General features: G+C 35.0%; 5 protein-coding genes across 6 annotated transcripts; 1 reads left to right on the plus strand and 4 right to left on the minus strand.

The window, feature by feature from the left end:
* Positions 1 to 1570: 1570 nt before the first annotated feature.
* Positions 1571 to 5018, minus strand: LOC104885281 (hypothetical protein). Of its 2 annotated transcripts, XR_788871.4 has the most exons (3): positions 4549 to 5018; positions 2365 to 3396; positions 1571 to 2130 (listed from the first exon to the last, which is right to left on the minus strand). XR_788871.4 is itself a non-coding variant. In XM_010669976.4 (2 exons), the coding sequence occupies exons 1-2, from the start codon at positions 4927 to 4929 to the stop codon at positions 2503 to 2505; spliced, it is 1275 nt and encodes a 424-aa protein (XP_010668278.2). In that variant the 5' UTR covers positions 4930 to 5018; the 3' UTR covers positions 2180 to 2502. The 2 variants fall into 2 exon arrangements, 1 of the variants encoding a protein (XP_010668278.2); XM_010669976.4 differs by lacking the exon at positions 1571 to 2130 and having other exon boundaries at positions 2180 to 3396.
* A 14492-nt stretch (positions 5019 to 19510) lies between these two features.
* Positions 19511 to 25630, plus strand: LOC104900526 (hypothetical protein). The gene is made up of 11 exons (XM_010687953.4): positions 19511 to 21176; positions 21280 to 21428; positions 22132 to 22234; positions 22330 to 22462; positions 22575 to 22638; positions 22752 to 23769; positions 23857 to 24381; positions 24478 to 24550; positions 24635 to 24720; positions 24902 to 25021; positions 25238 to 25630. The coding sequence occupies exons 1-11, from the start codon at positions 19734 to 19736 to the stop codon at positions 25316 to 25318; spliced, it is 3795 nt and encodes a 1264-aa protein (XP_010686255.2). The 5' UTR covers positions 19511 to 19733; the 3' UTR covers positions 25319 to 25630.
* Positions 25631 to 27333: 1703 nt separating this feature from the next.
* LOC104900527 (uncharacterized) lies at positions 27334 to 35407 on the minus strand. Its single transcript, XM_010687954.4, has 6 exons — positions 35134 to 35407; positions 34894 to 35020; positions 32240 to 33578; positions 31689 to 31952; positions 30351 to 30506; positions 27334 to 27829 (listed from the first exon to the last, which is right to left on the minus strand). The coding sequence occupies exons 3-6, from the start codon at positions 33569 to 33571 to the stop codon at positions 27710 to 27712; spliced, it is 1872 nt and encodes a 623-aa protein (XP_010686256.2). The 5' UTR covers positions 33572 to 33578; positions 34894 to 35020; positions 35134 to 35407; the 3' UTR covers positions 27334 to 27709.
* An 8775-nt stretch (positions 35408 to 44182) lies between these two features.
* On the minus strand, positions 44183 to 46392 carry LOC104900528 (protein MOTHER of FT and TFL1). The gene is made up of 4 exons (XM_010687955.4): positions 46108 to 46392; positions 45692 to 45753; positions 45515 to 45555; positions 44183 to 44720 (listed from the first exon to the last, which is right to left on the minus strand). The coding sequence occupies exons 1-4, from the start codon at positions 46318 to 46320 to the stop codon at positions 44521 to 44523; spliced, it is 516 nt and encodes a 171-aa protein (XP_010686257.2). The 5' UTR covers positions 46321 to 46392; the 3' UTR covers positions 44183 to 44520.
* A 2636-nt stretch (positions 46393 to 49028) lies between these two features.
* On the minus strand, positions 49029 to 52803 carry LOC104900529 (protein MOTHER of FT and TFL1). Its single transcript, XM_010687957.2, has 4 exons — positions 52469 to 52803; positions 51896 to 51957; positions 51731 to 51771; positions 49029 to 49467 (listed from the first exon to the last, which is right to left on the minus strand). Exons 1-4 carry the CDS (start codon positions 52709 to 52711, stop codon positions 49244 to 49246), a joined length of 570 nt encoding a protein of 189 aa, XP_010686259.1. The 5' UTR covers positions 52712 to 52803; the 3' UTR covers positions 49029 to 49243.
* Positions 52804 to 53110: the final 307 nt, after the last annotated feature.

Here is a 53110-nt window from a genome sequence, read left to right on the forward strand (position 1 = left end):
CTACCACCAAATTTAGAATTTCATAAATCATAAACTTTCTATTAATAACAATCAATGTCTTATATATATACCATTTCCTAATTTCAGTTAACTCATTGATGAATTTCATATATTGGGAAAAAAAATTGCCAAATTAATGGGAGATGATAATATAGCATATTCTCTTACAGCTGAAAATTCAATAGTTGGCAAACTGATAAACAGCGATTCATGTGAACTTATAATAATTCCACGCAAAACTTCTTAGTTGTGTCGTCTTAAATTAGAACACAAGAGGAAGAGATAATTAAATTATGTTAAATCCAATTTTTATGAATAATATTTCTCTAATTTGAAAACATTTTCTTCTCTTTAGCTAAAATCATAAGCATATTAACGTGTACGTATACTTTATGAAACCTTGAATATCCTTTGCTTTCTCATGCAATACTCCAACTGTTCTATACGTTTCTCCTAAGAAAACTCTATATATTATTTAGATAATTTTCTCTATTTCTTAATATAATCCTCATTTTTTAGCTTTTTGTTTATGATGTCTTCAAGCTAAGACAATTTTCTTCCTACTTTGATTATCCTCCATTGTTGCATGTAAATACTTGTAAAAACACCAACATTTTTATAAATTTTTCTTTCATTCTTTCCTTAATTTTATATTTTTGAGGTTTTTTTGATAAGTCATTAATATGTATGTCTTAACATCCATAACAAGATTGGTTAGGTGCAATAGAATTATTGCACAAAACCTATCATTTGCTAGATTATTACTAGTAAAAAACCTACATAAGGAGCCTATACCCGTTGCATGGGAGAAGCCTAAGATTGGTTGGACGAAATTGAACTTTGATGGATCTTCCAAGGGAAAGACGGGAGAAGCAAGCATCGGAGGGGTTTTTCGAGATCATAATGCTGAGTTCATGCTTGGCTATGCTGAATCAATCGGAAGAACTGATAGCACCATCGCGGAACTGGCGGCCCTCCTTAGAGGCCTTGAGATTATATTGGAGAATGGGTGGGACGATGTGTGGCTTGAGGGGGATGCCAAGGCGTTAGTGAATATTATTACTAAGAGACGTAGTATGAGGTCATTGGAAGCTCAAAAGTATCTTAGTCATATAAATGCAATCATACCCGAGTTAAACAATTATACTATGAGTCATATTTATAGAGAAGGCAATCGAGTTGCTGATAAGTTCGCTCAGATTGGGCATCAATTGGAGACGCCTTGTATTTGGAGACATGCTCCACCGGATGAGGTCTTGCCCATCATGCATGAGGATGCTGAGGGCAAAATTATCCTTCGGAGAAGATGATATCCATTTCACTAGGTGTCAACTAATGTGCAGAAAATCAAGCAGATGCATGTATCATGTACATATGTAGAATATGGTACAGTATTTTTTGTTCTCCCTTGGATGATTATGTTTCTAGGTGTACATAGGTTATTTCATTAGATAATCTTGGCTTCGAAAAAATGTAAATAGCTAAGTAAATTTGTAAGATTCTTCCATAATACTCTTGCAGAAAAATGGTGATCTCAAGTTTAAATGATAACTTGAGATAAAAAAAAGACTAGTTAAATCATGAATAATGAGATTAACAAAGAATGATTCTGCTGATAACACACATTTCTATATCCAAACAACAAATACATCATACCTGATGACACCATTTTATCTCAAGGATAACTTGTGTCCATCCTATTCAGCCTATTGTGTGCGAATCCGTAAGAGGCGATAACACCTGTTTTGGGAATTCAGATCAAAGTTCCCAGTGTTTTTACTATGAAGCTTGTATATAGTGTAAAATGCCAGTAGCCTTACTAGGGAGTATAACTTAGCGACGCTACACGATCCGCAGGGTGAAAATGCAGGTGAAAGCAGGCTTCCTGTAAACTCTCAGAATTTGCCATACTTGTCTGTAACAAATTCTTCTGAATAATTATAGCAAATGAAAATAAACAGATGTAGTTTCCACGTCAAATTCTACATAGCACTTAGCTACCAAACTTGTGTAGTCCTGTCAATGGATCACTAATCGTATATCAATACAGCATGCATTCCATGTAGATCAGCCTTCTACCGCCAAGCAGGCACCAGTTGCCTCGTTGGGGACTTGGGGTAGGGAAATCACCTACAATGCCGTCCGGACAAAGAAAGTATTGAACATTGTTAGACGAAAATCACGACTGAAAACTGGATGTCATATACTGGAAAAGTGGCTTACAAATGACATTGCTCTCTGTCCGTGAAAAACCCAACTCAAATTCAAGCAAGCATAAGCCTTTTTCCAACATTCAACTAATAAAAGAGAGAAACAGGACGTAGCAGTAGGTACTTAAGTTACAAAAGATCTCAAGATATGCACCAGGTGTATACACCGGTACACCCGACAGCTCAGTTTTTCATAGTTTTTGGAAAAACCGGTCCATGAATGAGCCCACATGTTCACCAAAGGGTGTAGAGAGCTAGCAGAAGTTATAAAGGGAAACTAACGAGCAACAGTCTAGGAAGGCTCATCTGCCTGGGACTTCCGATACTGGCGACCCTGTTTTCTAAATGTGATGCCTTGGTCAGGCTCTTCACTTCTTTCAGGCTCATCAACTTCCATGTCCCCAACTTCAGTCTCTTGCTCTTCGACTGCCACATCCAGAAAGGTTGATTGAAACGAGGGACACTTCACATCACTTTCTTTTTCTTGACCTGATTCACTATGATCACCTTTAGAAGTCTCTGACTTTTTCTTTGGAACAAACGTTATTGATTTCGGGAGATTAGCATCAACATCTGAGTCAGATCCTGATCCGCCCTGCTTTTCCTTATTCACCATCTCAACAAAGTCCAAGTAAGCACCTGTATTTGACTTATCGCTCATTTCATCAGAAGAATCAAGACTATACCGCGTGTAACTGGAAGGATTTCGCGCATAACCTGGGACCCCAGAAACTTTCTCATCTAACAAAGACCCATCAACTTGGGTTGTGGTTTCCACAGAAGTATTATTACTCGGAAGTTCTTCAGCTCTCTCAGCATTGCTTATGCATACAGGGTCGAATCTGACACGTTTCGATGGCTTTGAACCCGAGTCATGCTCCTTCCTTTTAAGTATAGGCTTCAGCTTTTCGCTGCCATCTGCTGACATAGAACAATATTTTTCAGATGTTGCAGGGGACTGCCTAGGTTTGTGTTGTGCAGATGCTTCTACATCATCTTCTTTCAGTCTAATCCTTGCAGCAAAACGATTAGCACGAGGATCCCTTCCACTGCTCCCAACAGCAGCAAGGAGGTCATCCTGAGAGCTTAAATGAGAATCATGTCTACCAATAATGTCTCCCATATACAAACGGTCACCAGCATTCTCCCTTCCTACGGCAACTTTGTCAAAATCATCTTCTTCTGCCTGCACAATACATAACACATAAGCCCATTGAACCAGCACAAAGATGTAAGCCAATTGATTGTTGACAAATGGTGCAGCTGTGGTCTTGTGGAAACTAATAGTCAAGCTTCACTTCTTAAGAACAGAAAGAAAAGAAAAGGAACAACATCATGAAGAAAACCTAGAAAAATCTACTATTGACATGATATTCATCCTTTCCCATTTGTTGCCTCCTCTGTGCAAGAAACCAAGGAGAAGCTTGAAGCAAACACAACACAAAGAAAGAGCCTCCTACAAAGTTTTTTTTACCATCTCAGACAACAATTGAATGCGGAAAATTCCCACTACCCACCCGATAACAACACAAGGACAGACACCATTCAATCCACTATTATAACCCCTCAGGCCCCAACATTCAACATAAGAATACTTGATTGCATATCTATACAAATATATTAAAAGGCGTGCATAAACAAGAAACTGTGCCACGTGGCGCTCTCCCTAGGGAGTTTTAGTTCATGTAATCCATGTCAATAAAAAAATTTAGAAATTGCATAGTACATGGTTTAATCACGAGACCTCAAATACATATACTAAAGTCTTAACCACTAGGCTAAGTTGTATTTAGTGTTATTATCATAAAGTATTATATTAATAAATGAAATTTTTTCTTACCCAAGGCATAGCCCGAACCTAATGACTAGTTCTACATTGACATCCCGCCCACCCGACGTTCTCCCCCAGTAGCTCTAAGTGTTAATTCATGTCACCGAGCTCCATTAACGGACATATTTATCGATTCTAACCTGATACACCTATTTTTTCTGTGCTCAAAGCTCACAACTTGTTAATTACTTCCAATTCAAACAAAAGAACAAAACTATTCAATCCAATTTTTTCACCACAAACATACATAAAACCCAATCATTTAGGTCTACATAAGAGCTGCATAATCCAATATAAGAAGTTTAGCAACCTCGTCAAAACAATCACTGAAAGAACTCTTCACTCAAATTGAGCAAACATTCATTTAAAACTTACAAAAAATTAGCACTTCTCCAATTCAACATTATCCAAACATAAACCCTAAAATCATCATTCTAAATATATACAAAAACAACAATAATAAAAACAACCCAAAAAAAAAAAAGTACATAACCATAAAATTAATACCTCATTATCAAGAGTAGAATCCAACCCAATTGAACCTTTCACATCCCAATCATTCACATCAACTTTCCCACCTTCTTCATCATCTTCATCTTCATCAATATCAAGATCTTGAAGTTCATCTTCCTTAAACTCCTTACGATAATTCTTAAGATTTTTACGGGAATTTTTACGGGCATGAGAGATAAAATCATCAAAAGAAGAAGAACAAGGGTTAGCATCTCTAGCAGAGGTGTCTTTATCACGACGCCATTCTTTCTTCTCAACTTGCGCATCTGTAAGAGACCAAAGTGGATTTGAAAGAGATGATGGAGATGGTTCAAGGGTTGCGAATAAAGATCCAAATGTTTTTTTTACTCTCTCTGAAAATGCTTTGTCGTCCATTGATGATTATGAAGAAGACGCCACTAATTTTTGTTTCTGGGTTTGGTTTTTGTTTGTGTTAATTGTTAGAGAAGTTGGTTGCCAAAATGTGTTTCGGACTTTGGTTGTTCTTTTGTTTACTGCCTTTGCGGCAAAGGGTCTTGCTAAATGTCACCCTAAAATTTCCAGTTAACGGCTTAACGCTCTGTATTTTTGTATTTGTATACATTGGTTGTATTTCCCTCCCTAATCTCTTTCATCCACAATTAACTCCGACAATTATTCCGGCTAGCTTTCCCATCAAGAACTCCGACAAATTTTCCGGCTAACTTCCCGATGACAATATCTCCTGCACAATAAATCAGGCAACTTTTCCGGCCACATTATTGCATTATTAATATTAATTAAATTTTATAATTCTTTTAATACACAAAATCAGACTATATTGACTTAAAAAAAAGTGTTCAGGCACCTAAATTAGGTGCCCGAACATGTGGTCAAGCGCCTAAATTAAGCGCCCAACCACAGGTACAGGCGCCTAATTTAGGTGCCCGAACCTATGGTCAGACGCGGAGACGCCTAAATTAGGCGCCTCACCACAGGTACAGGCACCTAAATTAATTTAGGTGCTGGACACTTTTTTTTTTAAGTCAATATAGTTCGATTTTGTGTATTAAAAGAATTATAAAATTTCATTAATATTAATAATGCAATAATGTGGCCGGAAAAGTTGTCGGAATTATTGTCGCCAGAAAAATTGTCGGAGTTTTTGATGGGAGATCCTTGTTGATGAAAGAGATGTAGGGAGGCAGTGATGGAGAGTGAGGGAGAGTGAAAGAGAGTGAGATAGTGAGTGTTATTAAAGTATAAATACATGTACATGTATTTATACAGGGCGTTAGTAGGAAAATCCAGGGCGGCATTTAGCAAATGAGGATGCGAATGGTGGATAGTGTACACACTTGTATAGTTGTAGGTTGAGTACTAGGCGTATCACAACTTATTAAAATCGGCGGTCTAATTTTAACATAAAGTTAGATAAATTTAAGACTGAATCTTTCTAACAACCACATTATATTTCACTCTAACCCAACACTATCTTAGTCGTCTCTTATCTATTTCTTTCTTTGTTTTCTTGATTCTCGAACTACAATAAATAATTTCAAAAAAATAACTCGATAGTCTTATTGGACGGATTAAATTAGTCACTAAATGGATTAAATTAGTCACTGAATAAGTTAAAGAATATCATTACTAAATAGATTAAACTGGTCACGAAATAGATTAAATTAGTCCCTAAATAAATTAAACGGTTTTTTCACCATATACCCCTAACAAAAAAATTTTTGCACCGTATATCCTTTCAACTTTCCAAATTCACCATATACCCTTCACTTCTCAAAGATACATCAACTTACCCTTTTGACTAACGATGTTAGACTTCCTTTAGTCATTAGGCTCTAATCCTCTCCTAAACCTAATTAAGTACCCTAAACCTTAAACCCTAAAAAACCCTAAAAACCCTAAAAACCATAAAAGCCCACCAGCCCACCAACCCTAACAACCCCATCCCCACCAGCCCACCACCCCACCCCCAGACGCAACCTCACCAGCCCACCCCCAACCCGCACCCAACCGCAACCTCGCCAGCCCCCTCCCCCACCCCCACCGGATTTTCACACCCTACCCTACCCACCCCCACCCCCACCCAGTCGCAACCTCGCCCACCAGATTTTCGCACCTTCCTTCTCTCTCTCTCCTCCGCCATGGATGACAACTTCGATCCCCCAGTTCCGGATCTTTCTTCTCTATCTCGCAGTTCAGATCCACCGAAACACGTCCACAACCGCTGCCTTTCTCCTCTTGTTGCTCCGCCATTCTCCCCCGCGCACCAATTCGCTCCAGTCGGTTAGAGGGTTATTGTTGGGTTGCGGGAGGAGCGGAGGGAGGTTACAATGCATCGGGGAAGGGGGTGTCAGCGGCGGGGGAGGGGGTCAACCGGGAAGGGGTGGGAGGTCGACGGGGAAAGGGGATGGGGTCGCGAGGGAATGGGAGGGGAGCGGATGATCCATACCCATTATCAACACCCAAGAAGCAAGGGGGATTAGATTAATGAATTTAGAGTGTTATTTGGAATAAGCTTGAGGAAAAATATAATTAAAACAAGTAGCCTAATAAATTTTTGAATGCTCAGGATATGAGTCATTTGATCACATATTGAAAGTCCAAAAGAAAGCCCACTGAGGATGTTGTAACGTTTCCAAATTGAAAGGAATAAAAAATAGATTTACATATCAAAGGAAGAGTTAAGAGAAAAAAAAAACCCACTTGCAAGTGCCACATCAAAGGAGGAAGAAGATGACTAATGTATAAATCTTGTGGATTACTCAATATGTTGCCAATTAGTTTTAGGACAGAACACTACTAGGCTTGTATGTGGTCAGTTTCTATTTTAACGCAGATTTTTGTTAAGCCCAATGAAATTTATCACATCTTTTCTTTTTTCATCTATAGACATGTTTATCTAGTATTAACCTCTACGTCTAAATAAGTGACACACTTCTCCCTTTTATGTAAGAGCTCTTTGAGAGAAGTGTATCACTTATACGGATAAAGTATGTAGAGTCATCTCAGGATGTACAAGCATCACTTATTTATTTTTTCCCTTTTTGATGGAGTAGTTGACATATTAACAAATTAAAGCTGTTCATTTCTTAAAAAATACTTCTATAAGTTATATATATATTAAGAGAATGTATTGTGCCGGACTCGTCCGACCATAATCTTTGGTCGGACGACTTTCAGGTGGTTCCAATTTTTTTTCAGTTAGTCTTAATTTTTTTTCAGGTAGTCTTAATTTTTTTTTAGGTACTCTTCATTTTGTTTTCAGTTAGTCTTCTTTTTTTTTTTCAGTTATGGTTTTTGTACTTCGGTTAGACTTACTTTGGGTTTCAGTTGGTCTTTATTCTTTTTCAGGTAGTCTTCATTTTTTTCAGGTAGTCTTCATTCTTTTTCAGGTAGTCTTCATTTTTTTTCAGGTAGTCCAACTGAAAAAAAACAAAGTCCAACTGAAACAAAACAAAGTCCAACTGAAAGAAACACAAAGTCCAACTGAAAGAAAATAAAGTCCAACTGAAAGAAAACAAAGTCCAACTGAAAGAAAACAAAGTCCAATTGAAACAAAACAAAGTCCAACTGAAAAAAACAAAACACTAACCTCTGCTTTCTCTCACTTTCTCCTTCTTCTTCATTCCTCTTAGCTGATTTTTTTCTTCTTTGTTAGATTATGAAATTATTACAGCTCAGTTCAATTTTCAATTTCTTCTTTTTTATAAGAAAATTCTCCTTAACTTGAAAAACAAAACAAAAAAAGTTCAAGTGTAAATGTATAATGACAAATTTGTTTGTGCGCATCAAAGATGGGAAATTTTGCAACAAGTTTGACGCATAGAAAATGTTGAAGGTGGTCCTTGAACGGCGCCTTCCCATATTGGTTTCCAATGTCTTCTCCAGTCAACTACCGGTGATTTTGTCTCTTTGAGGGGATACTACTAACTAGTACTATACTAGAAGCTCATGAGTCATGGATGATATATGCATTTCATGACAATTTCCTCTTACCGACAGAATGATTGAACAAATCCTTGAAGATTGATTATGGCAGATTTGAAGGATTTTATGAAAATCCAGAGAAGAAGAAAGAGGAGAGAGAATGTGACCTAAAAAGTGAAGTAGAGAGAAGATGTATTGGGCTCAGCCCGTCTGACAGTAAACAATACGTCAGACGGTCTGACCCAATACTTTCACATATATTAATACATCTTAGTAGTTGAGTTTCCATCTAATTAACAATATATTAATATACACTTTGGTTTTTTCCAATTGATTAAATTTAAGTACAATATTTCATTTCTTCACAAACTAAACTAGTAGTTACATGTTGTCTTATATGATACTTATGGAAAATAAAAATTAGAATAATAAAATAAAATAATCATATAGTATTGTCATTCAGCAGATGATGTAGAAGTTTGGTAGCATTGAGGACATGGAAAATGACCCTTGGCTTTGCAGTTAACACAAGAAATGGGTTTCTCATTGGATTCAAATCGACCCGGTAATAATTCATCCATTGGGTTATTAAATCCAAATAATCCACCCGGTTTTATAGATCCAGATCCTTTACATTTATTGCAAACTACTAGCTTTACATCTCCACATCTTTTGCACATCCCCAATGAACTGCAAATTAAAATAACAATGATGAATCAATATTAAACCTGCAAATTAGTTTATACAATTTGGTTGTTCTAGTTAAATTATACAAATTTTAACTAAATTTACATCAATATACAAGTAAATGAAATCTCGTGGGAATTATATTAACATATATCAAAGGCTTGATACCATCCAAATTAAACGGTATAAATTAATATGTGATCAATAAATCATTATATTCATTTGCAAAAATAAAAAATAGCTTCATAGAAAGAATTGCAAAAAGAAGAAGTATGTAGTACCTTCTTTGGGTAGAGGAGATGAAAGAATCAACCTTAGGAGCAGCAATGGTGGCACATAAAAGAAAGGTGCCTACTCCCAACCCTGCTATTTCACTTGCTGTGATGTTATCCATGTCTTCTCTATATTCAGTGAACAAAATGAAAATAGATTTTATGTAAACAATCTTTTATCTAACTTATTTATAGAAGAATATTTGTATAATAATTTACAGCATTAAAGCATATTAACAAGGAAAAATTGACATGAATAATCCAAACTTTAATAGTTTTTTCAAAAGAATCCTAATTTTGAATTATCTTTGAATAATCTAAACTTTAGGGGTAACTTCTCAAAATAATCTGAACTGTTAATTTTCAATATTATTATAGACCTAAAATAGATTAGTATAGGCAAGAAAAAAAAATAATTTGGCTTATTTTGAGGTCCTCAAAGTTGGAATTATTTTATAATAATTTAAAGTTGAGATTATTTTGAGAAAACTGATGTAATATAAATTGGAATTATTTATGTCAATTTTTTTCTAATTAACAAATCAAACTTTAACCATTAGCTCAGCTTGTTAGAGCGTGGTGCTAATAATGCCAAGGTTCCAAGTTCAAATTTCAATATGATACATGTTTATTCTTAAACTATATAATGTGACATTCTAAACTATTAGAAACACGGAATCATGAAATGACATAATTCTAATCCTTAAGCAATTTAGCTGCGTGGAAACACATCTTCCACCTTGATAATGGTTTACCCACGTCCCACGCTTCAACATTTGATAATTTATTGTTCACCAACGATTCAACATTTGATAATTTATGGTTTAGACAGACGAAAAGCGAGAACAACTCACCTATCCCGATAAGGGACTTTGTAACCTAGATTTCTTTGGTGTTTGATGTTTGCGATGTACTGATGTAAAATATGCATGTGTTGAGCATCTTGGACATTCGAGTTCCTTGCAACCAAATTTTTACAATCATCGAAAATCAATCGGTTTCTCTTTGCTAATCATCTCCAAACCTCTTTTTTTCAAAAATAATTTTTACACCTAAACGTCTTTAATATAACCCAAACAAATACACCATCTGTTCTCCTTTCTCCACCGTTAAGCCTACCAGGTCTCGCCTAGTCCTTGTACATAAATAATCTCCGACAATACCCTATATAAATTGCACGTATAGCCACTATACCAAATGATAATAGGTATTTTAGAATGCTCTTGAATCTAATTTGGCGAAGTTTAGCTATATCTTCATGAACCATTTTTTGAGATTATCAAATTTATTATGACGACACTAGTTGAACTTGAAAAGTTAAAGCCACCTCAACAATCTCATCGATGTCATCTCGATAAAACATCGATTCGAATTAAATAAACAATCCCTAATAAAAGTCGAACCAAATAACGTTTATTCTGGCTAAGTTATCTCAAATGTATAACTTATACAAATAAAGTACTTGATTAAAAATACTAATAAAGTACCTGATTAAAATAATTGTTAATACTAATAAAGTACTTTATTAAAATAATGGTTTGGGAGGAGTTACTTTAGGTCAATGCATTATTTTTATTATTCAACACTAGTGTATTACAACATTAATATATAAGATACGGATGGGGAGATAGAGACAAATGGCAATAGCTATTCATTAGATATTTCCTCTACAACAAAATAGACATTTTACTTTCAAAAATACACTTTTTTAGGCCATTTTTGGAAGAGGATAGATATAGCGAGAAAGAAAAAAAAAAAGAACCCATGTAACAAGAGAGAGATTTTTACCTATAAGAAGTGTAACTGTGAAATATCTATTTTGTTATAATCATAATTAGAAAGTGTAACATCTATTTTGTTACAGAAAAAATACTAAGGAGTGACATTCTTTTAAACACGAGATTTTTTTTGTAAAATTTAAACAATCTCGTTATACCCGAAAAGAACAGGGTCGTAATCTTATATTTAATTATTGTGACACCATTTTCATAGATTCACTTTGCTATTTTGCTTCTTCATTTATCAGAAATATTATAATATATAAATTATTATAAGTTAGGGGAGCTATGGTGTCACCCTTTAAAAAGACTTATATATCTTTAATCTCACAAAAAATAATAAAAAAATATGGATAAGAAGGAAAGTTCTACATTATCAAAAAGAAATACATAAAAATGTATAAAAAGAGGAAACTCACAATTGAAAATATAAACTAATGACCAAATTAATTTTCAAACAATTATAAAAGCAAAGTTTGACATATATTCTTATTATCAATTCATAATTTCAGATAAGATGCATTAACAAACCATAAAATAACTTAAAAACTTAGAGAATATTCATTTTTTTTAATTTTTGGGGCCCACAATTGGTCTGGATAATAAATAATTAAAGAGATAATATCAATTTATAATTTTTTTTTATTGAAGCATTACTAATCATAGTATGACTAAAAACCTCAATTACCCAATAAAATTAGATTAAACTACTACTCATAATATACACCTAAAAAATATATGTATTTCTAAATAAATAAATAATATAGCATAGAACAATGAGAGTTATTAAATTACCTACCAAATGCTCCCTCCGTTTCCTAAAGATTTTCTATCTTTCCGTTTAAGTGTTTCTAAATGATCTTCCCTTTTTTACTTTATTCCTTATTTGGAATTCTTTTTCCTTTTTTACCCTCTCATGTCCCTATCATATGGTCCACCATTACATTATTGATTCAATTTTACTCCCTTTCTCTCTCCTACTTTAACCTCTTTTTATTTGTTTATTTATCTAAACTCTTTTCTGTCTCCTACTTTACCACCCCATATCCCACACAAATGGATCCTCCTTGGTATCTGTATGAACAGTAACAAGGAAGATCTTTAGGAAACGGAGGTTGTACTTTGTAATACTTATAGGATTTGATCTCATGTCCTCAAGTTCATATACTAAAGTTTTAACCACTAAATCAAATTGTATTTAATGTTAACATTTTAAAGCACGATATTAATAAAAGAAAATTTTCCATACCTAGGGCTTCGCCCGAGCCTGATAACTAGTTAATATTTATACAGTGTCGGTTGCACGCATCGCGTGCATATAAACTACTCCCTCTGTCCCATAATATGTTGCTTGTTTCTTCTTTACACTGTCTCTAAGAGATAACTTTGACCTTTAATATCTTCAATTTCGTATTAATAAAAAATATAAAAAGTTAACATTATGAAACTACACATCGAGACAAATTTAACACGATCCCACATGAATATGTTTTTTTTTATATATACAAATGAGAATATTCGGTCAAATATTTAAAATTTTGACCCACCAAAAATGAAGTAGACACTATATTATGGGACGGAGGGAGTAGTATAAATTTGAAAATTCTATTGTGCTCCCGGGAGCACAATGAGAATTGTGCTCCCGCAATAGAAAATAGAACATTTATGAATACGAACATTTACGAATACGAAAACGAACATTTTATTGTTGAAGTGGAACATTACAAAATTCATTTACGAAAACGAACATTGTATTGTTGAAATGGAACATTACAAGAATTCATTTATGAAAAAGAACATTTTACTGTTGAAGTCTAACATGACCAGAATCCAAATATGAAAATGAACATTTTTGGTTGAAGTGGAACATTACTAGAATTCAATTACTCAAATAGAACATATGCTTATCAAATATAGAACACATTTTTAGTGAAAACAGAACATATTTTTGTAAATGAATTTTCTAATGTTCCACTCGATAGTAAAATGTTCGTCTTCGTATTCATAAATGTTCGTTTTCGTATTTGTAAATGTTCTATTTTGTATTGTGGGAACACAGTTCTCATTGTGCTCCCGGGAGCACTATGCACAGGGGCGGATCTAGCGTGGGTTCAGTGGGTTCAACTGAACCCACGCAAAATCCTGAAAAAAAAAAAGAAAAACTAGCGAAAAATCGAAAACCAATAATAATATATTAATATTCTGCGCGCTGATTTTTTGATAGGAAATATTTGGCTCAATGGTCAGATGGCCGAATTAAGATTCTTGCTATTGTGTGGACGCGGGATCGATTTCTGTGAAGAGCATTTTCTTCATCTCTTTCTTATTTTTCTTTTCTTGTTTTAGTGGGCAGCTCCTGCATTTGCCTCCTACTTCTTTTCATTAATGCGACTTTAATTTTTGTATGTTTTTTTCTTTTTTCTTTTTTATAATTTGAGTTTTCCTTTAAGTCTTATGAAATATATTTTTCTCATTTTGTTCATTTTATGTTATGAAAATCTAGCTAAACAATCTCAACTTTTAACTATCGTTTGAAAATAATTTCGACTTTGAATTGTTACGAGAAATTCCCCAAAAAAATTATGTTATCTTGTCAAACAATTTCGAATCTTTATCTTTGAAACTTAATATTTCTAACCGCTATAAGTAGCTTCTACATTTCTTACACTCTTTTTACAAGTTATAACAGCTAGAAGTGTGTTATTCCTCCTTTATTTTTCTACACAGAACATATCCAAAATGGTTAAAGAATGCAAGAAAAGTAAGGGCATGGATTATTTTGAGAAAGTTCCTGAATAAAACAAAGTTAGGATTATTTTCAAAAAGTGTTTGAAAGTTGAGAAGTTGGGTTAGTGTTAATTACTAATATTGCATGGGATAACTTTTCCATTTAACGAATGGATGGTAAACAAACTATAATGAGTCATAATTGATTTTACTACTTTTAAAATGTAATTTTTGGTTGTAATTTAAATTTTGGACCAGTGTATTGCAACTTTTAACTAATTTACCTTGTTTTTTTTTCGAATGATTTCGAACCCACGTGGGTCAATTCCTGGATCCGTCACTGACTATGCACGCATTAGTATAAATTAACTGTAAGTCTCACGTAGCCTAATTTGGAATCTACCACTGTAAAATCTCAGGTAAAAGTAACACAATTGCATATAGAATTACAATTTTCACGCATCCATGGTTTTAACATTGGATATTCTTCAGCAAAACTAAGACAAAAGTACAAATAACAAGTACCCACAAGTCCACAACAAGAAGGGAACAAAACAACAAAATTTCTTAGTAAAAAAAAGTGCAGATAAAATTTGTGGGACAAACCTGGAAAAATCTGAGAAATGCAGCAATGAATAGAAGGGATTGCTGGATTTCGTCAAAGCTTTGAGAAGAAGAAGATGCTAGGAAGCAATAGAAAGATGCAGCAGCAGCAGTAGCAGTAGGTAGAGTGCAGAGAACATAACACACTACAGAGGTAGTATTCTTGAGGATAGAGTTCCTTTATGTTTGCTATAAGATAAAAGATAAGAAAGCAGATTCCCCAAAATGTGAGGCACAAACAAGACAAGCGTGGAGCAAGTCTTTTTCTAGTTTAATTGGTTTTTCCTTGTTCATCTAGGATTCCTATTTAATAATATCCTAGCTAAATATTGATATTTTTTGGCTCGATCAGTGGTCGGGCCCGATTTTTTTGGCTTTGGCAAAGCCAAAAACGACTTTTTAGTCTATTTTTTTACCCGATCCGTTTTTGGCTTGAAAAACCCGCTGATCCGAAATAGCGGGTTTTGGGCACAAAAAATCGGCCCAAATTTAGGTCAGGCTCGTCCCGTTTAATGGGTAATTTTTTTGGCCGCGTCCCAGCCCATGATCACCTCTAGTGCTATCTATCTTTCTCGCAATTCACTACAGCACCAACGCGGCAACGCACCAAGCATGTTGAGATGAACATTTACTTTGTTGTACGTGTGTTGCATGTTCCTACCAGATAACAGATTGTTGACATATTCACAAAAGTTCTTCCACGACTAATTTTGGAGTTTAAGTTCAGTCTTAGCGTTCGTCCTCCTCCCATTAAGACTGCGGGGTATGATAGAATATGCAATATACTAGGATTATATCTAGAATATGGGTCGTATAGGTGGAATTACATAAATGTCTTGATAAGTATTGTTGTACAAAGTCCACAACCTTTATTTTTCTTCCAAAAGACTTGGTTTGCTTACATAGTCATCTCAATTCTCATGGTGTGCAAGCATCAATCTTATTCATCTTTAATAAACATATATGCACTTTGTTGACAATTTGACATGCACGTACAATTGTACTAGATGGAGTAGTACTTTACAAATTCAACCACTTAATGGTACTCATTACTTATAAATTACTCTTATTTGCTACCTTGATAATCCTACTTCAAAAAATTCAAAATTTGTTAGATTTTAATCGAATTGAAGAATTGGAGGCCAGTTACCCAGATTCTGAAAACATCATTGAGTGCAGCGTTGATGAAATTCCACTCTCCCTTTTTTATAAGGCCATTTTTATCAACGTTGCATTCAATTATGTTTTTATAATTTTGGGATGGTTATACAGTTTTCCATTATATTTATAAGGTAAATTCATAATCCATGCTTAGTTTATCCTATATATAGTTCAACTTATTACTTCTAATTTGATAGACTTGTTACTTAGAGATAAGATTGCATTTATACATAACTAATTGCAGAGATCTATCAATAATGGTGATTGATTATTGAATATTTAAGTTAATTGACATCTATATAATATGATTTAGGATTTGAGGGTTAGGTTAGGTGTTAGTTGTTAAATTAAAAAATATTCCCTATAACAGTTGTAAATCATACTTGATACAAATATATAAATTAATCTTTCTCAACCAATCAAAAATATTTTATAAGTTTCTTTTTTCATTAATTCTTAAATCCCCCTATTTTCCGAGGTTGTGACTTTGTGAGAGAGTTATATTTTCATATGTTGCAATGGTCGAACCAGAACATTTTCGGTTAACTATAATAGTCATTAAGGATTAAGGGGTGGCTTTGAGTACGTAATACAAGAAGTATAGGTATTTTTATTCTAGACATCTAAGTTGGTTCTAATTTGTAGAACAAACCTGTCAATGGATGATTTAGGTGAATATTAGTTTCTTCTTTTTTTAGTGATAATCTGTTGTAGATTTTCATGTCATAATTTCCTTAACTGATTTATTGAATAGGACAGGATTTGAACTTGTTACCTTTTATTCTAAAATAAAAAAGTATTTTCATCTACTATGCAACAAACCTTCAAATGAATATGTACTACTCCCTCCGTAACGAATTACTAGTAATATTTGATATTATTTGTAAGAGGTAAACTATTCAATTGTTGGTAGTAATTCGTTACGGAATACGGAGGTAGTACTATGCTATGTAGCATGAGTACTTCTTCTAGGTCATGTACTTGCGGCATCTGTATCCGGTACGATATGTATCATGTATGGGTACGCATACCCTTTCTTAAAATTTCAAAATCTTGCCGAATTCGCCCCATATCTTTATCCGTTTATGTACAACCTAGGTACTATGTTTTCAACATGTACTTGTAGGCTCAACCTGTCCCATAGAAGATCGTCCACCGATTGCAGGCCTGCCAAAAAGAGAATAAAATACACAAAAGAAGGCCTGGGAGGGTAAGCCAAAATGATTGGGCTAAACTGATTTGGTTGCAATCAGAGCCCAACAGAAGGCCCAATATTGTATGTGAATCTGAAAATCTAAAACCTCTTTACTCACATGTCAGTAGTTACTATATGTGGATGTGTGAGCAATCTGAGCCTCCATTGGAGGATGTGAAAGAAGTTGGCAGCATTTGTCTTCTCTTTATAGCTTCTCTCTCATCAAATTTTGAATAATTCATTGGTTTTTGTTACATGGAGTACACAATATTTAACAACAAATTTTGATGGTTAATTACTCTTTATTTTGTTAATCAATTACTTTTTCGTTCTTTATTACTCATATCTTTTTCATTTTTGACAACTTTATATTATTTGCATCATTTCTATTATTGATAACACATTGTCTCCTTTTGTCTCTTAGCAGATGAAGTTTCTTTAGAAATCTAATATCCTTATGCATAAAGATATTCGGTCGTTGTAGTGAGCGATATTGTGCGAGGACAGCATAGAGGAAAATTCTTTTTATTAAAAAGTTCTGAAAAGAGGTCAGAAAAGTGGGGAAAAAGTAGGAAGATGTATAAAAAAATGGTGTAACTTTTAGAGAATGAATCAACTATTTGACCATATAAGTACTCCTCATCTATAAGAATATCATAGTGTACTTGGACTACTTGGAGACTTGGAGTATTGTAGATAGTTGGATACGCAAGTTTGACAACAACTAACCAATTAGATAGTTGGCCCGTTTGGTAGTTGGTCATAAATGGTGGTAATGGGAATGAATTTGTGTGTAAATTTGTGAAAAATATCATTGTCCATTCCCATGGTAATGCTAATTTATCCTAAAGTGTCCACTTTCCTTCTTGAATTTTCATTCCATCCAATACCACCTTGTAAGGTGGTAATGAGTGGTAATGAAAATTGCTTCCCCTTGGAGACAAAAACACAAGTTTAGGAGTGAAATTGATTGCTCATGGAGAAAAAATGTCTTCCCATGGAGATTTTAAGGGTGATTCCCTAATAAAATCACACTTAAAATTCATTCCCATTACCGCGCTTTATTAATGTCTACCAAACGGGCCGTTAGAGTATGCGAAAAACCAAATTACGAAATTAATTTTTTTACACAAACAGCATACTGCATGCTCACATACAGTCACATAGTGCAAATGTGCAATTGACACTGTTGCAGCAAATGTATTGGTACAGATAAAAAAAATTTGACCTATACACTATTATTATTAGCACAGAACCAAAACTGACATCACAACTTTATTACCAATTACACCACAATCCACATCCACCAACATCATATTCTTTTTCATCTTTAAAACCCTAAAATCACATCACAATTTTATTACCAATTACAACACATAAAATCTACTTAAACAACCCCTCCCCCCCAAACAGTAGTTTGTGGGTTCAGTTGCTGTGATTTGGGATATTCCAAATCAAACTGTAAATATGTGGTTTGATAATTTTTCAAACCAACTGCATCACACTTTTGCCTAAACCAATCCAACAACACCATGTGAAACGTTTTGGTGTATGCGGTTTGACAATTTTTCCATCCACGATATAAATTTTGTATCCAATTTTATTTATACGTGGACTGTTTCAAAACTGATTGATTTTGGCCTCCCTTAAGTGGTGTTGTGCGGTGCGGGTGAATCATTTTTTTTAAATATATTTCTGGACTATGGTAAAACTTTGTAAACTTGTTGTTGAAAAGTACTTAATTAGCTATAAGTTGTTGGTAAAGTAACTCATAAATGACTAAAATATGTGACAAAAAATTGTTGAAAATTCAATACGCAGCTCTCCTAAAACTAAATAATCAGATACAAAGAGTCTAAATTTCCAATGTAAAATAAAAAAATTCACCTAAATAGTTTGCTTTATGGTGCAGTTTGGTTTTACAAATATTCGAACCCAACCTAAACAACAAACCGCAGTTTGCTTGAAGTCACAAACTAACCCACAATTCTAAAACTGCAAACCAACCCAAACTGCAAAAAAACGACCTAAGTTGTAGTTTGATTTTGTTCAGACCATATTCTGAAGTCTGAATCACCAACCCTATACACAACCTTATCTCTACGACACTACTAGACCCGGTCATAGGCTGTGTCGGGACTGTTCACTGGCTCGACCCGCGGGCTTGGGGAAATGACGGGATGAACCAGGCCCAATTCCGTGAGGGGCGGACCGTGCCATGCCTGAAATTTCCAGATTTTGTCCATGGCCTGGCCATGCCCACGATCCTGCGGGCCGAACTCGTGCCTCTTGCGGACCTGACCCGTGTTTTATGTTATTACAGTTTTAGGCTAAAAAACAAAGGAAAGGGGGGTTCGGCCCGCAGGCCATCTAGGCGGGCTCGTGCCGGTTGCGGGTTTAAAATACAATCTCTTGACCTTGATAGATCTACGGTCCACGTAGCAGACAACGGGCTAGACCGGGCCTCGAGCGGGCTTGTGCTACCTCTAGACACTACTACAACTACATATTTATATTACTTCTTCTGTTACAAAATAAGTAACACACTTCTTCCGCTTCCGCTCTTTAATAAAAGAAAGAAGTGTTTCACTTATTTCACGATGAACGAAGAAGGAAATATATCCAATAAACCCAAAAAAAAAAACCAGAACTAGTCCTATTTACCCTCTGTTTCCTAAACAGAGACCCCATTGAAAAAAGCAAACAAAATACCCAACCCCATCATTCAATCTCTTCATTCTTCACCAATTCACTTATTTTCTTCCCACCGCTTTCTCTCTCCTCCTCTCTATTTCTTCACCCAAAACAAAAATCAACTAAAATTACTTACTTACAACAACAACAACAACAATGGAAGAAGGGGTTTTAATGGAAGCTTTACCACCAGACGATCTACGATGCAAAAGAACCGACGGTCGTGATTGGCGCTGCAAACACTCTGTTGTACCCGGCAAAACTTTCTGTCTCTCTCATCTTCACCGCGGCCAAAAACGTCGCGTTTCATCTTCTCCAACTCCTAAACCCGACCCTAAACCCGACACTAAACCCAAACTTCGGATCCGCATCCGGGTCAAACCCGAACCTGTCGACGACGTTGTTTTGAACCTACCGAACCTAAACCCAGACGTGGGTTCTCTTCCTCCGGATAATTTACGGTGTAATAGAAACGATGGGAGGAGTTGGCGGTGTAAGAAGTGGGCTTTAGATGGGCTTAATCTTTGTGAAGTTCATTTGAAAAAGGCCAAGGCCCAAAATCAGAGGAAGCCCATAATGAGGAGGAAGAAGAAGGAGGAGAAGGAGAAGGAGGAGGAGAGAGAAAATGTGGTGGTTATGGAGAATGTGCAGCAGTGTGGGAGGAATAATGGTAAAGATTGGAGGTGTAAGAAGAAAGTAATTGAAGGTAGTTTATTTTGTGAAATTCATGTCAAAAAAAAACCTAAGGAGAAAAAAAAGAGTAATGTGGGTGGTGGAGATTTGGTGGTGGGTGTTGCTGAGGATGAGAGTGTGCGGTGTACTCGTAACGACGGCCGAGATTGGCGGTGTAAGAAGAGGGTTGTGGAAGGGGAGAGTCTCTGTGAGGCTCATCTTAATAGGATTAGAATTCGGGATTCGACGAAAAAGAACAAGAGAGCTAAGAAGAATGATGATAATGAGGTGGTGATCAAGGTTGAGAAGGTGGAGGAAGAGGTGGTGGTGGAGAAGGAGAAATTGAAGCGAGGGGCGGAGGCGATGGCAATGGAGGAGGAGAAGGAGAATGTGAAGCGAGGGGCGGAGGCGAAGGAGGAGGAAGATGAGAGGTGTAAGAGAACAGATGGGAGGGGGTGGAGGTGTAAAAAGAGGGTAATGGAAGGGAAGACATTGTGTGAGATACATTATGAGCAAGGGAGGTTAAGGCAGAAGAGGATAACAGTACCAGAAGAATTGAAGATACAAAGAGGGGAAGGAGTGGAGAAAGTTGAGAAGAGGATGAAGAAGAAAAGGGAGTTGGAGATTTTGGAGAATAATTCTGATAAAGGTATGAAGAGAATGAAGGCTGAGTTGATTAGGGTGTTTTTAAGGAGGGAGATCATGGAGAGTACCAAAAAGAGCGAAAAACGAGTTAATGATTCAGGGGAAGTTACTAAGGATTTGCCTTTTGGGTCTATGGCAATCCCTCCTGCTCCCCCTGCACAGTTTCTTGACAATGCTGCTTCTTTGGGGATCAAAATTGGGGCTCCACATTGTTCTAACCCTCTGGTTACAAGGCGTTTTCGGTCTAAGAACATTGAGCCAACTCCTATTAGCTCTTTGAAGGTATAATTTTGGTTTCTGATGGTTCTCAAGTTATTATTATTGTTTCTTTTGGTTTGATTTCTTGTGTAAAGTTTTGTTTGTTGTTATGTGCTTCTACATTTAGGTTGTGCCTTATCCTGGAAATGTTGAGAAAGTAAGGAGTAGTGCAAGGAAGAAGTGTCATTGGTGTAGGAAGGGTGATAGTATGTGTATAATTATCAAGTGTTCGAGCTGCAGAAAGCGGTATTTTTGTTCAAATTGCATTAAAGAAAGGTACATTATATTGATCTCTTTTCCCCCTTTTGGAAGATTTAAGTGCAATTCCAGTTTAGATTGAATTTCCATCCTTTCCAGATGTAGTTCTTTTTTAGTTGTTGATAATTGTATTAATATTGTATCCTGGAAAGAATGTTATAGGAGTATTAGTATTGTTAAGAGACAGATTATGTACAATAAGATAAGTTAGTTAAGTGGAATGGTGGATGCATTATATGGAATGTAGGCTGTATTTCACTTGATAATTCGGATCAACATTTTCGTTATGGAAAGTGGGTATTCAATGAGTCCTTTTGGCCGTGCTTTGATCAATTTTGTGATGAATTCTCCTATTGTACTGGATTGCAACTTTCGACCCTTTTTGTTTAGTTTCCATGTTTATACTGCCAGCACTATAGCAAGTTTGTAAAAAGCATTATGCAACTATAGGATTAATATCACAAAAAGCTTTCTGCCTTTTTGAAACCATTGAAGCCTTTTCAATTTTAGAAAAATGCCTGCTATTTCAGGGAGGATTGGAAACATAACAACCTTGCAATCGAACTAACAGTTCTCTCAGAAATGTGTTTGTATGACAATGGCCTATATGCAACCTTGCAACAAAAATGATACAACTTAATTGGGTGATTAGGATCTTCTTTCGTATTTACTGCTGACAGATCATCTTGTATAGAATGATTCATCTGGCTTTATGCATTAGGTCTGCTGATCCTGAAGAAGTTAAATTGAGATGCCCAGTTTGTTGTGGAAGTTGCGATTGCAAGACCTGTCGCAGTGCTCAATCTAAAATCGGGGCTGTCAAGGTTGATTATGAACTTTTTTTTGGGTTTACAGCTTCTACCATTTTGTAATCAATATTGAACTGGGTGTTGATGAATCGACTTACAAACTGTTGCAGGAAATCTTGAAAGAAAAATTTAAGCGAAGCAAATTCCAACATTTGCAGTACTTGATCAATTTCCTTCTTCCTGTTCTTGTACAAATCAACCAGGAGCAGAGCATTGAGGTGGAGAAAGAGGCAAAATTTAAAGGTATGGTGGATCATGAATGTTGATTTCTTGTATGGCTTGTGCTATCCAATACTTTTTAGTTTTCTATGAGGTTGTGAGGTGTCTTCTTTCTGAAGCAATAACTGCGTGACAGGGCAGAATCCCTCTGATGTTGAGATTCGGCAAGCTGATGTTGGCTGCAGGGATCAATGCTGCTGGTTTGTAATTTGTTCATCAAACTTTGTTACTATTAGAAAATAGAATTGTATATTCTGTTAACTATTTTGTAGTTGTCTCTGATTGCTGCTTCACTGTCTTACCCCTGGTTTAGCAATAACTGCAAAAGACCGATATTGGATTTTCACAGAAGCTGCCCAAATTGTTCATACAACCTTTGCTTAAGTTGCTGTCGAGAATACTCTCAAGGCGGGTCTCTTGGGAGTACCTACCCTAACAGAACGAAAACACCTCTTCCCCTGAAAAAGTGCTCAGAGAAGAGTGAGGACCTTGCTTCTTCTGCACCTTTGTGGGATTCAACAGCTTGTCTCCATATATCTTGTCCACCTATGGAGCTTGGTGGTTGTGATAATAGTCTCCTTGATTTGAGATGTATTTTCCCATTGAATTGGACCAAGGAATTGGAAATTAGTGCAAAAGAAACAGTTTCTGAACACAACTTTTTACAGTATACAGATGATTCTGTGCATTGTTCAGTCTGCACCAGCATCTCTCAGGATGGCAATAGAAGTAAAGAATTGCAAGAAGCTTCTGGACGGAAAGAGTCCCATGACAACTTCCTCTACTGCCCTAGTACTTGTGATGATCACGACTGTCTACTTGCTCACTTCCAGAAGCATTGGCAAAAGGGACATCCTATAAAGGTCCGTGATGTGCTCAAGTGTGTATCGGCCTTGAGTTGGGACCCGATAGCTATGTTTTGTGGTTATCTAGAACATGGCTTTAGTACTTGTAAAAACTTGAAAGATGCCACTGAAGCTGCAAGTAGCTCAGACTCGTGTGATATTGAAATCGGTACTAAAGAGTCATTCATCGGATCCATAGAGGAAGGATATATGCGAATACGTCGGGAGACACTTAAAGTGAAGGCAAAGATTTCCCTAGATTTTTCCCGGAAACTTTTGGAAGGTTTTTTTAGTGAAATTTTTCAAGCGCTACCACTTAAAGAATACACGAACCCTAGAATGGGACTCCTAAATATCGCTGGGAAGCTGCCAGAGGATTTTCCAGGTTCTAAACTTGGTCCACATGTATGCATCTCGTTTGGGAGCAGAGAGGAAGTTGCACGGGGTGAATTGGTGACTAAACTGTGTTTCAACTCTTTTGATGTGGTGGGTTTTAGTCTATATCATTCATTTCTTATCAGCATTGCTTATTCATGAAATTTTGAACTCGTTCTCCTTGGTGCTTTTTTGCAGGTGAGCATCTTAGTACATGCTGGTGATGTACAATGTTCCACAGAGCAGATGAATAAGATTAAGAAGTTAATAAAAAGGAACAGTAACGTAAAGGATAAGGAAGTTCAGGCTTCTGGGAAGGATCTGGAAGATGAGACGAGAATACATAGTGAAATTTCTGCTGAAGCAGGAGACCAGCATAGAGTAGCTGGTACTTCTTGTTGTTCAGCAGCCACAAATAATGCTTCTACCATCAATAGTCTCAGGGATGATAAATCTTCACCTGCCAAGCTAGTTAACAGCTCTGATACTGATTCTGATGCTTCAATGATTTGCTCCAGGCCTAGTATTAGTCCCGACAAATCAGTAGATCAACTTCCTCGCCTAAATCATTTGGAGAATCTCAATATTACAGATAAGCGTCCTTCTTCAGAGCCTTATGGAGCTCAGTGGGATGTCTTCCGCCGACAAGACATCCCGAAGCTCCTAAACTACATTACAAACCATATAGATGAATTAAGTTGCAGTAATGGCGTCTTAAATAACGTGCGTAAGACTATGAACAGTTTCTTTCGTCCATCTTATTGAAGAACCTTCATAGAAACATCACCATGTTTTTCTGATTATGCGACTTTTTTGCAGGTTGCTCATCCAATTTTCGATGGAAGTTTCTATCTTGATGCAGCTCACAAAATGCGGCTTAAAGAGGAGTTTGGTAATTTTGCGTTTCTCAACCATTTATGTTGGCTTTATATTTCATATTTTATGACTTGATGTTATTCCGAAATTTGGTTTTCAGAGATTGAACCTTGGACATTCAATCAATGCCTTGGAGAAGCTGTGTTTATTCCTGCTGGATGTCCATATCAAATAAAATATGTGAAGGTGAGTTTTACTTTACTGCACATTGAGAGTTTATGACTTGCAAGAGTAATTCTGTTTCAGAACTTTCCTGCAATAGTTTGTGATTAATTCAACAAGCTCTAGAAGGACTTGTCTTTTTTCTTCCCTGCTTCCCTCTTTGTTTTGTTTTTACTGATTTTGTTGTGTGTTCCCAATCTTGAAGTCCTGTGTCAACATCGCCTTGGGATTCATCTCACCTGAAAATGCATCAGAGTGCATCAAGTTGATAAATGAAATCCGAGTTCTCCCTAATAATCACAAGGCAAAACAAGTGAAGTTAGAGGTAATTCTTTTACTTGCAATAATTTCTATGATACTCAGACTTGTGTATTCGTGTCAGATACAAGTATGTGCTTCAATAATTTTGTCCCGAAAAAAAGTGTCCATACCCATGTCGGAGGGTCGGTGATCTGACATGGGTACTTGAAGGAGTCCGAGTAACATAGGTTAATCCTACTTACATTAAGAGTGCCCTTAATCAATATGATAATTGGATCAGGTGGAGAAGATGACAATATGCAGCGTAGATGAAGCAATTAAGGAAATATACAGATTGAAGAGTGAAGAAGGAAATCACTGATGCCAATCACAAATAAGTTACAACTGGCTGAGAAAGCAAGGGGATGTTTGTAGGTTTTCTTTTTGGTTTCTTGTTCTTGCCCTCCCCCCCTTTTTGTGTAGTAGGAGACTAGGAGTAGGATTCAGTTATAATAGGCTATTGATCCAATGATCAAACCCTTAGCACCCTGTTAGTCGAGGCATTGCGGAGGGCGAGTGTACTCCCGTAACTTGCATTTGGTGTCTGTGCTATTGGTTCTATTAAAATTCTTAAATGACTGCTTAAGCAGGATGTATCATTCTTCCTATATTGTAAATAATTTCTAGGTGTTCATATTGGCGCTTTTTAGGCATCTTTTGTGCTTGTGTTTTTATATGATCCATTGCTTCTATAGTAGAGACTTGAAGTATTAGTTCATGAAATGTAACCCTAAAAATGTAAAGGTAGTCAAGGCATTTGCTTGGTCTTTATAAATTCACGTCTCTAGGAGAAATCTGAGGTGGATCTCTATATAATTGTAATGAATAATAATAATAGCACCAGCAGCTCATTTACTCAAGTCTCAGTATGGTCAGTTGCAACTGTTCATGTTTACCATTTTGAACGTTGTTTGTGCTACGTTGTTTGTGCTTTAGGGTTTGTTCTCCCCAGCTTATTTTCAGTTCAATTCAGTTTAGTTCAGATCAGTTTAGTTCAGATCAGTTCAGTTCAGCTCTTGACAATACTTTTACTCTCACATATCACTATTCATTTCAGTTCAGTTCAATTCAATTCAGTTCAGATCAGTTCAGTTCAGCTGTTTTATGTCGAAAAGAACATGCCCTTAATATGTAAGAGAAAACATAATCACGTACGATTTCGTTTGATTCGTTTGAAATATGTAAATGTATATTTGAATTATCCACTTTTTATCATTTTTACAAATACATAATTAAACATATTAATGCTTAAAGTTTTATCTGAAAAATCAAAATGTTATCCATTTTTTGAAACGGAGGGAGTAGAAGGTAGAGATCTAATTTGGGATTACAATCTTATCTCGCACCAGATGGATACTTCAATTCACCCTAAATGTACAAATGAAGTCCAAATTTTTTTAGTTGCACCGTTTAAGTATTACCAACATACAACATGACATACAACATGTTGTATGTCATGTTGTATGTTGGTAATACTTAAACGGTGCAACTAAAAAAATACAGAAGTAGATATCATTATATCCATATCAAAGATTTTATTCTAAAGGCAAATTCTTCATAGCAAACTTTGATCTCTACTCTAGTTCTCTTATTATATGTTTAATCACGCATGACCTGCTAATTGTTCTTTTGAATTGCGTTATTAAATACTTCCTCCGTTTCAAAATAAGTGCAACATTTGCATAGTGTTTACTATTCACAGTTTAAACTTTAATTAGCTTTGGTGATTTATATTTTAGGAAAAACATAGTCATGTGGGATCTTGTTAGATTCGTCTGAATGTGAATTTTTTTAATATCAACTTTTTATAATTTTTACTTATTGATAATTGAAGATATTAACGGTTAAAATAATGCATTGACAAACGTGAAAACAAGAAGTGTTGCACTTATTTAGAAACAGAGGAAGTATATACTTTTGTTTTTTTAGATGCAATTTTTGATTATTTTAATCCACCCACTAAAAAGGCAAATATTGCATTTGAAAAAAACGAATTATATAATGAAATGAATCTCATAACGTACCATGATATATACTCCCTCCGTCTCAAATTAGTTGCTACATTTGTTTTTTCACAGTTTACGAGATGCAACTTTAAACACCAATATCTTGAGTTACATATATGAAAAAATTATAAAAATTATATATTTGAAAAATACAAATTGGGACGTATCAAACAAGATCCAACATGACTATGTTTTTTCTTATGTATATAGAGTAGAAAATAGTCAAAGTTATGACGTGAATAGTGCCTACGATCAAAATGTAACAACTAATTTGGAATGGAGGGAGTAACAATCAACCCCACTTGGTGCTGCTTGCTCAAAAAACAGAGGATTGAAAACGTCAATAGACAACTTTCTAATTGAAAAAATCGACGAATTGACAACTTTCTGTTGTTGATAACTCTGATGCACAGAGAGGGTTAATACAAAAATGTATCTGAATATATACAGCCGAAATAGATGTTAATCTAGAAGCCCATTTCCCGGGCAACTATTACAGTTGCTACTCTATATCACTCGATGAACATCAAAATTCAAAACAAAAAAGCTTATGTATGGGATCAAGATTGAAGAAGACAAAAGAAAGATGATCGAATGTAGTTACGTAACCTACGCTACTCGAGCTTATTCCACCCAGAAACTATGTAGTATTTGAGCCGTCAAAATTTCGTTTTAGCAGCAGCTAATTAGTAGCACAAAGTACAATACTATGGAGCCATAAGCCCCTCAATAGTGTATGAAAGAGATTTTGCCCAATCAGCTTTAAATAACAACGTTTGAAGCGTGTTCATCACATTATAATCTGGATCAAGCTTCCGCTGCCAACCCTACAGTGAAGATTGAAGGTTCATTATGCAGATTACAAGCATAACAAGAATAAAGTAAAACAGTCATGCAATGGAATCAAATGCTGCCTCTTCTTTTTCCTAAAAAGTTTCTCTTAGGCAACATAACTTTACAGACGTTGGGGGAATCAATAGATATATGTTGCAGATATTCTTTCTTAAAAAATCTTTTCCTGTACAAGGAAATTAATGCAATCAAGAAAACACAGAGAAAGGAAAAAAGTAACCCACACTCTCCCCATTTGATCAAAATGTTTAATAAGTTAGAGAGAATTTTTCATCTTCCCCAGCCCACAGTTCCGCGACAAATCTTCCCTGCTGTACCAGCCAACCTTAGCCCTAACAGCTCCCCTTAAACCTTTCACGACCCCATTGCACCACTATAACCCATATCAGTGAGATCCACCACAAGGCTGCTACTGTACAGTTGAATCCCCACTGAACCATAGCGTCATAGATACTTTCCGAAGTCGAAATCGTCCATTGCACCACAAGGCTGCTACTGTACAGTTGTATCCCCATGAAACGTGGAATGTCTCGGTGATGTATGTCTCTCTCACCCTCCAACTATCCCACTCCCTCATAAATTCTCTACTTTCAGTTTTGATGGGTTGTGGGTGAGCAGCATGGGATGGAGCTTTCGTGATTTTCGTTGGTAAACTGGTGGTTAGGCGGACGTTAGTGGTTGTTGGGTGCGCAGTTGTGAGGTTGAGGTTTTGTAATGCTTAGTTATATCGGTAGTTGGGCGATGCCAGTGAAGTCTCCAGAGGTTAGGCCTTAGGCGGTTAAAGTGTCCAGCGATCATGTTGGGTTGGTGGCAAGAGTGGAATGTGAGATGGAGTTGTCAGTTGTGACGGTATGATGATAGTAAAAGTGTTACGAGGGATTTGGGGGTCTTCAAACCTTTGGGGTGAAACCAAACTGAAAACACAGAAAGGAGACGAAGAAGTGAACAGCACCCAAACCCCATAAACAGGAACAGGGTTTTGTTTACCTGTCACTTTCCTGAACCCAGTAACAAACAATCCCTAATTAGGAGAGGGTAACACTTTGGAAGGGGTGTCCAAGACAGTATCTACTTCTCTCCCATTCACCCATTCACCTTGAAGAAAGAAGGGAGAAAAGAGTGCAGAGTTTCAATACCTAATTGTATCTGATGAAGAAGGCTTTAGTGTTGACAAATTTACCCAAGTATGACTACTTTATCCATAATCGCCAGATAAAGGTTTATACATCAATGACATTAACCAAAAACACGCCTCCCGCCCTCCAAACATCAACTAGTAAAACGTGCCTTAAGACTTCTTGCCGTCAAATGAAAAACTATATCATATTTATAATGAATAAAAAAGACTTTTTGTCACTTCACGTCCTGATTTCAGCCCAACAGAGGTCTATCAACCACAGGAATCCTGTAACATTCACCCCCCATTCCCCAGCCACCCCCTAACAGAAATCCACGAGTCTAGCTAAAATGTAAAAAAATTACTACTTTCAAGGTTATAAAAGGTATCAGTTACTCCTAATTGAATTCGCATTCTGAAACTAACATAAAAAGATAGTATCATCTAGAAAAATCCTAATATTTGTATACAATTCTTAATCCTAAATGAGTTACAAAATAATAATCCTACACATATCAAAGTCTTTTTTGTTATTCGTTGATAAAACAAAAGTACAATGATTTTTTTTTTTTTTTTGATTCAGTAATTAACAAGTGCAATGATTTTATTAGTTCTGATAGAGCTGCCAATATTTTTATGAACTTCTAAATATATTACAAATGAATCTCGGTTTAAAGTATTTTTCAAAAAAATAGTAATGGTAAAAGAAGTAATATAGTTCAAAAAGTATATTAAAGTTATCATCAATTTCCTCAACTTAAATATCTTCAGTAATATATTGTAAATTAAACTCTATTTTTCCCTTGTACTGGACTCTTTACATATGCTTTTTAACTTCTTATCATCCCAGAACTTCACTTACTTCAATTCAATAAGTTCAAATTATTATTACATGGCATGTGGCACGCCTAGGCGTGCTCTATACTACCGAAAAGTTCCTCTTTTATAGATACATAAATTTTGCTTAATCATGTGTTTCAATTATATTCCTAAAATAGCATTTCAACAGATTACACATGGTTCTTTAGTGAAAGTGTGTAAATGAGGTACTAATATGAATATCTTAAACCTCTACAATCCAAGATAAAGTTATTTCCTACATTCTAATTTCTCTATGCAACTTTCAGTAAAATGAACCTGAAAGACAGAATAAATTTTCAAACATTTATTCAAATTGACAGCTCAAATCATAATGGTACAGTGTAGGATTATCCTAATTGGAAGCTCCAATGAAAATCTAACATATAATTGATACAGAAGCAAACTAAAAAGCAGAATTTAATTACTTGCGCCATAATGACATAAAACATGATAAAACACAGAATGCCAAATGGCATTCCTATGAGATTAACATGTAATAGCTAGGATAAAGTAGTTACCTCAAGAACCAAAGTAGTCACAATTACAGTGCAAACATTGCCATCAATGTTCACCTTGTGACGCCTAACTTGCTCAAGTAACTGTTGCATGGCATCTGCTGGATGAACCAAATCACCTTCTGGAGTAGCCCAGAAATCGAAAGACTTTTTTACCTCCTGTCAATATGCAAACTAGAGTTTCAATCTTTTGTTTTCATAGTTAACATTCCCCACCCCATCTCCAAGAAACGGAGAAAGAAAGATTAGGAGAGAAGAAAGAAACACGAGAGTACGGAAATTTTCACCAGATAGTCAGTAATCTAAAACTATTGCCCCATCTTAATTCTGAAGAATCTAGTAATTCTTTTTAACAACTGTCGATGATACGTGAACCATAAACTGCACACCAAGCTGAACAATGAAATATAGGTAGACAATACAACCACAGAAGGGGGCAAACTTGTTGAATGGAGAAGCTCATCATAACCTGAGCTCCCAGAGAAGGGAATAGTACTTAGACAAAGAGCATGTTCTCTTTGATTGTTATCATTGAACTTAACTTATCTTTTGCCAATAGAACAAACTACGGATGACATTTGATCTTTTGCCAATAGAACAAACCTCCAAAGATAACATTTAATATTTTATTTTCAAAGCTGATTTTGGCTGATCAAAACATTATATTCTACATACTACCTCTGTTTTTTATTAAATACAACATTTGACTTCTTTGATCCACTCCCCAAAAAGGCAAATGTTGCACCCAAAGAAAAACGGAGGTAATATGTCGCTAGAATATGTGTCATAGGCAGACGTAATTATCATTAATCAAAACTAATTTCTGCATATACTGATCAAACTAATGTTGCTGAAACATTTTATTTCAAGTTGAAGAGAACAGGGCATTAGTACAGTCCATATATACTCTTCAATTAAACATGGGAAAGTGGACAACTTGCTAAAGTTGGCCAACTGGCCCAGGAAAATAAGTGCACCCAATAGGCAGCATAGCTTTCCGCCTTTCACCATAGAAAGAAAAAATTCTACTTGTCCCCTATCAAAAGAAAAAGCCCTCACCCCCTTCTAGCATAATGTTCCAGAATGAGAATAAGATATTGATGACTCAAGACCACAAAGACGGATATGGGTTCGGCGGGTACGGGGATGGAAAACAACAAGATTTCAAAATTTTAGGAATGGGTACGCGTACCCATACGGGATACGTATCATATCGGGTACGTGACCTAGTGGAAGTACCCGTGCTACATAGACTAGACATCGTATCTACTGGATAAGTGAGCTAGTTGGACAGTGCACTGAGCCGACTGAGGAAAGGAAAAAACTAAGAGAACAAAGAACCTGAATAAATGCATCTGGATTCGGACAGTTCTGCTGCTTTGATAGTTGGAGAGTGCACTCAGCTACAGTGCGGCCATCTCGTCGAGCAACAGCCTTAAAGAACTCCAGCAGAGTTACACGGTCATTTTTGGCGAGCTCAGCAGTCATGCCTACATCAATAAAAATAACATGAGGCTTCGATTTCAATCCCCCCTTACGCTTGCCAGGTTTCAGTCGGACAAGAATATTTCCAGGATGCATGTCTGCATGAATGAAGTTATCCACCTGCAATAGCAAACCAATTTGGTTATCACTTTCCTTAATAACTGAAAGACTAGTCACGGATTCTTAACCTTAGTACTAAGAAAATGGATACATGAAATTGTCAATCATGATTTTCACCTTATGGAGATACATAACCTACAGACCAACCTCAATCATATCTTACAAATACCAATCACATAAGAACAGGTCCTAAAGTAACTGGCACATTAAACAGTAGCTAGATAAGAGAAGGAATATGATCAATGAAATTGTGAGCATAAAGGTAAAAACAATGAGCAGTTTTTTACCAATAGCATCTTTAGAAGAGCATGGGTGCCAAGGTGAGCCAACGCTGTTTTAAAGCGTTCATGCCCGTCAAATCCATCAACATAATGTGCCACACTTTCTCCGTGCTCAAAAGTTTCTACCAGAACTGCAGGATGCACGAGTGGATAGAGAGGTTTTGGAAAAGATACATCCCTCCATCTCCTGAAGTTGTATATAAACCGATTAAGATTGGCAGCTTCCCTGGAAAGATCGACTTGTGACATCATAAAAACTGCAAATTGCTGGACACTTTCATCTAATCTCAACCATTTCAGAGTTGGGACAAGTGTGGATACTTTTGCGACTGTGTTAATAATAACGAAGTCTCTCCTGATAGAGTCACCAACTCCTGGATGCCTAACCTTCACTGCAACTTCAGTGGGCTTGGTCTTTTGACCAGGATGTCGGAAGCGGAGAACAGCTCGGTGCACCTGTGCAATACTCCCAGATGCAACAGGCTTCTCATCAAAACTCTCAAAAATTTCAGAAATTTTACGACCAAAGGCTTGTTCCACAGTTTTTTTCGTATAAGCAAAGCTGTGTTGTGGAGCTTTAGAATGAAGCTTTGCAAGCTCAGAACATAAATCTCTTGGGAATAGATCTGGTCGTGTAGCTGCCCATTGCCCCCATTTTATAAATGCAGGACCGGCTCTTTCCAGAGAACGATGCACAACCTGGAGCCAAAAAGTTCTGAATTGAGGTCCAAAACTATCTGCAAATGGAGCCATGGCTATGCTGGGTGAGAATAGTATTGCCAGATAAATAGCTCTTAGCATCAAAATAAGAACCTCTAGTATGTCCAAAAGAAACCTGCTCATGTAGGCATGCCCATCTTGTGCCCGCATATAAACAGCGTTTCTTGAGGGGAGATACTCTGACTCAGCAGATGCTGTTTGGGTTAGCGCTAGCTCTCCAAATATTAAGGTGAAAATACCGGGCACCAAAAGGTGAGATCTGGTTGAGGCTATGCTGAATACTTGAGCAGCCCTGCTTAAGGCAGGGATTCCTGAACCTTGGGAAGAACGCATCTTTGAAATTCTTTTCCAAGCATTTTGAGCATGATGTGCCATGGTGTTATTTGCATACATGACAGTATAGTTCCTTGGATAGCCACTCTTGTAAGTGAATTGTGGATGTTTATACAAACTATTGGGTGTATATCCTCCATGATTGTGCCTGAATTGTGAATACAATCTATATTGTGGTAAACATGGCTGGAAGAGGGGACATGTTCCATCCCTTTTGAAACCACAATAGCTGCTGCCACGGGTTTTTGATATGGAATTTGCGGCCCTTCTAATATTTCCAAACATCAAAAGTCTGCAACCAAACAACAAGTTGAACCTAAGTAAGTGTGATCATATAATGTGCATCCAAGTTGGTTTCATAACAGCGTTTCCACAAACTTATAGTATTGGCTATTTGGCTTCAATGTGCAGTTTCGTGTCAAGACTCAAGAGATAAATCATAAAAGATCTATAACAGCACAAGATCGCGTCAAATGATGGAAAAGGAAAGAAAGTCAAGATAAAGACCCAGTATTCCATGTCTTTCAAGAATAAGAGATTATCTCAATTCTCATATGAAATAAAACCTCCCTAATTTCAAAATGTTGCAATTGAGGCAGAGGGTTGCATGCACCTCATTTACCAAAACTCGCCACTTTAATTTTTGTAATCACTTCAATAAAACACAAAAGGTACCTAGACAATGTCAACGACCAAGAAAAACAATGCAACTCGTGGCACTAACATAAGTAGCAACCAGGACGAAATTCTAAAAGTGAAGAAGCAAAAGAAACCTTCTAAGAAGAAACCCTTGTAAACAAAACTATTAAACTGCTTCAAGCGGACTCGTATAACTAACATAAACTAACACAGGAGACCTACTTATTACTTAGTAAACAAGATCAGAACAGCTGCCAAAACCCAATCTTAATGCACAAAATGTGTCTTGCAGAACTAGCGAACCGAAAATGTCACTCGACAAAGCTTTCCTACTTGACATAAAAAGCAAAAAAGAATACACCAAACGCAGAAGGCCAATATCGAAAACATGTTCAGAAAGCAGAAACTACTAAAGCCACATGCTTTCTTCATTCCTGCATTGTACTGGGTCTGAAAATGGCATATTGAAAATTTTGTTACACAACTAGGTGTACCCTCGTACACCTATATCTTTTTTTTTTTTTTTACTCATTGCTTATTTAAAATCATCCAAACGAGCAAATATACTAAAAGAACGAGAGCTCCAAATAACCGAGTCAGCAAAAATTAGTCTTGAGTGTACCATGTACATTGTACACCCGAGTATATGATAAAATTTGTAACAAAATCAATCTTTCATCACAATGGCGACCTATCCAGAAATTAAGGTTCGAACATAAGACCAATTAAATTGATTAAAATTAACAGAATCCAATTACATAGTATATTACTGCATAATTACATCAAACCACAATAATATAGTCTGCATTACAAAGAACAAATTACCTCTTAACCATAAAATTTGTCTCATATAACAACAATACACTTATACAATCAAGGAAATTAAACAGTAATGACAAAATTAGTACTAATGACAATAAAGTTAAAGACTTTGAGTCATTAATTTGCTAATGACAATAAAAGTTTACCTTTTTATATCGAAAATTGAACCAAATTTTATGCCGCGTGAGCTACCGGAAACCGCCTTAGCAGGTACCTCGGTAGTAAAAAAATGTTCGCTGAAGAAAATCGAAGGATGATTTATGGGAAGATAAACTGTTACAGTGAGAGAAAAAAATCACTAATGAGATCAGAACAAAGAGGAGAAAAACAACGAATTAAGGCAAATTCGATCTATGAAAACTTAATTAATTTAGTAATATAAATACCTGTGTGTGATTGTTGAAGGAGAAATCTATATCTGAGGTTTGAGAAAGAATGAGCATTTGAAGAAAGATTGATGAAGATAATAATGGAGGTAAGTTTTAGGGAAGAACATTAACATTATTTTGATGTGTGATTTTTCTTGTTGAAGAAGATATGAATATGATATCTCAGGCAGCTCAACGGCGAGAAAGGGATCGGTGTGTGCGAGGAAGAGAGTGTTTGTTGTATGTATGGTTGTTTTGTTTAGAGCGTGGGCTTCCCTAAACAAGTCGCAAGTTTTGGACTTGATAAGTTTCGGGTGGAACGGATTTATAATAATTTATCGTAAAGATAAACAAACTATATCGTATAAGAAAAAAAAAGTAAATTTAGTCTCAATATTATAAATTATGGAGTTCGGATCTTCTAGAGTTTTAGGGAGACTCTACGAAGAGTGGATTTTAATTATGGCGCAGGTGCATTCAGCGGCTAGCGTTATTGATTTTGATTAGTAGTTAAAACACTAAAAAAGTATTGGTATGGGTGCGGCGAGTGTCATAAGTGATGCTGGAGTTAACTTTTCTTGACAGATACTCATGTAACTTAGGGTTCTACTCCATCTGTTTCAAATTATAAGATATTAAGGGACCGTTCGGTATTACTGTGGTTTTATGTTTTTTTGGTTTTTCTGATTTTCAAAGTCATGTGATATATGTCCTATAATGAATAAAAAATTAGTCAAATTTATTGGGAACATGATGATTTTGAAAACTGACAACTGAAAAGTGAAAACCACTTTTTATGGTTTTCAGTTTTTGGTTTTTAGTTTTTTTTTAAAAAAAATACTGAAAACTGAAAACAAAAAACGATAACGAACGGGGCCTTAGCTAAAAGTTTTTGTTTCAAAATATAAAGCATTTTACATTACCAATGTAAAATTAAATGCATCTTTATACTATCAAGATAAGATTATAGGTTATTTTCTATTATCAATACAATATTTAATGTCAATTCTTATCCTATGCAAATCTAACTAAAACTAACTAAATTCTTAATATGCGTAAAAGCGGTTTAATGAAAAATATAGGATAAATGAAAGAAGGAGGGGAAAATGGAAAAAGAATTTAGTATGGATTCCCTACCGCCTGCAAAAAAAAATTAGATGCGTCATTTATGACACTCGCTGCACCCAGATCAATAGTTTGTGGAGTTTTGGCTACTAGTCAAATTGATGGCGTTCAGTACGCCCAAGCCATAATTTGTGGTGTTGAAGTCAATTTTGCACATAAAAATATTACTTACTATTATAGAGAAAACTGCCTATATAATATAATATATTATATTTATAAATATATATATATATATTATTATATATTAATATATATATATTTATATATATATATATATATATATATACAAAAACTGACTATACAGTAGACGATTATATCATACAAAATCTGACTATATCAAATAGAAATCGACTCTATTATATAAAGTGAAAGTATTGGGTCAGACCGTCTGACCCAATATGTTCGTCGGACGAAGCTATGAGAACGGCGCGACGACAACGACCGGCAAACTGTAGCAACAACTTCGAACGATAGTCTACTAAATAAAACTCAATTGAATTTCTGTTCCTTTAAGTAATAAAGCTCGATTGGGCACTTGATTTTCATCCAAATATATCGCATATATACCGATGGAGAGAAAAATAGTGATTTGGAAGATAACAACGAGAAAGTAGATGATGAGGATGATGGGGTTTATGAGGATTCTTTTTTGGAAGTTTCTAGTGAGGAGGATGAAATAAACTCAGGAATTATTCATTGTTGAAAATGGAATAAACTCAACAGCGAATGAAATTGGTGTGTTTTTTTCAGTTGATTATTGTATTCTTTCAGTTGGTGTGTAAATTCTTTCAGCTTGTGTTGTTTTTCTTTCATTTGGTCTTCTGTGTTCTTTCAGTTGGTGTGTAAATTCTTTCAGCTTGTGTTGACTTTCTTTTTATTTGGTCTTCTGAACATTACTTGAAACCAACTGATTTTTTTTTGAAACCAACTGAAAAAAATTGAAACTAACTGAAAGTCGTCCGACCAAATATTATGGTCGGACGCGTCTGACCCAATACCTTCTAAGTAAAAACGAACTATATCATATAATACCTGGTGTATAATAAATTATTGTACACGGATCTATCCAAGTTTATTTTATTAGACTTTACGCTATTTGACATCAATTGCTTTTCTACGGTTTGTTGTTACCCCTTTTATGAGGTATGCCATATATTGTTGACATTTCCTTTTTGGGGTTTGTTCATTGATTCTCTTCAAAGGCTAATTGTCTTTTATAGACTTTTTCAACTGCATCCTAATGATCCTTCCTGATTCCAAACAATAACTTTGGACATGTTAATTTCTTTTTTCTGACAAGAAGAAATGTTGATTTTAAAATTGAACCAAACATTATGATACTACGAGGAAAGCTCCAACTCTACACCCTTGATTTTATTCCTTATTCCAAAATTGTAGTACCATTATTGGAACCAAATGTTTGAAACACTATCGAAATGCATGAGGTGACCGTGTATCATTCCATTATTCTATCTATAAAATGCTTTTACTTTAACTTTTATAGGCTCTTTGTTTACGGTTGATCTTGTAAGAGACCACTTAAAATAGGCAATGACTCAAGCTCAATATTAAGAAGAGAACGGACTATCTTTTTCAATATAAAAACTAATTTAATCTATTTAGTGACAATTTTAATTTATTTATTGACCATTTTAATCCATTCAGTAACCACATTCGTTTATTCATTTAGTTACTAATTTTAACCTATTTGGTGACTAGTTTAATCCATTCGGTAAGATTGCCAGATTACTTTCTAAAATTATCGGATATAGGTTGAAATTTAAAGGGAAACAAAGGAAGGAGAAGAGAAACATGACTAGGTTGGTGCAAGATATCTACGAATAGTGACAAAGTGTTTGGTTAGACTTAAATGGCACGGGCTTGTTAAGACAATATACACTTAAATTTATCTAATTTTATGTTAAAAATTAAACTACCTATTCTAATAATTTGTGTTTTGCTTAATGAAATTACTTATTTTAGTCATGTATACAATTGGATTATGTTGGGAACCATATGGAAGAGAGTTTTTGGAAGTTAGTAGGCTAGCCAACTTTTTTTTCAATAGGTAAGAAGAAATACTCTAACCTATTCCCGCACATAACTCTTATCTAGAAGTCTATTACAATCCAGACATTCTCAACTCGCTCCTCTCTAAATCCCAAGCAAATACTTGGTGTAGAAATTGTGTGAATTAACATAGGTATAACATCATGAAAGAGTATTTTAGAGAGAGAAGAAAGAGATGGAAAGTTTGTTATTACTGAAATGAGAGAAGTAGTTTCTACAGAGAGAAAGAAACAAACAACAGGCTACTTATAGTAGCTAAAGACAGTTACAAAGTTTGTTACAGTAGGTAACAACTTATTACACATATAACAGAAATGTAAAACTAGTTTATTAGACTTCATATCCCCCCTTCAAGCTGGACATGTGAGGAGTCCACAAGTCCAAGCTTGGAAGCAAGTAGCTGATGCTGAGGACCTGGAAGAGGCTTAGTGAGCAAATCTGCCAGCTGCAGTTGACTAGAGATGTGAGAAGTTTTGAGAAAACCAGCTTCAACCTGCTCTCTCACATAATGATAATCTCTCTTCAAGTGCTTAGTTCTTTCGTGGAAGACTGGATTCTGCGCAATGTGTTGTGCAGCAGTGTTATCACAGTATAAATAAATAGGAGTAGGAACATGAATCTGCAAATCTTGAAGTAATCCTTCCAACCAAACTACTTCAGAAGCTGTGCTAGACATACTTCTGTATTCTGCCTCAGCAGAAGATTTACTAACTGTTTTCTGCTTTTTAGTCTTCCAAGAGACTAAGTGTGAACCCAAGAAAATGCAATATGCACTTAAAGATCTACTACTGAAAGTACAGGTACTCCAATCAGCATCACTATAGGCTTTGAGAATCAAATCAGATTGTGCTGAATAAAACAAACCCAAATTCAGTGTAGTCTTTAAGTACCTAACCACATACATAGCTGCTTGCAAATGAGGTTTTCTTGGACAACTTAAGAACTGGCTTAAGTGTTGTGTGGCATAGGAAAGGTCTGGCCGAGTAATATTAAGGTACAACAGCCTACCCACCAGCTTCCTATAATGTTCTGGTTCTTCTAAAATGTCCCCAAATTCAGTAGAGAGACCTAAGCCCTTGGGAAGAGGAGAAGAAACAGGCTTGGAGTTGCCAAGATTTAGATCCTTGATGATGTCTAGAATATACTTTCTTTGACTTAACAAAGTCCCTGATTCATTTTTGATTACTTCAATACCCAAAAAGTATTTAAGATCTCCCAGATCTTTGATTGTGAAAGCTTCATGCAACTGTTGTTTGCCAACATCTATCTGAGATTGAGATGTGCCAGTAAGCACCATGTCATCTACATACACTAAGATTACAATGAATTCACCATGTAGCTCACGAGTAAACAATGAATAGTCTTGTTTAGATTGTATGAAACCAATATTAATCAGAAACTTGCTAAGTTCCTTATTCCATTGACGAGAAGCTTGCTTTAATCCATACAAAGATCTCTTAAGTAGACACACTTCACCAGCCTTTGCTTTATCATAACCAAGAGGTGGCCTCATGTAAACTTCCTCTTCTAAATAGCCATGAAGAAAGGCATTATTTATGTCAAGTTGACATAAAGGCCATTGTTTTGCAGTTGCAAGAGAAACAATGACTCTAACTGTTGCAAGCTTGGCAACAGGTGAAAATGTATGAGTGAAATCCTCACCCTCTACTTGTTGGTAACCAGTAGCAACAAGCCTTGCTTTAAATCGTTCTACACTCCCATCTGCTTTGTGCTTGATTTTAAATACCCATTTGGAGCCAATAGCTTTCTTGCCTTGTGGTAAGGAAGTAAGTAACCAAGTCTCATTAGTTTCAAGTGCATTAAGTTCTTGTTGCATAGCTTGTTTCCATTCAGGGAATTGAATAGCTTGCTGATATGTAGTAGGTTCAGGAACATGAGTGACATTAGATTGAACAGAAAAGGAATGAGAATTGGATGATACAGGAAGGGTAGGACAAATGAAGTCCTGCAACTTAGCTGGAGGTTTAGAAACTCTACTAGAGTGTCTAGTAACAGGAATATTGACAGTATGATGTATATTATTTGATAGAGATATAGAAGCTGTAGTAGATGCAGGAGAATTAAGAAGTGGAGTAATAGAGGTAGAAGGATGTGCAGTAGATAGTAAAGGAGATTGATTAGGAGAAGCTGAATGATGAGAAGCAGAAGAAGAATGTGTTGTAGGAGGAGCAGTAGTAAAAATGTTAGGGACAGATGAGTCATTTGAATCTTCAAATGAAACAATAGAAGGAATATTGGTAACAGAAGAAGAAATAGAATTAGGAGAGTGATGAAAGGGAAAAGAATTTTCTTGAAATATGACATCTCTGCTTACAAAGCATTTATGTGACTCTAAGTCATAGACTTTGAACCCCTTTTGACCAAAAGGGTAGCCTATAAAAATGCATTTCTTAGCTCTAGGACTAAATTTGTCCTTATTTCTATCCATGTTGTATGCAAAACATAAGCATCCAAAGATTCTCAGCATTGAATAGTCAGGAGGTTTACCAAATAATATTTCAGAAGGAGTTTTCCAATTAGTAACAGAAGAAGGAAGGATATTAATCAAGTATGTTGCTGTTAACAGAAAGTCACCCCTAGAGATGGCAATGGGTAATGGACCCTACCCGGATCCGTGGATCCAGATCCATTTTTGACGGATCTGGATCTTCAAATTTTGGACCCTATGGATCCGGGTAGGATTTGGATCCTCCTTGGAAAAAAACGGATCTGGACCGGGTCCTAAATTATTACCCAGATCCAGATCCGTTTACCCGTTTTTATAATATTATTATATTATATTATATTATTATAATATTAGTTGTTACATGTAAAACGAATTTTCGCTTGAATTTCGGATTATTGTTGTAATTAATGTATGATTTTTGTGTGAATTTACTAGATAATTAAGTTCGAAAATTAGGTCGATAACTATCTACTGTTTGGTTAATTGAATAGTTGTAAGTAGTTGCAATGGTTATTTTTAAAAAAATAAATGTATTTTTTGGTTGATATTAAATGACTTTATTATTTAAAATCTTTAATTATTGTGAAAATTAAGGTAGTTTGAAGATAATAGGCAAGGATCTGTTTTGGATCCGTTTAGGATCCGGATCCGTAGGATCCATACGGATCTGGATCTGGATCCTCATTTTTATTACCCTGTGGATCCGGGTAGGATCTGGATCCTTGCCCAAAAAACGGATCTGGATCCTAGAGGACCCTGTCCAGATCCTACCCATTGCCATCTCTAGTCACCCCAGAATTTTGAAGGTAACTTGGCATGAAACTTGAGAGCTCTAGCTACTTCAAGTAGATGTCTATGCTTGCGTTCAACACGACCATTTTGTTGTGGTCTACCAACAATGCTATTCTGATTGAGAATACCTTTATTCATGAACAATGATAAACATTGATCTTGAATGATTTCAGTGCCATTGTCTGTCCTAATAACTTTGATGGTAGTGTGAAACTGATTTTCTATTTGAAGAAGGAAAGTGGAAATAGTCCTATAAACTTGCATTTTATTATGAAGAAGGTAGGTCCAAGTACACCTACTACGATCATCTAGGATAGTGAGGAAGTAAGAGGCTCCTGAAATTGATTTGTGTTTATAGGGACCCCAAAGATCAATGTGAATGAGATCAAAGCATTTGGCAGCCCTATTAAGACTTCTAGAGAATGGAAGTTTGTGATGTTTTGCATACACACAGATTTCACAAAAGTAGTTATTCAAGTGATTACAATCACATATTCCTAAGTGTTTCATTTTTGATAATGAAATGTGGCCAAGTCTAGCATGTAACAGATCAATAGAAAGATTAGAAGATTTGGAAGATTTTGATAGAGTAGAAGATTGAGAAGCTGAAGCTGGAGAGGGAGAATTAGAATCAGCAACAACAACATTAGTACTATAGGGAAATTTTTGTGTATATTAGTAGAAACAGATTTTTGTGAAGAATTGAGCAAATACAAACCACCTATTTTAGGTGCTGTACCAAGATGATGTGTAGTATTAGGGAGAAGAAATATACACTCATGTGATCTGAAAATTACTTCAATATCAGCATCATCTATCAATTTCCCAACTGAAATCAAATTATACTTAAAACTAGGCACATATAAAACATCTTTGAGAACTAGGTTAGGAAACACATCAATATCTCCAATTTCAGACACATAGGAACAAGTTCCATCAGGCAATCCAATTTTAACAGACTTTGGTAACTTTCTTTTATGTATAAATAATTTATCATCAAAAGCCATATGATATGTGGCACCAGAATCCACAATCCAAATATCAGTAACAGAAGTAGACAAAGATATACCTACACAATTGGAATATGAAACAGAATTGTTGGAAGATTCTCCAACAACTTGCTTGCCTTTCATTGCTTTCATAACTTCAGTCATTATATATTGTATCATGGCAGAGTCATGAACTTCAGTATTGTGATTATGATAAGAAGCAGCAGAAGGTCCAGCAGCACTATACTCAAGAGGATCATCTCCTGCATAATCAAGATGATCTGGAACAGACACTTGTGCAGCAAGCTTGGAGTGACACCATACTTCTTTGTAAACCATTCTGGAAAACCTTTAAGCTTGAAACAAACATCTCTAGTGTGTCCTTGCTTCTTACAATAATCACACATTCTCTCCAGTTTCTCCTTTCTCCAATCTTTCTTGTAAGAATTCTTAGCATAAGAGTGTTATTTCTGCTGAACAGCAAATGCACTAACCTCATGACTTCCTGGACCAGCATTCATACTACTAACTTCCTTCTGTTTTTCCATCTGTTGAGCCAAATAAAATGCTCTACTAATAGATGGAAGAGGATCCATAGCAAGAATATTGCTAATTGCATTATCAAATCCACTATTAAGACCTAATAGAAACTGCATTAGCTTCTCTTCAGAATCAAATTCCGATAACCTCTTCAAGAAATTGCAACTACACTTCAGCAAAACACCACAAGTACAGGTTGGTAAGCTTCTGAGGTTTTGTAATTCATCCCAAAAACGCTTCAATTTCCCATAGTACATCATAATAGACTGATTTTCTTGCTTAAGGTTGTTTAACTTGCGTTTCAATTGATAAATCTGAGGTCCATTAGATTGACCATAGCATTCACCAATTTCATGCCATAATTGTGCAGAACTGTCAACAAAAGTAAAGTTCTCTCCAATTTCTTCATTCATTGAATTCATTAACCAGCAAATCACAAGATAATCACATCTCATCCATCGATTATAGTCCTTATGTGATTCATCAGGTTTAACAAGAGTTCCCTCAATAAAACCTATTTTGTTCTTCGCAATTAAAGCTCTTCTCACATTACGTTTCCAGCTAATAAAATTGCTACCATTGAGATTAATCGAAACAAGTTTACTTGCAGTTTGATCTGAACTTGTAATATAAAATGGATCATTATAAGCAAGACTTACATTTCCAGAATTCGTATTATTCTGATTAGAAGAAGATGAATCACCTCCATTTTCAGCATTAACCTCAATTTCCACCATTTTTAATGAAGCAAGAAGAATACAAATTTCAATAGAATTTCAGCGGAAGAGAAAGAATATTTAAAGATTCAAGAATTATACGCAGAAAATGATCGATTTCTGCTCTGATACCATGTGAATTAACATAGGTATAACATCATGAAAGAGTATTTTAGAGAGAGAAGAAAGAGAGGGAAAGTTTGTTATTACTGAAATGAGAGAAGTAGTTTCTACAGAGAGAAAGAAACAAACAACAGGCTACTTATAAGTTACAAAGTTTGTTACAGTAGGTAACAACTTATTACACATATAACAGAAATGTAAAACTAGTTTATTAGACTTCATAAATTGAATCCTATAAAACAATATAACACAATATAACACAATATATAGATAGAAAACTCTTTATTACATAATGAATTTTTACTAGAAACAAAAACTTAAAACTACTAACACAAAAGAAAAAACAAACGCATTCACCAAAAAAGGATGGCGACAGACTCTAGGTTCCACCATAAAACTAGGGCTTTTAAGAGACAAGAGATCAAAGAAAGACAAATTATAGGAGTGACACAAGTAGACAACTAGCATATTCATGATTTCATTCTCCTACATTTACACAAGGTTTATTATTATGTACTTACATTACATTACAAAACTACAATCTGGGCCAATACTTGAGCCACTAACTTGAAGTATATTGGTATTATTTCTGAGATGTAAAATAAAGAGCAGCAACAGGCAAGCCCAAGTCATTGTCGGCCGCAAACTGCATGGTGCTGAAGTTGTTGCGGGCATCAGGAAACTTGAGCTTCGGAATGAGGCCTTTCTGCTGAAACAACACAAATACATACCTATGTATTCCACCAGGAGGCTTTGGCCCCATGTACTCTACCTTTTCTTTTCCTGCTCAATGAAGGTGAAGGAAAAAACATATGTTAAAGCTTAGGCTATATTTAGTTCACCTAAAATTTTCTGATTTAAACTTATCTAATCTGAACTTATTTTTTCTGATCTGATCTGATTACAAGATCTTATTTTTTAGATTTTTCTCAATATATAAGAAAAAATATAGTCATGTGGGGTCTTGTTTGATTCGTCTCAATGAGTACTTTATTAATATTCAATTATTATAATTTTTACTAATATGTAATGAAAGATATTTAATAGTAATAATGATTTTTAAATCTGATCTGAACTGAACTTATTTTTTCTGATCTGATCTGATCTGATTAGATCTGAAATAAGCAAAAATAAGGTGAACTGAACATAGCCTTATACTAGTGGAAAGTATATAGAAAAACTCACTGATCAACTGATTAGGTTCATGTCATATGTAAGCAGCAGAAGATAGTCTAGTGATATTGGCATCACTTCCGATCCCAATTATCCTGAGATCGAGGCTCACCTCTTACAAAAAGAGATCCCCAATTCTCCCCTTCTTGCCATGAACTTCATCTGACCTTAAAAAAAGAGTTCACGTGACTTTAATTTTTAACTTGTCCCTAAAAGATTACCCCATTTCCTAATAGTTTTCGTAATTTCTCTCTAGTTTAATTTATCTCCTACTCCATACGCCGAAAAATAAAACTATGTACCTAATCCACTCAATACAACTTTTAATATATAGTAACAAAATAAGAATGGAGCAATCTTTAAAACACGAATAACTATGATATAAGCATAGTTTTGAGTCAAACCTTTAGAGGGATCCATTCCTTGGGGAATATCAACCACCATCCTGAACATCACACCACACTAGTACATCACTAAACTAAAAGAGTACACAAATTGATAAAACTGAAATAGCATATTGAAAGTGCTTTTTGTTGAAATGAAGTTGATTATGTAATAATAATATGTATGTCAATCATTACCAATGTAGCCATTCTCTCATTGTAGGTTGATGAGGATGTGGAGCGTCAGGGTCAACCATCACCTACATATATACAACATCCCGAGTGATGTATTCGTATCATATGGGCGGTAAATAATAGTGCCCTTATACAACATCCCGAGTGATGTATTCGTATCATATGGGCGATAAATAATAGTGTCCTTTTATGATGCCATCTCAAATATTTATGAAGTATTACAATTTTTTTTGAGGGGTTCTAATGTTACAACTTAATTACAAGAAGTATCTTTTCAACATTTTTCATTTGAAATTGAACTACTATTATCATTTTTAACGATAATTTATTACCATTACCATCATTTATAATCGTCTACTAATAAAGCAAGCCGCTAAGGTATATAGACTGTAGTATTTGAAGGAGCGAGTGGAACATACAAGGGTGAAGAAATTGTCCTTTGAAGGACCATGAAAGATAAACTCAAGACGAGGCTTTTCAGAAGCATCCGCGGGACTTATTTCGACACCATTAGTGACCTTCTTACCACCATACTCGACTGTGAGCTCCGCCGCCGGGGTGAACATGTCAACCACATCTTTGATCACCTTACTGTCAATAAGGGGTTTTAACGTTCTTTCATCCAGTGCCATAGTATCTATGTTTTGATGTTAGACCTACAGGTTCATGTAATTTCAAATGTATTCCGACCCAATAATTCTTATACCTACAGAAGTAATAAGTGTGAAGTAAGCTTGGCTGCTTAGTGAGCCCAATCGATACACCTAGGTGACATCTTGCATTTGTGGCTTATGTACATGACACGATACTGAGTAGTTGGCACTATGGAAGAGTATTTGTTCATATCACCAAACGAGTGCGACTACGTGGTTATATCATATCATATCATATCATATATACCATATTATTTTATATCATATAATAATTAATATATAAAGTAGAGTTCAAAAGTCAACTTATGAGGTTGCGATATTTGATGTCTTCATTGACGCCATTTGTCACGTTTGTTAACTGTCATGTCACTTTTTAAAATATATATAAAACTAGTTATTAGACCCGGGCTATGTCCCGGGTAAGAAAAATTTCATTTATTAATATTGTATTTTGATATGATAGCACTAAATACAACTTGGTCTAGTGGTTAAAACTTTAGTTCATGAACTTGAGGTTACGGGATTAAAACATATACTATGCAATTTCTAATTTTTTTTATTGTACATGGATTACATGAACTAAAACTCCCTAAGGAGAGCGCCACGTGGCACCGTTTCTGGTTTACGCACGCCTTTTAATATATTAGTATAGATAGAGTTACATTGTCATAAAAATATATGTATAGAATTTAGGATAAGAATGAGTTCACAATGAAAAACTTAAGTATAGTAAATCGATTACAACTTTTAATGTAGTTATTAGAAATTCAATTAGAACTAGGGCTTTTCTACAAAACCTATTCATATTAGAATTAGAATATTCACAATTATTACATTATAATGTTTGTTGTTGTATGTTGCACAAAAATACGTTCAAATAGCCTAATAAGGTATTTGGAAATTTCAAAAATCTACATCTTCTCTACGAAGAAAACAAGCATTTTATGTGAAAGTTTTATAAAAGAAATGTTTTTACTTATTTCATAACGAAGGAACGAAGTATCAGACATTTGAAGGAGGATTAATTGATCGACATATCTAAATGAGTACAATCATCCACACGATTCTCACATTTGTTGTTCGGCGTGCTAATTAAGATGTAACATGTACAAGTGTGGAGAATAATTGTTTAACCTGATTAGGTTAACCCTGACATTTAATATATATAATATTTACAATACATGCCTACAACTAGTAAAAGACCATACTATTCTTTTACCAAATAAAAAATGTTTCTTACAAAATTAAACCCCCAAAATTCCAAAAAATGCAATTGCTCGACCGTTTCATATCATATGAAGTACAATTTATACATTGTACTCCCTCTGTTTCAAAATATGAGGCACGCACGATGGTCGAGGTCGAGCTTTGACCGTCAATTACTCTAAATTTATGTTGATAAAATTTTTAAAAAAATAATGTTATTAGAGTATTTTATAAGATGAATCCAACGGAATAATTTTTATAATTTTTGTTTATCATATTATGAGAGATATTTGTGGTCAAAGCAAATTCTCGTCAAACGTGAATGCCTTATATTTTGAAACAGAAGGAGTATACAATTTATATATCCATCATTTCTCGAAGTACTCATCAATTATATATTAACTCGAGTCAAAAACGAAAAAAACCCTCCTATTATATATTGAAATGTTTATTCAATTGATGAGTGATTATTAGATTTGTAGATTAATCGATCAATATCTGCTCAATGTATGATGTATCATTCATAGTAGAAAATTAAATGAACCATTTTCTTTTCATGTAATGATATTAAGAGTGTTCAATTAGGCAAAAAGCACTCTTAGAAAAATCCATACCATTATTATTGACAAAAGTAAAATTAGCTTATAACAAGATTTGAACCTGTGACCTCTTGATATTATATATAATACAATAATTACCATCTCAACCAACTTTTAATCATACTTTAAGTATCCACATTATTATATTTGTACCTTTTAAATGTTGAGTTTTCCTTAATATATTTTAATGAGAATAGAAAAAAACGCATACAAGTTCGGAAACGCAATACCAACCCGGGACAATGTCCGGACCCAAATACCAGTTCACTAATTAACTCCGGTTATAACATATCATATTGTTGTAAGCCAAGATTGTTTCATTTGTGAAACCCTTTTATCTTACTTCCTTTATAACTCTTTTTCCTCTTATTTAGTCAAAAATGGTGTTTCGATAATGATCTATTAGAATAATTAGGTTAGCTTATAATAACAAAATTAAGGGTCAATGACAAAAAGTTCAACGATAATTTATGCAAATAGAATTTAAGAGGGATAATAAATATTTTTTGTTTATTTATATAATTATTGTATAAAAAAAGATGATTTTAAAAGAGAGAATGAAAAATAATCAATAAAAGAACATTAATTGTAACATTTTGGTTGAATAAACAAAGGAAAAAAAAATGAAATTCAAGAAACAAATAAATGATGGGACACGATTTTTCCAGACAAATTACGAAAAAATGTAAAACTAAATATAAAAATGAGAACTATATTTTAAAATACCAAAAATAAAAATGGAACTATATTTTGGGACGAAGATAATATATGGATTAAAATCCGTTAGGTAAGTAACTAAAAAAAACATAAAAAAATCTTTTGTTCTACCATCAATATCTTATATAAAAGATAGAAATCGAACTCCAAAAAAACACATAATAATATAATTAAACCACGCTAACATAACTGTAATGTATTGTACATTGAGGAAACTTTAAACACAAAATGTAGAGTGCGCACGTAGAAAATTAAACAACAAAAATCCATCCCCACCCAATACTAATCGCTACATGCTAACCACTTCATCAATGAAGCCACGGACACTCCCCTAGCCTAACCACTTCATTCGTGTAGCCATGCATGGACACTTCCCTCGGCTAATGTTTCTTTTTTGCAGCCTCTTTCTGAGAGTTGAAGTAAACCGCGGCGACCGGTAAACCGAGGCCGTTTTGTATAGCAAAGTTCCGAGTGCTAAAGTTGTTACGGGCGTGTGGCAATTGCCACGGCTTTGCAATAGGCCCTTTCTGTCTAAACAACACAAACACGTACCGGTGTATTCCGGTTGGTGGCTTTGGTCCCATGTACTCGACCAACTCTCTTCCTGCATGCATTCCATTTATACTCGTATTTTATAATATGGAGAATAAAATAGAATAAAATAGATGATAACACTATACTACACATATATATTGATTTTTTCCCCCTTAGAGAGTTTCTAATTTCTCCCTTACACCAACAAAATGTATTGATTTTATCATTGTAGTTTTGGGGAAAGATGGACGATTAAGCGCACTAATGTAGACAAAACTCCATCACACGTCTTAAATATCACCCTTAATATTAATATCGAAGTTAAGTTTACTAGAATATAGGGATAATATAAAGAAAAAAAAAACATTCACAAAGTAAACAACTAAACATATTTTCTTTGTTTTCCTGAACCTTTTACTTTCTCTCGTTGATCAAATCCTCTCCCTTTCATTTCATTTTTCCTTTCGAGTCTAAAGTTTCTAACAAGCAATGAAGTATATAAAAAGAACTATTTGTGTTTTCCATTAGAGAGGATTTGTTTAATTTTTCTAAAAAAAAACTAATACATTTTTTGAGAAACGTTTAACGAAAAATAATAAGTCCGATCCAAAGTAGAAGGAACGTTATCGATTAAATCTCTACAAACGGCGATGATAACATAATAGGCTGCTCATTGATTGAGCCGAACCTGAATTATGATTTGTTTGGCTTGTGTTCGATTAAGTTTATTTGAGCTGGAGCCGAGCTCAAAGCTTAACGAGCCAAACTATGTTAAAGCCGACCTTTGACAAAGTTTAAAGGAGCCGAACTCAAACTATTCAAAAACAGGCTTAACTCTTTATCACTCCTGATTCTTACATGTTTTCTTTGTTTTTTTTTAAAATTTTTTTTTGAGATTTATGAATTTCTTTTAAAGAATGAAACTATTAACTTATTATTGTGTAATATTTAAATTAATGTACAAAAATATAATTGAGCTTGTTCACGAGCTTTCGAACCGAGCTTAGCTAACTCGGCTCGACTCATTGAAGTCTCGAGTCGAGTCCGAGCCACCACGAATCGAGTTTTAACCAAATCAATCCTGAATTGTTTGCGAACAGGGGATGCTCATTATCACCAATTTTGATTATTTTCGAGACGGGAGCAAAAGGTTAACAGTTGGCCCTTATCTAATGAAAATTTATTTTAGTAATAGACAATTCAAAATTTATTTCTTAACAATAAAATCAAGTCATCACATACAACGCAATATATCGGAAAAAAAATTAAGATTAGATTGATAAGAATTCGGAAAGAGAAGTTGAAGATAAGAATTGAGAAGTCAAGGAAAATTTGGTCATCTAAGTTTCGGAAAAAATGTAACATTGGTCATCTATACTAAGGGCCTGTTCTCTTCGGCATAAAACAACTGAACTGAACTGAACTGAACTGATCTGAACTGATCTGAACTGAATTGAACTAAACTGAAATGAATAGTGATATGTGAGAGTAAAAGTATTGTCAAGAGCTGAACTGAACTGAACTGGTCTGAACTGAACTGAACTGAACTGAACTGAAAATAAGCTGGGGAAAACATGCCCTAATATATAAAAAAAATTAGAAATTACATAGAATAGGTTTTGATCCCGTGACCTCAAGTTCATGAACTAAAGTTTTAACCAGTAAATCAAGTTGTATTTAGTGCTATTATATCAAAATACAATATTAATAAATGAAAGTTTTCTTACCCGAGGCATTGCCCAGGCCTAATAACTAGTTAATATTATAATTGTCGGAAAAAGAGGCCTCGAGCCGTTGCACATCTTGCGTACCATTTGTAACTCCTCTAAATACTATCATATGCTCAGCACAATCTACACGCTACTTATGACTGAAAATTGAAAAACGTAAAATAATTGGTAACTACAAGTCTACAACTATAAATTTTATCGAATGTGTCTAAATTTTTTTCTTCTCATTATACATTTGAAAAAATCTAAGTGAACGAGATATACTAAAAAAAAAAAGAATTCAAATAAGCAAAAATTAATTTCCATGTGTGATGAATGAACTCGTCGTCTAAGTCTCAAATCTATATCCGTAAATATTGAACAAAACTAGCTATAAATGAACCAAAAATTATTAAAAAATACGGTTTAATTTCAATATAAATGTAGATCTAGTCACTAAATGAATTAAACTAGTCATGAAGAAAAATTAACTTAGTCACTATTGAACTAATTCTCTTTTCAATATTAAATTTACCATTACCTAATTTTAATAAATAGACGGTCTCCAAATGAACATGCATGAAAAGTTCAATGAAAATCGTAGTTGATAGAGCACGTACTAACCTTTGGAAGCGTCCAACCCTTGCGGAATATCAGCAACAACCCTGATGAATTAGTCAAAACAACCTCATATCATGTAAAATAATTAATTATTCATCAAGCTTATCTTTTTTTTCAAGAAGAAAAAAACACAATTATAGTACTTAAATGACCATGCATGTGTCTAACCAATGAAGCCATTCTCTCATTTTCGGCTCACTTGGACTTGGAGCATCTGGATCAACCATGATCTACACCAAACAAATTCATATCAAATTTCAATATATGAACCATCATCCTCTCATACTATCGTCTATCAGGTGCCCCAGGGTCGTCACCTAATACAAAAATCACTTTACAAGATGTATTGTGAACGATAGGTCACATGTTCTGTTAAAGGACCAACTCAACCAAAAGTTTAAGCTGATAGTTGGGATCCCAGACACATACAACACAGGTCTTCCTCATACCTGTGCCCTGTGATTAAATATTCCACTTAAAGCAAAGAGAAGTTGGATGAAATTTAAACTTGACCTTTATGTCACACTGGCTCCGATACCATATCAAAGGACCAACTCAACCAAATGGGGTCCTAGGAATAGATTTATACTCTATCATGTTCGATCAAACCGCTCATTTTCTTTTTTATACCGCCTTTGTGGCTCATATCGATCAAAAAATAAAACAACAAAATCTATGTACTACAACAACAACAAAAAAAAGTCACAAATACAATGATTATTGTTTGGATGGTGTACATACTAGCGAATAATGATTATCGGTCGACGGAATCCCCGAAATTTGAACAATAGGCCTTTCAATAGCAAGGGAAGGTTTGATTTCGCACCCATTGAATATGTGTTTAGTACCATACTGGACTCGAAAATCGGCGACCGGAACAAACATATCAAGGACATCTCCGATCACTCTTCCGACGACCAAAGGATCGATTGATCTAACCATTGTTGTCATTGATTTATTTCTTAGGGTGTTTTGGTATAGCATGTAGTAGTAGTACTATATATGAGATGTTTGTTTTACCAAACAATAGTTATAACTTTAGTGTACTAATGTTTTTCTTTGGTCGTAGTTTTACTATGTTAGTGTTTGATTTATATATATATACACTAATAGATGTCATTAAGTAGACTTTGCTAAGTGGCGTCAAATGAGTGACACGTAGTATGAGAACTAAGTGGATGACACGTAGTAGACTGACTTTTCTAAATGTTGAGTTGGACACGTGTGGGATATCCGAGGATGTTCTGTCTCCTTACTGTATCATTGTAACAGCACCTGCCGTCTTTATGATAATATACGCCAAATTCTCAAGGAAATGGCGTTATATTATCACTATGCATGTTAAACTGCATATGCCATTTTGTCTATACTATGCAACTGAGG

The sequence above is a fragment of the Beta vulgaris genome, chromosome 8 (assembly GCF_026745355.1).
Source record: "Beta vulgaris subsp. vulgaris cultivar EL10 chromosome 8, EL10.2, whole genome shotgun sequence".
Classification (NCBI taxonomy): Eukaryota; Viridiplantae; Streptophyta; class Magnoliopsida; order Caryophyllales; family Amaranthaceae; genus Beta; species Beta vulgaris.

Excerpts from the sequence above, each read along its gene's own strand:
- LOC104885281 (XM_010669976.4), bottom strand. The coding sequence starts at position 4,929 with ATGGACGACAAAGCATTTTCAGAGAGAGTAAAAAAAACATTTGGATCT. Across the intron at positions 3,397-4,548 it reads ATTCTACTCTTGATAATGAG|GCAGAAGAAGATGATTTTGA; the intron begins GTATTAATTTTA and ends TGTATTGTGCAG.
- LOC104900526 (XM_010687953.4), top strand. The coding sequence starts at position 19,734 with ATGGAAGAAGGGGTTTTAATGGAAGCTTTACCACCAGACGATCTACGA. Across the intron at positions 22,639-22,751 it reads TGCAGGGATCAATGCTGCTG|CAATAACTGCAAAAGACCGA; the intron begins GTTTGTAATTTG and ends CCCCTGGTTTAG. Across the intron at positions 24,721-24,901 it reads ATCAAATAAAATATGTGAAG|TCCTGTGTCAACATCGCCTT; the intron begins GTGAGTTTTACT and ends CCAATCTTGAAG.
- LOC104900527 (XM_010687954.4), bottom strand. The coding sequence starts at position 33,571 with ATGTTTGGAAATATTAGAAGGGCCGCAAATTCCATATCAAAAACCCGT. Across the intron at positions 31,953-32,239 it reads CTCTTCTAAAGATGCTATTG|GTGGATAACTTCATTCATGC; the intron begins GTAAAAAACTGC and ends TTGCTATTGCAG. Across the intron at positions 27,830-30,350 it reads TGACTACTTTGGTTCTTGAG|GGTTGGCAGCGGAAGCTTGA; the intron begins GTAACTACTTTA and ends TCTTCACTGTAG.
- LOC104900528 (XM_010687955.4), bottom strand. The coding sequence starts at position 46,320 with ATGGCACTGGATGAAAGAACGTTAAAACCCCTTATTGACAGTAAGGTG. Across the intron at positions 45,556-45,691 it reads ATGAGAGAATGGCTACATTG|GATGGTGGTTGATATTCCCC; the intron begins GTAATGATTGAC and ends TGTGATGTTCAG. Across the intron at positions 44,721-45,514 it reads AGGAATGGATCCCTCTAAAG|GAAAAGAAAAGGTAGAGTAC; the intron begins GTTTGACTCAAA and ends TTCATTGAGCAG.
- LOC104900529 (XM_010687957.2), bottom strand. The coding sequence starts at position 52,711 with ATGCTATACCAAAACACCCTAAGAAATAAATCAATGACAACAATGGTT. Across the intron at positions 51,772-51,895 it reads ATGAGAGAATGGCTTCATTG|GGTTGTTGCTGATATTCCGC; the intron begins GTTAGACACATG and ends CTAATTCATCAG. Across the intron at positions 49,468-51,730 it reads AGGGTTGGACGCTTCCAAAG|GAAGAGAGTTGGTCGAGTAC; the intron begins GTTAGTACGTGC and ends GAATGCATGCAG.